This window comes from Hordeum vulgare, chromosome 7H, assembly GCF_904849725.1.
Source record: "Hordeum vulgare subsp. vulgare chromosome 7H, MorexV3_pseudomolecules_assembly, whole genome shotgun sequence".
NCBI lineage: Eukaryota > Viridiplantae > Streptophyta > Magnoliopsida > Poales > Poaceae > Hordeum > Hordeum vulgare.
In genome coordinates, this window is record NC_058524.1 from 343489438 (window position 1) to 343561526 (window position 72089).

A 72089-nucleotide genomic window follows, 5' to 3' on the forward strand; every position below is an offset into this window, starting at 1 on the left:
ATAATAGGGCATGTAGGATTGCAATCAATGTCAAGCACAATGAAATCCACGGGTACATAGTTCCTATTTGCAATAATAAGAACATCATTGATACTTCCCATGGGTTTATTGACAGTAGAATCCACAATATGCAAATTAAGAGAACACTCCTCAATCTCATTAAAACCCAGAACATCACATAAAGACTTTGGAATCGCGGAAACACTAGCACCCAAATCACACAAAGCATTGCATTCATAGTTTCTTATTTTGATTTTGATAGTAGGTTCCCACTCATCAGGAAGCTTTCTAGGGATAGAGACTTCCAATTCAAGTTTCTCCTCAAGAGATTTTATCATGGCTTCGACGATATGATCGGTAAAGGCCTTGTTTTGGCTATAGGGGTGTGGAGAGTTTAGCATGGATTGCATCAAGGAAATGCATTCAATAAAGGAGAAACTATCATAATTGAATTCCTTGAAATCCAAAGTACTAATTTCATTACTACTCAAAGTTTTAATATCTTCTACTCCACTTTCAATGCTTTTAGCATCAAAATAGATGGACTCTGAATCATTGGGGCGTTTTTCAACCAAGATGGATTCGTATCCAGCCCCGTCATCATTAGGTTTGACACAAGAAAATAAAGATTCAATGGGAGTCACACCAAGCACTTTAAGATCTTCGTGATTCTTATCACGAGAACACGCCTTTTTAAGCCATTCATGTCTAGCACGAATTTGGGCGGTTCTTTCTTTGCTCTCAATCATGGAAACATGCATAGCTTTAAAAGTTTCATCCATATTGATCTTGGGAGGAGCACATCTAAATTTCATAGCATCAAGATCACTAGACATTCTATCAACGCTCTTAGCCAAATCGTCAATTTTGAGTAGTTTTTCCTCTATGGATGCATTGAATTTATTTTGCGAGTTGATAAACTCTTTGATATTACTCTCAAGATCAGAGGGTAATATATTGTAATTTCCATGAGTATTGTTGTTGGAGTTGACAAAGTTATTAGAGGAGTTACTAAGAAAAGGCCTAGGAACATAGTTTCCTCTAAAAGCATTGTTGTTGCCAAAATTATTCCTACCAACAACATTAACGTCCAAGCTAGCGTTGCTACTCTCAATCAAAGAAGACAAGGGCATATCATTAGGATCTAAAGGAGCACTTCTACTAGCAACCAAATTCGTTAACTCATCCATCTTAGCACTCAACGAGTTAATTTCTTCTATAGCGTGTACTTTCTTACTAGTAGGTGACCTTTGTGTGTGCCACTGAGAGTAGTTCGTCATGATATTGTCTAGGACTTTCGTGGCTTCCCCTAACGTGATTTCCATGAACGTTCCACCTGAGGCGGAGTCCAAGATATTTCTAGAAGCGAAATTCAAGCCAGCGTAGAAGATTTGTATAATCATCCAAAAACTCAAGCCATGAGCGGGACAATTTCTAATCATCAATTTCATTCTCTCCCAAGATTGTGCAACATGTTCAAGATCAAGTTGCTTAAAATTCATGATATCATTACAGAGAGAGATAATCTTAGCCAGCGGAAAATGCTTGGATATATAAGCATCTTTGCACATATCGCAAGAATCGATACTATTTTTGGGCAAAGAAGAAAACCAAGTTTTTGCTCGATCTCGCAACGAGAAAGGAAGAATTTTCAACTTAATCACATCATTATCCACATCTTTCTTCTTTTGCATATCGCAAAGCTCTATGAAGGTATTAAGATGGGATGCGACATCTTCACTAGGAAGGCCTGAAAATGTCTCTTTCATAACAAGATTCAGCAAAGCGGCATTGATTTCGTATGACTCCGCACAAGTGGTGGGAGCAACCGGAGTACTAATAAAATCATTATTATTAGTATTCGAGAAGTCACAAAGTATGGTGTTTTCAGTCATGGTGACTACGGCAAGCAAGCAAGCACACAAGCGAACAAAGAGCAAGCGAGAAAAAGGGCGAACAAAAAAGGCAAACGAAAAAGGCAAAGATTTTTTTGTAAATTTTTGTTTTTCAGAAGTGGGGGAGAGGATTTTGCGACACTTACTTGGATCAGTTCCTGACTTGATCCTCCCCAGCAACGGCACCAGAAATTCTTCTGCTACGTCGACAGAAACCTTCTGTCGTCTCTTGAGCTTGCGTTGGTTTTTCCTTGAAGAAGAAAGGGCGATGCAGCAAAGCAGCAGTAAGTATTTCCCTCAGTTTGAGAGCCAAGGTATCAATCCAGTAGGCGCATCTCGTCAAGTCCATAGTACCTGCACAAACACAATGAGCTTGCACCCAACGCTATAAAGGGGTTCTCAATCCCTTCAAGATTGATTGCAAAGTGAGATCTGAAGGCGGAAAGTGCAACGAAGAAAAAGTGTAAGGCTGAAAATATGGTGTTGAGTAGACCCGGGGGCCATAGTGTTCACTAGAGGCTTCTCTCAAAATAGCAAATATTATGGTGGGTGAACAAATTACTGTCGAGCAATTGATAGAACCGCACAAAGTCATTACGATATCTAAGGCAATAATCATACATATAGGCATCACGTCCGAGACAATTAGACCGATAGTTTTTGCATCTACTACTATTACTCCAAACATCGATTGCTACCCAGCATGCATCTAGTGAATTGAGTTCATGACGAACAGAGTAACGCCTTAAGCAAGATGACATGATGTAGATGGATAAACTCAAACCAATGATGAAAACCCCATCTTTTTACCCTTGATGGCAACAACACGATGCGTGCCTCGCTACCCCTTCTATCACTGGGTGAGGTCACCACACGGTATGAACCCAAAATCAAGCACGTCTCCCATTGCAAGAATCATAGATCTAGTTGGCCAAACAAAACCCACAACTCGAAGAGAATTACAAGGATATGAAATCATGCATAAGAGAGATCAGAAGAAACTCAAATAAGATTCATAGATAACCTGATAATAAATCCACAATTCATCAGATCTCAACAAACACACCACAAAAGAAGATTACATCGGATAGATCTCCATGAAGATCATGGAGAACTTTGTATTGAAGATCCAAGAGAGAGAAGAAGCTATCTAGCTACTAGCTATGGTCTCGTAGGTCTATGGTGAACTACTCACGCATCATCGGAGAGGTCATGGTGTTGATGAAGAAGCCCTCCGTACCAGAATCCCCCCTCCGGTAGGGCACCAGAACGTGCCCCAGATGGGATCTTGCGGAGACAGAAGCTTGCGGCGGCGGAAAAGTAATTTCAATGATCTCCTTATTTTTTCTGGAATTTATGGGAATATATAGGCGGAAGACCTAGGGCAGAGGAGGCCCAGGGAGCCCACAAGCCTGGGAGGTGCGGGCCCCCTGGCCGCGGCTAGTGGGCTTGTGGGTCCCTGGTGGGGCCATGATTCTCAGGCTTTCCGATCATTTTTTGTTTCAGAAAAAATGTTTTGGCAGTTTCGTTCCGTTTGTTCTCCGTTTAAAAGGGGCCAAAAACATGGAAAAAAGAGGAACTGGCACTTGGCACCGAGTTAATAAGTTAGTCTCAAAAAAGATTTGAAAGGCATACAAAACATCCAAAGTTTGACAAGATAATAGCATGAAACCATAATAAATTATAGATACATTGGAGATGTATCAATGCTCGAGAAAGGTAAATCAAGTCCAGCAAGGCCGGCCTGTGTGTCGACGATCCCGATAGTAGCCGCGTATCTCGTTCTCAGGACACGACGGATAAGCGACGCATACGGTGGCCTGATAGAAATCACCCGCACAACGTTCTAGGTTGGACCAGCACTCATAAGGAGCACTGGCCCAGGGTTGATTAAGTATCCACGGGGTGATCAAACCCTATGTATATTTTAGTTTGGTAATAGCAAATAGTACCAATGTTGAGCCTTGCCAGACGAGTATTATCTGAAAACAAGAATCTAGGGGGTCCCCATAACAACCCCAAGCATGTTAGTAGCTCTCATTTATCGAACATGACACCGGTAGCCGAAACTAAGGTGGCAAAGGTGGAACAAAACACCATACTAGAAGGCCGAGCCATCCACCTTTTACCATGTATATAGGTGCATTAAATTAATTAGCAAATACTATGGTGATACAAAAAGGAACCCATGGTCGCACATGGAAGCACTGCACCTGCAACTAGCAAAGCTAACACATGGTTAAGCAAGCGGTAACATAGCCAAAACAGTGGTTTGCTAGGTTGTGAACAGGTTGTAGGTTTTCATGGAAATGTTGGAAGGATTAAATTTAAGAGGTCGTAGGCAACGAGACATATCGAAAGAAACGTTACAATTAGCATGGTAATGATAGTAATGATATCTGGGGAAAGGATCATGTTGCCTGAGATACCGCTGTTGGGGAACTTTGCATGGGAAACAAAAAATTTCCTACGCACACGAAGGCCTATCATGGTGATGATCATCTACGAGAGGTAGATCAGATCCACATACCCTTGTAGATCGCTAAGAGGAAGCGTTAATAAACGCGGTTGATGTAGTGGTATGTCTTCACGGTCCATCCCAGGAACCGTCCCACGATCCGTCCTGATCCAGAGCCGAACGGACGGCACCTCCGCGTCCCGCACACGTACAACTCGATGACGATCTCCACCTTCTTGATCCAGCAAGAGAGACGTGGATGTAGATGAGTTCCCCGGCAGCATGACGATGCTCTGGTGGTGGTGGTGATCTATTCCTGCAGGGCTCCGCCTGAGCTCCGTTGAAACCCGATCTAGAGGAAGAACTACGATCTAGAGGAGAGGGCGGCACATGGAAAAGTTGTGTCTCAAAAAGCCCTAAACCTCTAGTATATATAGGAGGAGGGAGGAGGCAGCCTTGGTGCCACAAGGGAGACTCCCTTGCGTCGGCCAAAGTGGAGGGAGGAGTCCTCCTCCAACTCCACTTGGATTAGGACTCCTTCCTAAATTTCCCACCTCTTTTGGATTTTCCACTTTCTCCTCATGGGCTTTCCTTGGATGACTTTATCAGCCCATTATGCCTTATTGCACATCCAATAAACCCATGTGGACCCCTTGGGGCATGGTGGGCCCCTATTGTCAATAACCAACAGCGGGACCTGGTTGTCCATATTGGCTCCTACATATTCTACGAAGATCTCTATCGGTTGAACCTCTATGTCAAGGATTCATATAATCCCGTATACTATTCCCTTTGTCCTTTGGTATGTTACTTGCCCGAGATTCGATCATCGGTATCTCCATACCTTGTCCAATCTCGTTACCGGCAAGTCTCTTTACTCGTTCCGTCATACAAGATCCCGTAACTAACTCCTTAGTCATAATGCTTGAAAGGCTTATTGTGATGTTGTATTACCGAGTGGGCCCCAAGATACTTCTCCGTCACACGGAGTGACAAATCCCAGTCTTGATCCATGCCAACCCAACAGACACCTTTGGAGATACCTGTAGAGCACTTTTATAGTCACCCAGTTACGTTGCAACGTTCGATAACCCACAAGGTATTCCTCCGGTGTCCGGGAGTTGCATGCTCTCATGGTCATAAGAACAGATACACTAACATGCAGAAAATATTAGCAATAAACTGACACGATCATATGCTACATTCATAGTTTTGGGTCTTGTCCATCACATCATTATCCTAGTGATGTGATCCCGTCATCAAGTGACAACTCTTGTCTATGGTTAGGAAACTTTAACCATCTGATGAAGTCCATGCCGACTACTAGCTTGTTGAGCAGTATGGCGGCTCCCGCCTCCCACCTCCTACACCGGCGACTCCATGGCGATCTGGATTTCTAGTCGGCGTGTATCTCTCTCCCTCCGCTCATCAACTCAGGTGCACTCCCACGATCCCATACGTGCTTTTTCATGGCCTACATGGGTGGCTCCACGTTGAATCTAGATTTTTCACCTGGCGCGGCTTTTGCGGATGAGGTTTTCTATCATTCTGGCTTCTCTGTCCATCCGATGAATCATCGTCGACCTTTCATCATGGTGGTATCTTTCGGTCGTCATGCTTTCCGTCTCTCGGAAGATTCAGTCGCTGCGGCGCTGGAGTATACTATTGGGGGTTCGGCCATTAATCTTATGGTCATTAAACTCATAGACTTGGTTTTCTCCTTCATGGTTTCTTGCAAGCAAGTTGGTTTTCATATTCTGGATTTGCGTTCTTATAAGTGTTCCAGTTTTATGTGTTTCTTTCATCTATGGGGTAATGGTGGTCCAGATTGGCGTCGGGAATTTTCTTTGTGGAAGAAACAATGTGATGTTTAATGGATCTCGGTGAGCCCATCTAATAGAAGAGCAGCACTAGGTCTGATGGTAATGCATTCCAGGCCTGCAAAATCATCTTTTAAATCTAGATCATCTACACGCAAGAAACTATCTTTCGCAATCCTCCAGCCGTATGAGGTTTGCAAAGGTTAAGGTGCCCTGTCACACATGATGAGCTTGTGACGCTCCAAAATGTTGGCTATTCCATTCCTCAGTAGGAGCGTGTAATTATCAGTGCAACAATGTCGGTTGAACTCCGTGGACGACGGGGACGCCACACATTACTTTCGGGACAGTCTGTCGGCCGGTGTCACCTTCCGTGTTGCCCGGCATGCAAAATCCTATCACCGAAATCAACGGGGTTTCTTCCTCTCTTTGTGCTGATTCGGTGCCACCCTCCTCTTCAGGCGGGATTTCAAATTCTTTCAAATTGTTGACGACTTAGGGCTGGGACTGTGGGCCTCCCCCTACTCACCCTAATGGTCCATCGGTGGCATCATCCTCGAATGGACCGGATATTCCTTCCTCGCAAGAAGCCCATCAGCTATTTGACGATTTTATTAACGGCATGGTTCAGGAGATATTTTCTGGCACGCTCTGCTGGAATCGTGGGCATCTAGCTCCCAACTACACAGCTTCACTGATATGCTCTACCTGCAGTAGGGTGGGCCATACCAAATCTAACTGTCCTTCTTTTATGCGTGATAATTGTATTACTTGGAAACGTAAGAGCCCCACCACCTCCCCTGTCGCCGATTTCTCGAGAACCTGTGCTGATCTTGGGTAAACCGCTAGCTTGCCAAACAGTTCCTCCCTGTCCCGTTGCACTCATCACCTCCCAGGACTCCATCTGAGCCACCGCCATTGACGCCACCTCCTCCTGCTACACTCCCTGACATGGCTAACTTTGAGCTAGACCCCGAGCAGTATGTCCCTCCAGGCCATCACATCATCGACGGCGGCCCTGACCGCCTCCCAAGGAGGTAAATCACGCCGTCAATCCCCATTGCCCGTAGACATGAACAGTATGTCATCGCAGAGGTGATGCCTTCCCCGCCTGCCGATCAAGTTGCTCAGGTACGACATGAGGTTGTTTATCTTATGCACAACTTGGGCTTCCTGTCCGTTCTGCTCAACCCTGGATTGAGGGGGTAGGTTTGCTTGAGCTTAGAGATGTTGGGGAGAGTTTTTCTGCTGTCCAGATGGTTCCTGAGGACTTGGGGAATGATTCTTTTGTTAGATGCATGAGGCACAATGGGGGCGCAGGGTTTAGAGGCGCTGCTAGTTTCCGTGAGGGCTGGTTGATGTTTTTGGGTGTACCTTTGGATTTCCGTAACACCAATGATCTTCATGTTGCGGTAAACATGTTTGCTGAATTTGACCATTGAGTCAGTGATGATCCATACCTAGTTCGCTCCATTGTTTTGCATCTTTCTCGGATGATTTTCTGGTTCCTAGAATTTCACTTTTTCTAAATTTGCTGTTTGGGGTGTAGCGAGGGTTTCTTGGTCTGCTCCTATGTTCATCTTGGGTGCAGGCTTTGCAGAACAGATGCCCAACGATGAGGACCGCATGCCCCTCGATGGCAACCCCCACCCATAACTAGGTCAACTAGAGCAAGATCAACTGCTCTTTGCTCTGCCGTCATACCCTGCTCTGGGGTGGAACGCTGTGCCGCCGCCACCACCACCACCAATTCCAGAGCCTCCGGTTCAACAAGATGACGGCGGTTGGGGCTGGCAACCTGAAGTTCCTACTGTTGAACCTGCTACACCTGAGCAAGATCAGGAGTCTATGGTCATCGACCAACCAAGATCTTCTGATTCTGTTCAGGAGATTGTGGTTGTTGACCCCCAGCAAGATGATGCTGAAGCTGCTCCCGAGGATGCTGCTTCACCTGATCATGCCAATAATGCTGCTGATGATGCTGCCGCTGCTGATCATGCCCCTCCCAATGGGGGTAATCCTACTGAGAAGGAGTATGTTGATGAAGAGGCTCTTGAAGAATTCAATCCTCTCGCGATTGTCCCTTATCAGCAGCCCCTGGTTCGGTCTGTTAACCTGATGATTGGAGCAGTTCGTGTTTCCTATCGACCTCCGCTGCCACCTATCGTCTCCTGGACATGGTCTCTTGAGGCGCTCATGGGGGTTTTGAGTTCCATGCATGTCCCTCGTCATCTTCAGATGCCTGCGGCCATGCCTATTGCGCTCTCCAAGCGCTCCTGTTCTTTTGCTTTTGATGAAGATCGCGCGGAGCCCAGCATTATGTACAAGGATAGCGCACCTGCCCCCGTTCCTGAGGTAATTCCACTATCTGACAGCATCTTTGCGCCAACAGGGGATCTTTTCTCCTTTAAATCTCCAGCTGTCAAGAAGAAGGGGCCCCGCAAGAAGGCCAAACCCATTGTGGACTCCTCGGTACGCAGATGCACCCGAGGATCGATCAAGAGGGATGGTTTCAAGATGGTATTGCAGGAACTTCCGATGCACGTGCCCAAGAGGAGGAAGCCAAGAGCTAAACCCATGAACGCCCCGGAGGTTCAGGCAGCACCACCATCATCTCAGGAGAGACTCCAATTCAAGTGATCCAAGCCGTTGGCCAAAGCCTTGGCATTGCCCCAAGAAGCTGTCCCAGGATTGACTTATGGAAGATCCTGCTGTCTCCAAGCCTCCGCCTCATGATGTTTAGACAAATGTCTATGTATCTATGTTTTTCCTGTTGTTCAGTTTATCATGCTACTGTTTGTTGTGTGTCACAACTCTATGAACTTTGGTTGCATGGGTTATTATGTAACTATGCTTTTTTTATTTCACCTCCTTGCTATGGATAGTCGATCTACAAGAAGCTGGCATTTTCTTTGCTAGAATGTGCGTGGTTTAAATTCTGACTCTCGACAAAGGGCAGTTCGAAACAAAATAGATGAAAGCTTGGCTATGGTTGTTTGTCTTCAGGAAACTAAAATGCAGCACATTGACTTTTGGACTGTTCGAAGTTTTTGCCCCAAAAGAATTGATCAATTTGCCTATACTCCATCGTGTGGTGCCTCTGGTGGATTGATCACCCTATGGAATTCTTCTGTTTTAACAGGCACCTTGATTGAATCACAGCCTTTTGTTTTAATTGTGTCATTCACCTCAAATCACACTTCTGAAGCTTGGACTCTGGTTAATGTCTATGGTCCTTGTCAGGGTGAGGCTCATGATCAGTTCGTCAGCTGGCTATACAATCTTAGTATCCCTGCAAATGACAACTGGCTGCTGGTTGGAGATTTTAACTTTATTCGCTCACCTTCTAATAGAAATCTCCCTAGTGCTGATGTGAATGATATGTTCATCTTTAATTAGATCTTTGGACATCTGGATCTGCTAGAATTGCCCCTCAAAGGAAGTTCTTTCACTTGGTCCAATATGTAAGACTCACCTCTTCTGTAGCAATTAGATTGGTTCTTCACTTCTGCCAATTGGATATCATCTTATCCCTTGACATAGGTTCTGCCTTTAGCCAAATATACATTTGATCATGTTCCCTGTGTGGTGACAGTCAACACTTCCATCCCCAAATGTAACCTCTTTCTGTTTGAAAATTATTGGGTGGAGATGGATGGGTTTATGGACTATGTATAAAATTATTGGAAGATCCCTTCCAGGATAGGTCACATCACTGCCATCATCATGGATAAGTTTAAGCACCTAAGACATTCTCTAAAGAGATGGAAGACTAGTCTCTCACAACTCAAAGCACTCATTGATAAGTGCAATAAACTGGTGTTATGTCTGGATGATCTAGAGGAGCTCAGACCACTTTTCAGACCTGAAGCAAATTTTAGAGTGATTGTAAAACTCCACCTAGATCACCTACTGCATTTACAGTTCCTCTACTTGAAAAAGAGAGCTACCATCAGATTTATCAAGGTTGGAGAAGACAATACTAAGTCGGGTCTGTTATAACTGATAGATGGGTCTGCCATGGCTACTAAAAGATACGGAAGAAACTCCATTTCCTCTATTAAATTGATAGATGGGTCTGTTATAACTGATCATGAGCAGATTGCTGGATGTTTTTGGACCTCCTTCAAGAACAGGATGGGATCCTCTCAAGGAATTAATTTGGCATTCAATCTTCAGTCCCTCATTCATAGAGTGGAAGGGCTTGATGTTCTGACATTTCCTTTTACCAAAGAAGAAATTGATAGGACTGTCAAAGAAATGTCCATTGATAAGGCTCCTCATCCAGATGGTTTCAATGGCCTTTTCTTCAAGAAATGTTGGTATATTAGTTGTTCTGAATTTTACCAGCTTGCAGATGAATTTCATGTAGGGATTGCAAAATTGGAAAATATGAACTATTCCTACATTACTTTGGTGCCCAAAAAGACTTCTCCTGAGCAAGTTGGTGACTTCAGACCTATCTCCCTCAGTGGTATGGGACTTAAATTCCTATCCAAAATGATTGCTAATAGACTGCAGTTACAAATCATGAAATGCATCCATAAAAATCATTATGGTTTCATCAAGTCCAGAACCATAGAAGATTGTGTTGGATGGATACTCGAATATCTACACCAATGCCACCACTCCAAAAAAAAACCATTATCATCCTCAAACTTGATTTTGAAAAGGCCTTTGACTCTGTGGAACATGAGTTCATTTTTTAGATTCTAAAGCACAAAGTTTTTAATGATATGTGGATATTATGGGTGCAGCAGTTGCTCAGTTATGGCTCCTCTTCTGTTCTTCTAAATGGAGTTGTAAAAAAATTATGTCCAAGAAGGGGGTAAGGCAGGGGGATCCCATGTCCCCTCTCCTTTTTGCCATTGTTGCTGATTTTCTCCAAACCTTGGTAAATCAATTCTTGCAGGATGGCCTCATCTAGCTGTCGATACCCTGTGATGACAAAGACTTTCCAATTGTTCAATATGCAGATGCCACTCTTATTATTTTGCCTGCTATGAAGTCTCAGCTGCTGGAATTCAAAACGATGCTTATGCTTTTCTCCCAATCCACAAGTCTCCAAGTAAACTATCACAAGTCTACTCTGTTGGCTATCAACATTGTTCAGGGAGAACTTCAAAGACTTGCTACCTCTCTTGGTTGTAAGGTTGCATCACTACCTTTCACATATCTCGGTTTGCCTGTTGGGACAACCAGACTAAGGATTATTGATCTAATGCCCTTGGTAGACAGTATGGAAAGGAGACTCTTTGCTAGCTCCTCCTTCCTGGCACAGGGGGGACGCTTGCAATATCTCAATTTTTCCTCGTCCACTGTTCCCATTTTTTCCTTTGTAGTTTGGATATACCACCAGGGATTCTTAGGAAGTTGGAAAGGATACAAATACAATGCTTGTGGAGGAAGAATGGCCAAGACCATGCCCCTTCCCTTGCAGCCTGGGACCTAGTGTGCAGGCCTAAAATGAAGGGTGGCTTGGGAATTATGAATCTGTCTGTCCAGAATGAGGCTCTATTGCTTAAGCATGTGGATAAGTTCTTAAACAAAGTTGTTGTGCCCTGTGTTGGATTTAATATGGAACACTTATTACCACAACATAAATCCTCAGGGTATCTCCCTTTGTGGGTCGTTCTGGTGGAAGGACATGTGTAAGAGGATGGACAACTTTAGAGCTGTCACCTATGTCCACCCAAACAGGGGAGACACCTTCCTTTTTTGGTCTGATTCCTGGGCATTAGGAGATTCTAACAGGCCTCTTTCTCTTCGGTTCCAAATATTGTTCTCCTTTGTTATTGACACTTTCTACACTACTGAGGAGGTCTTCCAAGCTTTTCAGACAAATCGCATGACCAACATGTTTCATCTGCCTCTCTCTGATAGGGCCCACCAGGAGTTGGAATCAGTCACCTGCTTACTCCAGAATCTTGATAGAGATCCATCTTGCAATGATATTTGGCTCTGGAGTAGTGACTGTAGAGCTTATTCTTCTAAGAAGTACTACCTCCATGTGCATCTGCCCATTGTTCACAACCCCTTGCTCTGTTGGATTTGGAAGAGTTGCTGCACCATGAAGATCAAGATGTTTGCCTGGATGCTCATGACACTACAGGAATCAGCTTCTTTGCCGTCTGCCATCACAGACAGCAAAGAGGACTCCACCGACGGCATTGATCAATCCATAGACGGCAAAGAGAACATGTGTCGACAAAGATTTTGCGTCAGCCTACGACGGCATTGTAGCTTTTTTGCCGTCAGCCTCACCGAAACGGATGGCAAAGAGCTTTGCATTCAGCTTTTCATAAGAGAAGTCGGCAAAGAGGTCGAGACGGCAGCCGACAGGCGTTGCCTCCGTTAGGGGCTAACGGAGGCTTTGTCGTCTGCCTCGCCCTCTGCTTTGTCGTCTGCCTCGCCCTCTTCTTTGCCGTCGGCCTCCACCTCCACTCTTTGCCGTCTGTCTCCACCTTCTCCCCCACCCTCCACTCTTTGCCGTCTGCCTACCCCTCCTCCCCCCTCCTCTGTGCCCTCTTCTTTTCCGTCTTCCCCCCCAGGAAGCAGACGGGAAGCAGACGACAAAGAGACTATATGGACACCCAGGGAGCACAGCTGGGTGCGATGTGGCACCTTTGCTGTCGGTCAGCGGATGGCAAAGGCCTTTGCCATCAGCTGGCAGACGGCAAAGAGCCTATATTATCACATTTTTGTTTATTTTTTCTATTTCACAACACACATATATATATATATAATTCATAGCACATATATGATAAATAGGTCACAATACATATATGATATACATATAAAGCTCATAAATGCCATTTGTTCATCAACGTACATCCCATATATCAAAAGAACCAACACATACAAAGTTCCATCCATATATACATACATATAGTTGCACGTATATTGTTCATCCATATATACATATCCGTATAGTTCCACATTGTTCATCAACTCAAATAAAAACGGGAACTAAAGCACTCCAATGCCAGCTTCCATGCATGTAGTACATCCAATCTGCAAAATGGGAATAAGAAAGTCAGAAGAAGAAGAAGAAGAACATATATATGATAAATAAGCTAAATTGAAGAAAAAAGAGAAGAAGAAAGAAGAGAGGAAGGAGAAGAAAAAACAATAATAAGGAGGAGGATGAGGAGAAGGAGAAGGAGAAGGAGAAGGAGGGGGAGAATAGGAGAAGAAGAAGGAGAAGAAGAGGAGAATAAGGAGGGAAGAAGAAGGAGAACAAGGAGGGCTCCTTCTCCTCCTTCTCCTTCTTATCTTCTTATTCTCCTCCTCCTTCTTCTCCTTCTCCTTCTCTTCTCTTTCTCTTCTTCTTTTTGTTCTTCCTTTTCATTTCTCCTCTTCTCCGCTTCTTAGAGCTAAGTTAGCTAACTATGTCTTTTTGGAGCTAAATGGGCTAATTATGTCATTATAGAGGAAAACAAGCTAAGTACATAATATTAATGAGCTAACCAAGGTTCTTATGCCATTTTGAGCTTATAATGTATTTTTGGAGCTAAATGGGCTAATTATGTCATTGTTGGGGAAATTAAGGCAAGGAGAATATGAAAGAGGAGAAGAAAGAGGAGGAGGAGAAGAAGAAGAATAAATAAAGAAGGAGGAGGAGGAGGAGGAGGACTAGAAGGTCCTTCGCCTTCTCCTCCTCCTCCTCCTCCTTCTCCTTCTTCTCTTCTTCTTCTTCTTCTTCTTTCTTTTCATTTTTCCTATTTCTTCTCCTCTTCTCCTCTTCTTGGAGCTCAATTAGCTAACTATGTCTTTTTGGAGCTAAAGGGGCTAATTATCCCATTTTAGAGGAAAACAAGCTAAGTATATAATATTAATGAGCTAACCAAGGTTCTTATGCCATTTTGAGCTTATAATGTCTTTTTGGAGCTAAATGGGCTAATTATGTCATTGTTGGGAAATTAAGGCAAGGAGAATATGAAAGAGGAGAAGAAAGAGGAGGAGGAGGAGAAGAAGAAGAAATAAATAAGAAGGAGGAGAAGGAGGAGGAGGAGGAGAAGGACTACAAGGTCCTTGGCCTTCTCCTCCTCCTCCTCCTCGTCCTCCTTGTCCTTCTTATATTCTTCTTCCTCTTCTTTCTTTTCATTTTTCCTATTTCTTCTCCTCTTCTCCTCTTCTTGGAGCTCAATTAGCTAACTATGTCTTTTTGGAGCTATATGGGCTAATTATCCCATTTTAGAGGAAAACAAGCTAAGTATATAATATTAATGAGCTAACCAAGGTTCTGATGCCATTTTGAGCTTATAATGTCTTTTTGGAGCTAAATGGGCTAATTATGTCATTGTTGGGGAAATTAAGGCAAGGAGAATATAAAAGAGGAGAAGAAAGAGGAGGAGGAGGTGAAGAAGAAGAAATAAAGAAGAAGGAGGAGAAGGAGGAGGAGGAGGAGAAGGACTAGAAGGTCCTTGGCCTTCTCCTCCTCCTCCTCCTCCTCCTCCTTGTACTTCTTCTCTTCTTCTTCTTCTTCTTCTTTCTATTCATTTTTCCTATTTCTTCTCCTCTTATCCTCTTCTTGGAGCTCAATTAGCTAACTATCTATTTTTTGAGCTATATGGGCTAATTATCCCATTTTAGGGGAAAACAAGCTAAGTATATAATATTAATGAGCTAACTAAGGTTCTTATGCCATTCTGAGCCTATAATGTCTTTTTGGAGCTAAATGGGGTAATTATGTCATTGTTGGGGAAATTAAGGCAAGGAGAATATGTAAGAGGATAAGAAAGAGGAGGAGGAGGAGAAGAGGAAGAAATAAAGAAGAAGGAGGAGAAGGAGGAGGAGGAGGTGAAGGACTAGAAGGTCCTTGGCCTTCTCCTCCTCCTCCTCCTCCTTCTCCTTCTTCTCTTCTTCTTCTTCTTCTTCTTCTTCTTTCTATTCATTTTTCCTATTTCTTCTCCTCTTCTCCTCTTCTTGTAGCTCAATTAGCTAACTATGTCTTTCTGGAGCTATATGGGCTAATTATGCAATTATAGAGGAAAACAAGCTAAGAATATAATATTCATGAGCTAACCAAGGTTCTTGTGCCATTTTGAGCTTATAATGTCTTTTTGGAGCTAGATGGGCTAATTATGTCATTGTTGGGGAAATTAAGGCAAGTAGAATATGAAAGAGGAGAAGAAACACGAGGAGGAGAAGAAGAAGAAATCAAGAAGGAGGAGAAGGAGGAGGAGAAGGAGGAGAAGGACTAGAAGGTCCTTGCCCTTCTCCTCCTTCTCCTCCTCTCCTCCTCCTCCTTCTCCTTCTCTTCTTCTTCTTCTTCTTCTTCTTCTTCTTTCTTTTCATTTTTCCTATTTCTTCTCCTCTTCTCCTCTTGTTGGAGCTCAATTAGCTAACTATGTCTTTTTGGAGCTATATGGGCTAATTATGCCATTTTAGAGAAAAACAAGCTAAGAATATAATATTCATGAGCTAACCAAGGTTCTTATGCCATTTTGAGGTTATTATGGCATTTTGGAGCTAAATGGGCTAATTATGTCGTTGTTGGGGAAATTAAGGCAAGGAGAATATGAAAGAGGAGAAGAGAAAATTACCGTAGTGGTCATCAAGGAGGAGAAATACCACGGTTGCTCGCGGCCGTTTCGTTTGGAGACGGTTGCCATGGAGAAGGGTCGTGTGATGCCGCTCGGGAGTTATTCTAGAGAAAAGATATTTTGCAATGTCTCAGTTTATAATGAAACTCAATGTGCCAATCGAAGAGAAGACGGGCATCGGCGGAGGGACTTGACCGCTCTTCTAATACAGACCCTGAAGAGTGGGTCATATTAGTTAGTAATGAAACAGACATTACACACATGATTTGGCTAATGTGAAAAAAACTTACCAAAAAAAGCTCGTACATGGCCCGTTGACCCACCTCATTCCAGGCCCTCTCCTCCTCAAGCAATCGTGCCGTGGTCTGGTCCCTCTCATCAAGAGTAGCCTGAAGAGCAGCCTGGCTTGCCAATCTCTCTTTCTCAAGAGCAGCCTGGTTTGCTGCTCTCTCTTTCTGAAGAGCAGCCTGAAACACCATTCCTCGTTACCACAGTAATGATCTATGGTGACACACATAATGAAATGGATGAATGTTTTCTGAGTCCGTACAACTAACCTCAATGGCAAGATCGACTGGCTGTGGACGATGCGTTATCTCATGACAGCTACTCGACTGGCGCGCCTTGATCTCCAGGAAAGTGAGTCGACAACGTATTATCCCATCTCCAATGGCTATTGAGCCATGGGGCCACCCTCCACCAGATATCATCACCAGCTCTGGATCCAAAGGTTCTTGGCTCGGGTTAAAGTCATCCCCTTTTGTAGCCTTCCCCGTGTCCCTGTATGTCACGAGCTTGTGGTGGGATGATATGTTGGTGAAGTTATTTGGATCATCTAGGTCAGACTCAGAGAATGCCTTCGCCTTCTTTTACGAGGTAGTATGGGCCATGCCATAAAGGTCGTACAAGTGTGGCATCTCCGTCTTATTGTGATGCGCCTTAAAGAGAGGAACAAAATATTAGCATGAAGAATGAATTGCATGAATCATGAAGCAAATCACATACCCAGTTTCGTCCGAACTAAAGTAAGTTGGCGCTCCCTTGATGGTGTGGCACACCAACCATTTGGCTACGCCGATCCTTCGTATTGTCGTGTACGGCTCGCCAGTTGCCTGTGCACCACTCATCAACCAACGCCTCCCAACAATCCATCTTATCCGCACACCATCTCGGGGGCACATGTAAGTTATTAGAAAGAATTTTGAGCGCTATGCCTATGAATGAAATCAAGAAAACTACATAGAAGGACTTAAGAATAGGTAATTACCTTCATGTATTGCTCCTTCTTTAGAAATTTTCCGCGACAATCCTTCTTCTGCTTCTTAATACCACGCGTGGCGTAGTAGTCTCGAATAGCATGCAACCGAGCCTCGTGGCGTAAGTTCTGTAGTAACCGCCTACACCCGGCCTCGAGAACCTTGGCCGCCTCCTCCTCGTATCCATCCTCACACCTATAGAGGGTCTGCAATCAAACGTGAAAACACCGATTAGTACAATAATTAGCTATATTGTTAATTTTAGATTATGTAAAAGGATAATTTACCAAAAAGCTCTTGATCACCATCTCAGCCCTCGTGTGGCACAAGACACTATCTATAATCTCCTCCGGTGGGGCTTGCGCAGCCTGGTAGTGCTCCAAGGAAAATCCTAGTGTAGGAACCTGACCCTCACCAGGCAACGTGACAAACCCCGGTAAATTTGTCCCGCAAAGCACACCAAGGATGGAGTTCGGCTTGCGGACTCCACGAGGGTGTGCCCATCCCCTGCAGTATGATAAGGTCAACGCATTAGATATTTGAACAAACTTGAAGGCAAAAGCTAAAAAAGAGTAGATGTACTTACCTATCTCCTTCAGGTTTAATCACCGGCCTCTGCTCGCGGGTAGCCGACACGACCGGGAGACGTGTACTACCACGCTTGTACATGGTGGCCCCGTCCACCTGCACATCGCCCTCACTATCCGTAAACTCATCCCCTTCCCCTGAGCCACCCGGACCCTCGGTCCAATCCGGCAACTCGGTCTGACCGGCCAGGCATCCCATCCGGACCTCTCCACGTCGGGTGAAGCCTCCGGAACCGTAGTCTCCTGGGCCGAATGCACCTCGACCCGAGGCTGATCCTGACCGGAGTCTCATGGGACGAATCCCCGTCAACACCAGGCTCCTGGGCCGGAGTCCCCGTAGACTCCTCCGCAAACGGGTCGACCATAGTAGTCCTATGCTCGGGTGAATGAGCTGGTGGTGGTGGCCAGGACGGCTCAACTGTCCTCCTGGATCTTCCGCGGCCACCACCTCTCCCTGTACCCTTCCCCTCATTCCCAACCCGACCAGCACCTCTCCCTTTGGGCAATGCCGCCGACGAAGAAGAACCCACAGGTGGTGTCGACAGACTGTCTGCCAAGGCTCTACGGAGAGATAGGGGTGGAAGGGAAGTACCACCCCTCGTGCGGTGCGCCTGGGAAGAACCCGTCGAGCGATCTGGACCAGCGCCCACCATCTTTCAACACCTGTGAACTGTCATGATAAAGATTAAAAGAAATTAGTACAACATAAAAAATTGAATAACTGACATCAATAATGATATGGACATGAATAATAAAGATTAAAATATATATAATTTAAGTTGTGAATCTTACAAACTAATAATAATCATCAATAAATGCATCATCATCATCACTATCACGCATGTCTTTATGAATGACGTGCTCGTCGGGTTCAACGACATGATGTTGTGAAAGGCCTTTCTGTAATCGGTGAAGCATTGACAGGTCATCCGCATAAGTAACCTCTACGAGTTTCAGGTCTTCTGGTTCCGGCTCAGGGGTGGAGTCAGATTCATTGTAGTTTTCTACTTCCATGTTCTTGGGTGAAGCACAACAGTTCTTGAAACGTTTCTTGGAAAGACGTGTTTCTTGGAAGAATTCTCCATCATATGTGTCTGGGTTAATGTGAGGTTCATAATCCTGTTCATTTGGGAGAGGTGGTCTGACATGTGCCGGCACTTCATAAACAACATACCAACCTTCCAGATTCTTATCCATTTGGCATGCCCACGGTAGATAGAAAACTTGGGTCACCTGATGAGCCGTAATATAGACATCGGGAACATCTAAATGGGTGCTTGGATTGATTTCGACTAGTCCTATATGTTCATGAGTCCTTCTAGTCCCCTTCGGCTGGAACCAATAACATTTGAAGACTACGACGTTCGGTGGGTTTTCACCATAGAATTGAAGTTCATAAATTGCTTCAAATCTTCCATAATACTCGATAACACCTTTGTCGATAGCAGAGACACCACAATTTGTAGATTTCCGGTCGGGCATAGATAGCTCTTTGCCAAAAGTACGAAAGAGATACCCGTTCATGTTGTATTTCTCAAATGAACGAACCTTATAGTCAAAACCATTAGCGACTTGTCTCAATTCGGCGTCCAGAGACTCTGAATTAGCCTACAAGTTTAATACGAAACGATTGTTGCATTAGCCACAAGTTAGACCAAGAAATGAAATGGTCCATTATTGATAATTACCGTTTGTTTGAACCAAGAGATGAAACCGGGATAGCCGCCTCCTGTCTTTGACAGAAGCTCATAGTCTTCGACGGAATCATTTTCGATCACCGCTCCATCCGAGAATTTGGCAACGTAACGGGTGTTTGAAATGTCCGGGAATAAGAGCAGTTCAAAGGAATTAGAAGTTACTGGAAAATGTACCGAGAACTCACTCGATGTATGGCCGCACTTCTGTTAGGTTGTTGAACATATACAACGAAATGTTCCGCCATTCTTCGACATCCAACATTATTGGTTTCGAAGCACCGGCTGGTGCGAGCTTCCCTTTGAATAGGCTGAGGTTGGACCCACCTTTTTTAGGGTCTGCATCATTGTGTCGAGGCTTCGGATTATGCAAATGATGATTTTTGGCTACGTAGTGTGTTGTCACAAAGTTTGCCACCTCCTCAGTAATGAATGCCTCAGCCATCGATGCTTCAATTCTACGCTTATTTTTATATTTAGCTCGAAGGGTCTTCTGCATCCTCTTAGTTGCGTAGCACCAACGATCTTGCACAGGCCCACACAATCTTGCCTCGGTCGGTAGATGTAAAATCAAATGCTGCATTGGATTAAAGAAGCCCAGTGGAAAGATCTTCTCTAACTTGCACAACAACTCCGGTGTAAACTCCTCCATCTCTTCTACCACGCTAGGCGACAATTCTTTCGCACAAAGAACACGGAAGAAATAGCTCAGCTCCGCTAGTACTAGCCATTCATCCTCAGGAATAAAGCCACGTAACATCACCGGCATTACCCGCTCTAGCCATATGTGCCAATCATGACTCTTGAGACCAAAGATTTTTAATTTTTCAAGACTCGCTCCCCTCTTTAGATTCGCTGCATACCCATCGGGGAACATCAAGTGCATTTTGAGCCACAAGATAATTTCCCTCATAGCTGGCCTTCCAAGATTGAACCAGGCCTTTGGCTCCGACCACTTCTGCTTTCCTTTGGCTTCTCGCATGTTTTGTAACGGTCTATGACATAGTGTCTCTTGATCGACTCTAGCCTTAGTATTATCCTTTGGTTTCCCATCTACGTCAAACAATGTACCAAAAATAGCCTCTCCGATATTCTTTTCAGTGTGCATCATGTAGATATTGTGTGGAAGAAGGAGGTCTTTGAAGTAAGGCAGATCCCAGAAGCTTGGCTTGTGAGTCCAGGCGTGTTCTGAATTATACCCCTTGAAATACCCTGGACGCTCTGGATCAGGCTCGAGGGCATTTAACTGATCCAGGATCTGTTGGCCTGTTAACGCAGGTGGTGCCGAGTTCTTCTTGTCTTTTCTGAACTAATGGTCAGGATCGAGGAACTGTCTATGCAAGTCAAAGCAAGAATACTTCCGACCCTCCTGCATCCAATGAAACTGAAGAGCTGCCTTGCATTGGGGGCATGGGAACCTTCCATGCACACACCATCCAGAAAATAGTGCATACGCCGGCAAGTCATGCATAGAGTACATGTACCACACATGTATTTTGAAGTTCTGTTTTCTAGCGGCATCGTATGTCTTGACCCCATTATCCCAAGCTTTTTCCAATTCATCCTTAAGTGGCTGCAGGTACACATTCATATTCTTCCCCGGATAATTTGGACCTAGAATTATCAACGTCAGAAATATGTTCTTTCTTTGCATAATCTGTCCGGGGGGGGGAGATTGAGTGGAATGACAAATACAGGCCAACAACTATATTTGGTTGCCATCATGCCGAAGGGATTAAAACCATCCGTGGCGATGCAGGCTCGAGTATTCCTTGGATCTGCCGCTTTATCCTGATGCAATCCATTGAAATGTTTCCACGCTTCCCCATCCGTTGTGTGTACCACCATCTTATTCCCATCCGCATCTAGTTCGGTTCTTTTGCCCAATTTGTGCCATGTCATCTGTCTGGCTGTCTCTTCGACCATGAAAAGACATTGAAGTCTTGGTATGATTGGCATATACCGAAGAACACTAACTGCGATTTTGGTCTGCCTCTTCTCACCCATACCGTTGTCTACCACAACATACCTGCAAGACTCGCGATTGGTACAATAGTCCAAGTTTGCATACTCCTTCCTAAATAAGACACATCCTGTCTCACATGCATCTATCTTCTCATAGGGCATCTTAATTACACGAAGTATTTTGTCCGACTGGTACAGGTTTGCAGGCATGACATGGCCATTGGGTAGGAAGCGTCCAAATAGTGTCTTCATCGCGTCGTAGCATTCTCTTCCCAAGTTGAACTGAGCCTTCAGAGCCATTACTTGTGCAATTGCATCCAGCTGACAGAGCTCATTGTGCTCATGGAGAGGACGTTTTGAAGACTCCAGCATTTGATAAAAGGCCTTTTCAGATTCCTCCATCTCATCTTTCGAATCCCGAGCATCATCAAAGTCTTGCACCATGTCTTCGACCCCGGTACCATGCTCGTCGGTGCGACGAAGGACCACCTCAGCTCTTGTGCGTTGTATAGACTCACCATGAAATGTCCACACCGTATAATTAGGCTTAAAACCCCTCCTCTGCAGGTGTTTAATCATTACAGCCTTTATCGTCTTTTTATAGTTGTCGCATCCAGGACAGGGGCAATAGTTTCTTTCCTGGCCATTTGCGAATGCGGCTTTCACAAATTCCTTTGTTTTTACAAACCATTCTTTCGTCATCTCTTTCTGACTAGGGTGACCGGTATACATCCACGCACGATCACTCATCTTGCCTAGCTACTAAAGACAGAAGAAATATATTTATATATAATTTAGCATTTATATTCATCGGTTAATCAGGTCCGCCATTTTTATTACGTCCACGCAACCTACACGCTAATAGGTAAAGGTAGGTCCTAATCCCACCTGAGTATGTGTAGATTGGGTTCATTTTCCCATGCTCTGCTCCGGATCCAATGCAAAATTTCGGCAGCACCTCCCCGCTGTTCTCCTGATACACGTCTCCGCAATAAATAGAGAGGATGTGCATGCGGAGAACAACAGGAAGGCACCGACGAAATTCCGCATCGGATCCAGAGCACATCATACGGGAAAACGAACCCTATCTACACATACTCGGGCTGTCCATGGATAATGTTGGACAATTTGAAAGGATGGCGGTTATAAATATGCAAAGACATGCATATTTATAGATGTCGCCCTTTCGAACGGGAGACGCATACTAATCACGCATACTGATAAATTAATTTAATTACCTAATTCTAGAAAGTTTCATCCGGAAACCAAGCCACAGTAAATAAAAGGGGCGAGGAGGAGATGAAATTTGTACTGACCCACGAATGGAGGGGTGGAGCTCGTACAACGCACGGGGAGGTCTTCGCACAGCAGACCTCACAACGACGAGACAACTATCACATGTAAATCCACCCGATCAACACAGATATTCTAATTATGTCTAATTATGTCATTTTTTAGGAAAACAAGATAAGAATATAATATTCATGAGCTAACCAAGGTTTTTAGCTTATTATGTCATTTTGGAGGATAATTAGCTAAACAAGCTAAAAAATAAGAAGGAGGAGAGAAGAAGGAGAAGAAGGAGAAGAAGGAGGGCTCCTTCTCCTCCTCCTCCTCCTCCTCCTTCTTCTCTTCTTCTTCTTTTCATTTTTCCTCTTTCTTCTCCTCTTCTCCTCCTCTTCTTCTTCTTCTTCTTCTTCCTCTTATTTCTATTTCTATTTTTCTTTATCCTCTTCTTCTACTTATTTTTTTTCTTCTTCTCTTCTTCTTTTCTTCTTCTCCTTTTTTTTCTTCTCTTCTTCTTCTTCTTCTTCTCCTCCTCCTCCTCCTCCTCCTCCTCCTCCTCCTCCTCTTCTCCTCCTCCCCCTCCTCTTCTTCTTCATCCAAAAAACTAAATAACAAGAAGTTAATTTCCCATGGGGGTGGGGGTGTGGGGGCTCACCGGCAGGGGCGTCTATGGCGTCGTCGGCGGCGGGGCCGGGGGTGTTGGGGCGGTGCTGGGGTTGTGGGGCTACGCCGGAGGCGGTGGGGCGGCAGCGTCGGGGGGCTGTGGGGAACCGGGGCGGCGATGCTTGGGGCGGTGGGGAGGCTGCGGCGGGGCTGTGGGGTACCGGGGTGGCGTCGGGGGCGCAGGGGTGGCGGCGTGACGGTGGTGGCGGCGGTGGGGGTCGGGGGAGAGGCGGGGAAATAGTGGACGTTTGAGAGAGAGAGAGAGGGTCGGGGTGGATCGGGACGGACATTAGTAAATTCAGTAGCTTTGCCATCTGCTGGCGGACGGCAAAGGGTCTAGACTCTTTGTCGTCTGCATCAAGACTCTTTGTCGTCCGCTAGCAGACGGCAAAGAAACGACTCTAGTTTGACCTACCCTTTCCTCGGCTAGGAGGGACCAGCCCAAAACTTTGCCGTCTGTTGTCCTCATCTTTGCCGTCTGCGGCTGACGGCAAACAATTGACTGATGGAAAAGACCTTCTTTGCCATCAGCCAGTTCTTTGCCATCTGCTTTGTGGGAGCTGACGGCAAAGACACTCTTTGCCATCAGCTAGCAGAGGGCAAAGATTTGGCAGACGGCAAAAAACAGATTTCCAGTAGTGTCATGGACAGGCTCAACACACAGGATATGCTTGAACGCCCTTACTGGAAAGTATCTAATTCAAACCTATTTGTTCTTTGTCATGCTAGGGTCAAAGAAGATAGGGATCATCTCTTTTTCAACTGCCTTTTCAGCATCAGGGTTTGGAACTACCTTCAGATCTCCTGGTAGGGTACTTCCTTGTGGACCACTTCATTGGCAGCCAGGAAAGATTTTCAGCATCCTTTTTTCTCTGAAGTTGTGTTCACTACTTGCTGGAACATTTGGGCAGTCCGAAATGCAAGGATTTTCAACAATGAGCGTCCTAGGTTCAGTAAATGGAAGTCTAGCTTCACTCAGGATATCTCCCTTTTAGCTCATAGGATTAACGCTAGATTTAGGGATGATCTCCTTAAGTGGATCTCCTTTCTGCCTCCTTGAGGTTTGTATCTCTTCCCCCCATCCCCATTGTATATCCTAATCCTCTCATGTACATGTACTCTCTTTTTACTGGAATAAAGGAAAAGTCTGTGGGGTGATTCCCTACAGTAGCTGGTCAAAAAAAACCTTAACCATCTTCGATCAATGAGCTAGTCAACTAGAGGCTTATTAGGGATGGTGTTTTTTCTACCTATCCACACATGCATTTGTGTTTCCAATCAATATAATTATAGCATGGATAATAAACGATTATCATGAATAAAGAAATATAATAATAACCAATTTATTATTGCCTCTAGGGCATATTTCCAACAACCTCTTGGAAGGAGAACGACTACGTGAAGCAGACGAACCGACAGAGTCAAACGGGTCCTCACATTCCGACACGCTTGCGGAACTCGAGATGAAGCAAACCGGGAACAAGCATCAACACACAATGTTCACCAAAACACATGCACGACATTATGCACACCTAATATGATGCTTGTTCAGTTTCAAATATGCAAGGCACGGCATGGTAATTCACGACATCAAACACTACACATTAAGTGAAGCTCAATATGCAACGAGTTGCATATTGACGAAACTTCACATAAGAATTATTTAGTTCACTCTCATTTAGGTACACGGTAATATTAAATGTCGTTAAACATGTCAAGGGGTGAAGCACAAATAATCTACCTATCTAGGCATTTTAAATGAGGCCGGAAACGTCATATAGCATCTCCGAAGTGACCCCATGCGTTAAATTCTAGATCTGTCTAGATTTATCCTAATCACCTTTTATTTTTGTTAAACGGGAAAAAAAGTGGTTCACGTGATTCTACTCGTCGTTCTAGTCCATTTAGATATCTGGCTCATCTCCAACGGAGCTACGGTTAAATAACTACGAGTTAAACCGTTTCTAACATGTCGACACGCAAACCGATGCAAACAGCACACTAACCAACTTTAACTATGCATGAGAGTTGGAACATATTAATATACACAAAATTCTAGGCAAGTTACAGATATAACTTGTTGCAATCTGACACACAGATTAAATTATACGGGCATTAGAAAATCATGTTTTTTGTGAAAAAGAATTAAATCGCACGACATTAAAAAAACACTACTTGGCCGAAACTGCAGTGGGCCGAAACAGACCGTGGCAACATATAGAATATTGCGCCTACGATGCTGGATAGGGCAACAGGGAGTGGCTCACCTCGGGTCGAGGCCCATGTCGGCTCGGTGATGGGCCGGGGCAGGCTGGCCTGGCGGTTGGTGCTAGGCGTGGTTGTGTCGAGAGGGAGGCTGACCTGCTTGGAGTGGCTGGGCTCACATGGGCAAGGCCGGCACATCCCGTGATGGCTGGTCAACATGGGGGATCTGGCGGATCGATCCTCCTGCTCAATCTCCCGATTGGGGCTGGCGACGGGAGCATAGTGGCTCGGCGACGCTGGAGGTCATGGCTGGTGGAGACCTGCCAGAGACAGGGCACGACGGCGCGGGGGACCGGGTAGATCCGGGTGGTGGCGACCAGATCCGGTGGTGGAGGCGACCGGCGGAGCTCTGGCGTGCTCGAGGTCCGGCAGCGGCTTGGTCAGCACGTGGTACAGCAGGGCAGAGGGTGAGGTCATGAGAACATGGAGGAAGGGAGTCATGGGGTAGCGGGGATGGGCGTTCTCTAGTGGCTTCGTTGCTGGGGACTGGCATGTGGTAGTGGCCGGCGACGGAATCCGGCAGGGCAATGCGGCAGCGCTCGCGGGAGCTGCGAGTGTGGAAAGAGGAGGAGCTCAGGAAGGCTCCTCGTGGCGGCGTCGGATCCGGGCCCGGGACGGGCCAGATCTAGGCCTCGCGGGGCCGTGCGGCTCGGGTGGCTGAGAGGAGGTGGGATAGGAGGCTGCGCATGGAATCCAGGAAACACTAGGGTTAGGGCTTCAAAAATGGCAGGAAAGACATCTATTTATAGCAGGGGTTTCGTACCCCGATTTCGATGGCACGATCGCCATCGGTCGGCTCTGGTCATTAGCTTAGGCTAGGTGGGCCTAGTGGTTGTGTAGAGGGTTTGTTGGGCTGAGATGAGAGGGAGATTTGCGGCCCAGCATGAAATTTTTGAACACTGAAAAACCGTTCGCCGATAATCCGATGACGGTGCCACTACGGTCGATCGTGCGGGTACCAGACAAACTCCGATTGGGACGAAATTTGGCAGGTAGCCCACCCATACTAAAATAAGACTGCACGCCAAGTTTCAACACAATCCAAGAAAGTTTTATACACACTTCTAAAACACAAGATTTTAAGGATGTCGCGGGCGCATGCGACTCAGGTCGATCTCCAAACAGTCAATGTCAAAAACGGAGAGAACCGACAACTAATAACGGATGCAAGTTGGAAAACCAGCGGCAATGGAGTACTGATGCAATGTGGATGATGCAAATTTTGCGAGGATGAATGCAACAAACAAATATTAACCCAGCGACAACGGAATAAAAGGGGAATCTTCTGGAGCGTCGGTCTCGGGCTGTCACACGAATTCCGTTGCCACCACCACCAGTACATTATCATGTTTCATCATATCTCATCTATGTATTCTCCCTCTCTTGGTGGATAAAAAATGAGGATATGTAACTGATTCATAGATGTGCTAAACTCGGAGATGTCGCACGTGTTGTGCTTGGATAGGATAGGATCGCGATGCTTGTACAAATATGCCAACCACAATCTCTAGATCATTCATACTTTCATTATACGAGAGTATGAAGACACCTCTCCCTGTCATTGCTAGTATCTCCATAGAATAGGTCTTGGGTGTTTCATTGGATTTTTTCCATGCAACGTTCCCCAATACTGGCATCTTGAGCTAGGTCTATGCATAGATTCTTTGCATGTGTCGAACACAAAGAAGTTGTGGATGTTGATGTTAAGATTGCTGACCTCTATTTGTCCTATTCGAATTCGGAGGTATTGTGGGTTGAAGTGGCATGGACCAACCTTACTTGTCCTCGTACAAGAGACATGTTCCACTCACAGATATGCAACTTGTATTGCATAAAAGTGGCTCGCGGGTGTGCGTCTCTCCTACTCTATATGAATTCGATTTGACAATAGTGCTTGTTTTATATGGTTAAAAGGCAACTTGATTATCACTGTTGTGGATATCTTTAGGTAAGAACCATTCTTGCTAGTAGCCCATAGCAACCACATAAAACTTGCAACAACAAAGTAGATGACACCGAACTTGTTTTTGCATGACATGTTGTGATGTGATATGTCCATGAAGTGATTTGATACGTGTTGATTCATAAGATGATCTTGTTTTGTAATAATTTTCGCAACTTGCATGTCAATGAGTACGGCAATCGGCAGTAGCTATAGGGTTGTCTTTAATTTATTGTATGACCTATGCGTCAATCATTAAACACCCTATAATTGCGTTACTTTATCACTATGTGTTAGCAATAGTTGTAGAATCAATAGTTGGTGAGACAACATGAAAGCACAATTATTCCCTTGGGTGGCTTTGATAATTGATCACAACATATGCATCATTGGACTAATATGTTTTCGAATATATTTCATAAAAGTTCAAAAGATGCTATGGAAAATATGTACAAGCGAATTCCTCACGACTATTTGGCTAGTCCCAAGATGGTCTCAGTATACTTCTTGCAAGCAGGGATATCCAGCACTAACACCATTATGAGACACACCTTGATGCCTAAATCAGGTGATGATAGGATGATTCGCGGACAATCCATCAATCTGCTGCACCATTTGGACTCTCATACTAGATTCAGAGTGATGGACTTGATAGTAGAGACTATCCGGAGGACTCGTGTTGATAAAAAAAGATCTTGTGGTTATGCCGCTTACATTCAGATGCTTATCAATGCCTAGCTAGGAAAGCATACATATCTCCTTGATCATCCCCATATACCGCTTCAGCCAGAATTCGAAGAAAACATTGTGGTGATCGATGAAAATAATCCCATCTCACCTACAACAAGAATGGCAGCGGAAACTGTGGCTGCTAGAAATAGTCCACCACGAGTTCCACTTCTTAGAACTCAAGCTGAGAAAATGGCACTTCTATTTAGCTCTTTCCAAGGCATGGAGAAGGACATCCAGCAGATACTGCAAAGTCAGAAAAGCCTTGAGAGAATCGTGGAAACGAAGTTTCATGACATGGCTGTGAAGGTTCCTGAGTTCACCACTACAGTCAAACAGCTTCAACATCAAGTTGACTCAGTGGAGATACCACGCTCAGATGACGATGATGAAGATTATGATGAATAACAGTCACCTCTTCTCACTACCACACGGCTCAACACATAGCCTAGATCAGCTCATGCTCCTACTCACGAGACAAGACATACATCTTCAGCTCAAGCATCAGCACCTTCAGCACTAGCTCTACCTCAAGCACCTCCAGTATTCACTCCTCCAGCTCCAGGACACTCAGGAGGTGCCTTTGTGGATGTTCTTCTATCGACTCTATCTTCAGCTGCCCAAAGAGACGAGTAGCTCTATATTTTTGAACTTTATGGTACCTTGTTGCCAAAGGGAGAGAAATGTATAGACCATAGACTGAGAGAGAGAGAGAGCTTTTGACTTTATTTCCTCTCATTTGGTTTTAAAAATTCGGACATTTGGATGACTTTATCCCGTTATCTGTGTTTGATCATACACTTTGCTTGGTTGATGCTACAATATTATCCTTTTAGCTATCATGTGACAATCATTCACCTATTCTGTTGATGTCATGTGCATTGTTGTTCATTCTTATCTTGTATGCGCACCTACAAGATGCAAGTGACATGGAAGAGTGACCCATGATCCTAATCGATTGTGCATTTGCATTCACACCCAAATTTTAAATAATACACAAATTTAGGGGAACCTTTTGCTTTTCACATACTTCTCAAAGCGTTGATGCTAATCACTGATTATATCTTTTGTTGAAGCTTTGATCTATATGTTGTCATCATCACTAAAACAAGGGAGATTGAAAGTACAATTGCTCCCTAGGGTGGTTTTGATAATTCATCACAACATATGCATCATTGGACTTATATATTTTCCAAGTATATTTCAGAAAAGTTCAAAAGATGCTTTGGCTAAAGGCTTATGTCGAGATGCCCCTTGATGCAAGAAAGGAATAAGACTGACTCAAGCTTCAATCTAGAGGACTCTTCATTTTATATTTGTGGGAAATCACTGTTGAGTCCATAGGAAAGCCAATACTATTAAAAGGGGGTGATGTAGTAAAATGATCTGATTGCTCAAAGTGCTCAAAGTTAGCCACTAAAACACTCAGTCATTTTCTCACATAACGATTCTGTCAAATTCCACATACTCAAAATAGGTGTGACCAACTTCCACATTTCGGACCCACCAAGTTTGACCTTAGAAAGAAACCGTAGCCATTCCCACCGAATCTGTGCAACCGAATCCATATCGGTGCTACCGACTTTAGTGTGACCAACATTCCGTTGCTCGGTACACAAAATCGGAATTTACGAGTTTGAGTATCGGTGCCGTCGAGTTTGGCCATCTGACCATTAGCCACCTTCTCGATCCTATCGAGTTGTGTATATCGGTCCCACCGAGATTCAGAAGTTCTGCCTTTTCTGCTAATCGATACCACCGAGTTTGTAACTTCTGTGTCACCGACTTGGCCACTTTAGGTGTAATGGTTGGATTTTGTGTGCTCCCTGTATATACCCCTTCACCTACCTCTCAGAATACACACTTCATTGCCAGATTCATTTTCTGAGAGAGAACCACTTACTCATGTGTTGATACCAAGATATTCCAATCCAACCTTTGAAATTTGATCTCTGGCCTCCCCAAACAGCGTTCCACCAAATCAATCTTACCTACCCATGCATATTCTGTGAGAGAGTGATTTTGTGTTGAGGGGACTAGCTTTAGAAGAACAAGAGCAAGGAGTTCATTGATCTACCACATCTATTACCTTTTGGAGGTTGGTGCCTCCTAGATTGGTTAGGTGTCGCTTGGGAGCCTATTACTTCATGTTGTGGAGTTGAACCAAGATGTCTGTAAGGGCAAGGAGATCGCCTACTTCATGAAGATCTACCATGACTAAGGCTAGTCCTTCGTGGGTGGAAGCCGTGGTGGAATAAACAAGGCCGCTTCTTCGTGGACCCCTTGTGGGTTTAGCCCTCCATGGACTCTCTCAGCCGTTACCCTTCGTGGGTTAAAGTCTCCACTATCATGGACGTACGATAGCGCGACCTATCGGAAACATGCCAAAAATTGTCGTGTCAACCTCATGCGTTTGATGTACCTACCGTACTTCTTTACTTTACACTTGCATGTTTTACTTTCCGTTGTTATACTCTTAGAACAACATGTGCAGGGTGTACTTGACTTGCTAGAACTTCCAAAGCTGCCTCTTAACAAAAACTAAGAAAAGGCAAAAAAAATCTTGTCAAGTAGTCTAATCACCCCCCTTTAGTCATAATTTGGATCCTACAAGTGGTATCAAAGCTTTGGTCTCCATTGCATTGGTTTCACAACCTAGGAGAGTATGACGTCTAGTGAGGGAAATTATCATCGTAGAGGTCGATATTTCGATGGCACTAATTTTGCTAGTAGGAAGTATAAGATTAAAATGCATATTCTTGGTTTTAATCCTCATGTTTGGCTTGTTATTCATGTTGGTTTGCAAGTTAACTTCTTTGGAGAAGGGTACTAACCTGATCGTGATGGGAGAACTGATGAACTTAAGATGTTGCAACTCAATGCTCAAGCCAGCGACATCATCTTCAACTGTCTATGCCTCGAAGAACTCATAAAATTCAGACGCCTTGAGAATGCAACAGAAATTTGGGATACTTTGGTTGATATGCACGAAGTTACTGATTGTGTCCGATAATCTAAGTTGGATGTGCTTCAAAGTCATCTTGACAAGCTCAAGATGAAGGATAGTGAAGGTGTCGCTGAAATGTACTCTACGCTAGCTCTCATCACCAATGAGATAGTCGGGTTAGGAAGCGAAGATATGACCAAATAAATCATCATCAAGAAGATACTCAGAGCTCTTGCTGGAAAGTATGACACAATGTGCATATTGATCCAAATGATGCCAAACTAGAAAGATCTCAAGCCAACTGAAGTCATTGGTAGGATTGTTGCTCATGAGATGTCACTCAAGGACAAAGATGACCTGCACAACAAGTCAAGCGGTCCTTACAAAGCTTCATGTGATGCTCCTACTACTTCAAAGGACCATCTTGTCACTGATGAAGAGATAAGCCTCATGGTCAGAAAATTCAATAAGTTTCACAAGAGTAAAGGAAAAGAGAGAAGATAAAGTTCAAGACATGATGCAAAGCGTTCGTTCAGTCGTGACCAAAACTGCTACAATTGTGGGAAGCCTGGACACTACACCACTGAGTGCTCGGCTCCCTACAAACAAAGAGAAGAGTCACCTCAAAGATGAAGCTCAAGAGATGAGTCACCTCGCAGAGAGAGAAGGAGTGGAGAAGATCAGTATGAACAAACACACTCACGGAGAGGCAAGGAATCGAAGAAGAAGGACAAATACACCACATTCATCTCAAGAAGAAGACATAAAGCACATGTTGGTGAATGGGTTTCTGGCTCCGAGTCTGACCACCACTCCAAGAGAAGTTATCACCCCAACTCAGACGATAGTCAAGATGAAGGTGTTACCTGCATTACACTTTTTTCCTCCAACTCCTACGACCTATTTGATTCACCAAATGAGGGGTTCGTAAAATGCTTCATGGCTAAAGTCCCCAAGGTATCACACCCCGAGTATCTTGATTTTAATAGTGATGAGGATGACTTGTTAGGAGAAGATGACTTGCTCTTTGAGAAAACTAGTGATTGCAATGAAAATGTACTTTCTAATTATCATGCTAGTCAAGACAAATCGAGTGATGATGATAAGAAAGAAATTGAACGACTAACTCAAGAATTAAAAAATCCTAAGTTAGATCATGAGACTACTCTAGAAGAACATAGAGATCTTGCAAGAACCCATGAGAAGGGACGCTTCGAGAAGCTCAATTTGGAGAGAGAGCATAAGTTCCTAAAAGCGATCAATGATGATCTTCGAAAGAAGAGTTCTTCTTATATATCCAAACGATTACTCTTCTCTAATTTTGTTCCACAAGTTAAACCTAGGAACACTAGTAACAAAGGCAAGAAAGTTTCTTCATCTAGGAAGAACCATGTTAAAGATAAAATAAACAATGTTGTTGCTAGTAGCTCTCTTGATTCCACTAATGATTCTCTTAGCCAAGTTACACTTGAGCAAGAAAATGATTTATTGGAAGGGATTATAGAGAGAGGTGTCTTCAAGAGTCTTGCCGGAAGTAAGCATTTTGAGGAAATTGTGCGGAAGCAAGGAGGACATCGAAAGAAGCAAGGTTTTGGATACTTCAATGTCAACAGAGATGATGGGAAGAAGGTCCATACCCCATTCCTAAGTTTGGTCCCCAAGAGGAGAAGTATGATCTTACTCCTCCCGAAGGAACAAGCTCACAATATGGCCTTCTAACACAAGAACACAAGGGCAAGAGAAAGCTTCAAGATAACATCGACCTATTTGAAGAAGAACCCCAAGCCAAGGTAAAATCGATTCCCAAGGACACTACTATCTCTACCTCAACTAGTGCTACCACAACTCTAAGGATCCCTATCAATTTGATGTGGATCCCCAAGAGGAAGAACTAGAAAGTTCTTGAGGGGTGACTCCGCAAATGAAATTCACTCTTATTAATTTTGGCAAGAACTATATGCAATCAACCTCAACCATATGCATTAGCTCAAGGAGTCACACATGCCCTCAAAGGTAAGCAAGGAACAAGGTAATTGATGCATCTTTGGACATCATCCCATGTGTGTTGCACTCCATCTCCATAGATATTCTTGCATATGTCCTTTTGCTTTGGGACTAACCCACGTAGGTGAGAAGAGTAAGTAACAACAAGGATTTCTCCCAACTCAATATGGTCTTCATCAACGTTGAGCATCCACCACTACTTCACCTACTTGAAGTCTGCTACGACAAAACCCAAGGTTAGTTGATCCCTCTTAGGGGGGATGCCATATAAAGGGGGAGATTTACTCTAAATCTTGAGTATAAGCATCTCCTAAGGATATGAACACATTAATGCTTATGTAAAAGTGGTATTCCCACTTGTGCTTAACGATGAGTATGACCTATGATCAAGTATTCTTACTTGGCTCCTAAGTCAATATACTCATATATAGATGACTTTGTCATTGCCCAAGTGCTTGATAGCTGCTAGGATGTTTGTGCATGTTCACCAAGTTTTATCTATCATTCTTATTGTGTGAGCATGTTGGTCTGCATGTATTTTCTCATTCGAGGACATCCAATTGTTGTTATTTGGCTCTTGATTTATCTTGTGCCAATAGGATAGACAAGAATGCCTAGGACCTTCTATAGCTATCTATGCTATCTCATCTCAAGTTCTATTCATGCTTCATCACAAAACTTGAACAAGCACTTGTCGATCCCTCTGTGTGAATGTGCACTCGGAGTTCCGTATCGTCAAGGCTGCCTTCCAAAACCTCATTGAAAATCTTGGTGAGACCAACTTCACAAAATCGGTTCCACCAAATTTATAAAGCTAATATGGTTTTCAATCTCGGTACCACCGAAATCACCAACTCGGTTACACCGACTTTTCCTGTCAACTCACAGTAGAGATACTCGGTGACATCGATTTTGTAATCTCGGTGACACCGATTGTGAAAGGGTATATAATCCAGCAGACCTGATCTTTTAATTCAGATCGTCAAAACCGTTTCTCCTCAAGCCCTAAGTTGCCCCCTGGACCCCTGGTTGTCTCCTTTGACTACCCGAGCGCTTTCTCCATTGGGAATCACCGCCGTCAACGGATTCTTCACCACCGTCGCCATCATAGTCGGACTGTTGCCAAGTTAGTGTATGAATCCACCTTTCTCTTGCGCTCCCTTGATCTATGTCATGCACATTAGAAATTTTATCTACAAGCCACAGTGTGCAAACCTCTCCTTCCACAAGAATCTCCTGTAGATTAACGAACGAGAAATTTTCTAGGGTTGGCCTTCCGCCCATCTCAGTTCCACCGAGTTTCAAAACTCGGTTCCATCGATTGGAATGTACGGTTACAGAGAATGGACTCGGTGAGACCGAGTTGTCACTTTCGGTCACACCGAAGTGATGACCAAGTTTCTGTAAAGGAGTTCATTTGTCTTGATGACTCCAAAAATTTCAAACTCGGTGCTACCAAAATGTGATGTGCAAAAAGCTAAAACTAAGGGTTTCTTTGTTCAAATTTTCAAAAACATATGAATTTTTTGATGCTCAACCATTCTGTCTTTCCTGTATCTACTCCACATGATTTGCTGTTTGCTGTTGAGTTTCTGCTTGTCTGCCCAAATGTCTGGATTAGAAGATAGCTAGAATGATTTCAGAGAGCCAAGTGTTGAGATGGACTCAAGCACTAGTCCAGCGAAGACTGACTCTGACCCTGGATCCTACAGCTCCCATGGCTTGACCAAGGCAGCCATCAGGCAGAGGAAGAAATTGAACTCAGATGAAGAAGATTCACAATTTGGGTAGGAGGAAACATCAGCTCCTCCTAAGGCCCCAAGGAAGTTAGTCAGGAAACAATACGCGAACCCTGTTGATCTTAGAGAACATGAATCTGCAAGGCAGAGCACAACACTTTCCACTCACAAGCTTCCTAAGAAGGCTGGTGTGGAGAGACCCAGGAAGCGGCTGGTTCATGTTGTTGGGAGACAGACTTCCATGTCTGAGGACCGTGAAGAAGGTGATGGTGAAGATGAGATCCCAGCTCCTCCCAAGAAGAAGAACCTCATGGCTGATGCCATGAAATCTGCTCCTAAGCCTCCATCCAAGGCAAAGAAGGTTGTAGCTCGTAGAAAGAATACAAAGGATATTCCTGCAGCTGCCAAGGAGAAAGGCCCTGCTTCCAGTGCCCCTGCTGCAGAGGAGGAAGAAGATGAGAAAGCACCTATTCTACGAAAGCTCCGACCAACCCTGCCAATACATAATGCTACTCAGCCAGTCGCAGAGGATATGACGAAGAGGAAATATGCATGTTTGAGGAAATGGAGAGTTGTTGACGCATATGCTGTCAGAAGAAGAACTGCTGTTGATCCAAGGTTTCGCACCAAGGAACAACAAGATTTTTATGAGACTGTCTTGTTTGACAAGAGTCCAGCTGTAAGTGATATGAGATATCTTGACTCGGAATATATCAAGGAGAATGAAAATTTCTTTCAGGCTAGTGGACATTGAAGACTTTTTTGGATAAGAGATGACCCCATCGAATGATGAGCTGATCATGCAATTCTACCCAATTGTTTATTTTTATGGAGATGGTTCTTTGGCCTGGATGAGTGATGGTAATAAATATTAGTCTATGATTGATGACTAGACTACAATCATTGGTGCCCCCAAGCAGAAAGAAAGTGATGTAGATGTGTATTCTGAAGCAAAGACAAGCCACAACACCATGGCAAATATGTACAAGCCAATTCCTCACGACTATTTGGCTAGTCACCATATGGGCTTAGTATACTTCTTGCAAGCAGGGATACCCACCACTAACACCCTTCTCAGACATACCTTGATGCCGAAATCAGGTGATCATAGGATGATTCGAGGACACTCCATCAATCTGCTACACCATTTGGACTCTCATACTAGATTCATAGTGATGGACTTGTTAGTAGAGATTATCCGAAAGATCTTGTGGATATGCCCCTTACATTCAGATTCTTATCAATGCCAAGCTAGGCAAGCATGTATATCTCTTCAATCATCCACATCTACCCCTTCATCCAGAGTTTGAACACAATTTTGTGGTGATGGATGAAAATGATCCCATCTCAGCTGCAGTAAGAATGGAAGCAATGGCAGCAGAAGCTGACGCTGCTAGATATAGGCCACCACCAGTTCCACAGCTCAGAACTCAAGCTGAGGAAATGGCACTTCTAGTTAACTTTGTTCAAGGCATGTATAAGAACATCCAAGAGATACTGCAAAGTCAGAAAAGCCTTGAGAGAGTCATGGAAACTAAGTTTCATGACATGGATGTGAAGGTTAGAGAGCTGACCAGTATAGTCAAACAACTTCAACATGAAGTTGACTCAGAGGAGATATCGAGATCAGATGATGATGGTGATGAAGATGATGATGAAGAAGAGTCACCTCCTCTCACTACCACACGGTTCAGCACTAAGCCTAGATCAGCTCCTGTTACTGCTCAGGAGACAAGAAAGACATCTTCACATGAAGCTTCGGCACCTTCAGCACCAGCTCCAGCTCAAGCACCTCCAGTGTCCACTCCTCCAGCTCCAGGACAATCAGCATATGCCTTTATGGACGCTCTTCTATCTATTCCATCATCAGCTGCCCAGAGAGACGAGTAGCTATATACTTTTGAACTTTTTTGTAACTTGTTGCCAAAGGGGATAAATGTATAGATCATAGACTTTGAGAGAGAGCTTTTGACTTTATTTGCTCTCATTTGGTTTTAAAACTTTGGTCTTTTGGATGACTTTATTCCCATTATCTGTGTTTGATCATACGCTTTGCAAGGTTGATGCTATGTTATTATCCTTTTAGCTATCTATGTGATGATCATTCACCTATCTTGTTGGTGTCATGTGCATTGTAGTTAATTCTTATTTTGTATGTGCACCACCAATTTGCATGTGACATGGAAGAGTGACCCGTGATCCTAATTGATTGTGCATTTGCATTCAAATGCAAACTTTAAATAATGCACAAATTTAGGGGGAGCTCTTGCTTTTCACAGACATCTCAAAGAGTCTATAGTTATCATTGATTATATATTTTGTCGAAGCTTTGATCTTTATGTTGTCATCAATTACCAAAAGGGGGGATATTGAAAGCACAATTTCTCCCTAGGATGTTTTTGATAATTGAGCACAACATATGCATCATTGGACAAATATGTTTTCCAAGTATATTTCAGAAAAGTTCAAAAGATGCTATGGCTAAAGGCTTGTGTGGAGATTCCCCTTGATGCAAGAAAGGAATAAGATTGGCTCAAGCTTCAAGCTAGAAGACTCTTCATTTTATATTTCTTAGAAATCACTTTTGAGTCCATAGGAAACCCAATACTATTAAAAGGGGTGAGGTAGTAAAATGAACTAATTGCTCAAAGTGTGCAAAGTTAGCCACCAAAATACTCAGTCATTTTCCCACATAACCATTCTGCCAAATTCCACATACTAAAATTCGGTGTCACCAACTTCCACATTTCTGAAACACTGAGTTTGACCTGAGACAGAAACCCTAGCCAATCCCACCAAATCAGTGCAACCAAATCCATATCGGTGGTACCGAGTTCAGTGTGACCTACATTCTGTTGCCTCGGTACACAAAATGAGAATTTCTGAGTTCGTGTATCGGTGCCACCGAGTTTGGCTATCTGACCGTTAGCCACCTTTTCGGTGCCACTAAGTTGTGTATATCGGTCCCATCGAGATTCAAAAGTTTTGCCTTTTGTGCTAATCGGTACCACCGAGTTTGTAACTTTGGTGTCACCGAGTTTGCCATTTAGGTGTAACAGTTGGATTTTGTGTGCTGCCTATATATACCCTTTCACCCACCTCTCACTCATGGGAGAAGAACTCGGAACACACACTTCATTGCGAGATTCATTTTCTAATAGAGAACCACCTACTCATGTGTTCAGACCAAGATATTCCAATCCATCCATTTGAAACTTCATATCTCGCCTCCCCAAACTGCTTTCCACCCATTCAATCTCCCCTGCCCATGCATATTCTATGAGAGAGTGATTTTGTGTTGAGGAGACTATCTTTAGAAGCACAAGAGCACGGAGTTCATTGATCTACCACATCTATTACCATTTGGAGGGTGGTGCCTCCTAGATTGGTTAGGTGTCGCTTGGGAGCCTCCTACTTCGTGTTGTGGAATTGAACCAAGAGGTTTGTAAGGGCAAGGAGATTGACTACTTTGTGAAGATCTATCTTGAGTAAGGCTAGTCCTTCGTGGACCAAAGCCATGGTGGAATAGGCAAGGCCGCTTCTTCGTCGACTCCTTGTGGGTGGAGCCCTCCATGGACTCTTGCAATCGTTACCCTCTGTGGGTTGATGTCTCAACTAGCATGGACGTACAATAGCGCCAACTATCGGAACCATGCCAAAAATGGCCATGTCAACCTCATGCGTTTGATCTACCTACCTTACTCCTTTACTTTACACCTGGATGTTTTTCTTTCCGTTGCTATGCTCTTAGAACTGCATGTGTACGGTGTACTTGACTTTCTATAACTTCCAAAGCTGCCTCTCAATTAGAATTTGGAAAAGGAAAAAAAAAATATCTTGTCAAGTAATCTAATCACCCCCTCTAGACATACTTCCGATCCTACACAACCACATGAAAACACGATGGTGGAGATAATGGTGTCATGCCGGTGACAATGGAGATCATGCCGATTCTTTGGAGGTGGAGATCAAAAGCAAAAGATGATGATGACCATATCATGAAACATATTGATTTGGATGTGATTTTTATATTTTTAGGCGTCTTCCATTTCTTAGCATGAAGACATCATTATAAGATGATCCCTTCACTTAATTTCAAGATAAAATGTGTTCTCCCTAAGTATGCACCATTGCGAAAATTCATTGTTTTGAAGCACCTCGTGATGATCCGGAGATGACTTTTCGTTTGCATACAGCGGGTGTAAGCTAGTTTTACACATGCAAAATATTTGGCTTAAACTTGACGCGCCTAATATGTACAGACATGGCCTTGGAACACAAAGGATCGAAAGATCGAACATGAGTGATATAGTAGATATTATCAACATGGAGATGTTCACCATTGAAAGTACACCATCTCACGTGATGATCAGACTTGGGTTGGTGAATTTGGATTATGTAATACTTAGATAACTTGAGGGATGTAGGTTTAAGTGGGAGTTCACTAGTAATTTGATTGACTGAACCAATTATCAAGAACATAGTCTAAATTGTCCTTGCAAATTATGTGTACATCAATGGCTCGCGTTCTAGCTCACTTGAATTTTAATGCGTTCCTAGAGAACTCTACTATGAAACATGATGACAACACTATGTGGAGTGGGAATGCAATCTAAGGATTATCCTCACTGCTACACAGAAGGCTTATGTCCTTGATGCACCGCTCAGAGAACCACCCCCTCGTGTGTCGTCTGTGGATATTGTGAACATATGATAGGCACGTTCTAATGACCAGTCTCTAGTTCAGTGTGCCATGCTTTACGGCCTAGAACCGCGGCTCCAAAGACATTCTGAGCAGGATGGAGCATATGAGATGTTCCAAGAGGTGAAAGTGGTTTTCTAGGCTCATGCTTTTCTGACCGACTACTGTAGGGGATGCACCCCACAGCCTTTTCTTTTATTCCATATCATATAAAAATTACGTACAAGCTAGGGCAGGAATTTAGAAGAGGCGGGGGGAGGATACAAACCTCAAGGAGGTAAAAAGGAGATCCACTTTAAGAGATCATCCTTAAATATAGCCTTAATTCTACTAGCTAAAAGGGAAATGTCATGAATAAAATTGGATTTCCATCTGTTAAAGCTTGGATGCTCATTGTTAAAGGCGTTTGCATTTCGGGTGATCCAAAGCTTCCAACATGCAGAAAAAACCACTTCAGATAAGAAGAGGTGATGGAAGTTCCTTTTTGCTCTGAGGGTATTGTCCCACATGGAATTTCCCTGCCATGAAATTTCAAGACAGTTCCAAATCCTAGTGCTGAACATGCAGGTAAAGAAGAGGTGATCCCTGTCCTCTTTGATCCCTGCATGACATAGAACACACAAATTGGATTCTGAAGCATTCCAGTGGTGCCTCTCAAGCATGTCCTGGGGGTTTAGCCTGTCCATAATGAGCATCCAGGCACACATCTTTATTTTCATGGTACAACAGCTCCTCCAAATCCAATTGAGAAGGGGGTTGGGAATAATTGGCTGATGAACATGCATGTATAACTTTTTCGCAGAGTAGCCCTTTCTATCTTCACTATTGGAATCAGAGAATTTGCCATCTGCTGCTTCTTTGTCGTGTGCTGCCTGATGGCAAAGACACTCTTCGCCATCAGCTACCCAAAACCTGACGGCAAACAGCAGGATGATGGCAAAGAGTGTCTTTGCCATCTGCTGCCTCTTTGCCGTCTGCCAGCTGACGGCAAAGCACATGCAGGCAGACAGCAAAGAACCCAACCCACACCGCCCTCTAACCCATAACGGTCCACCTCTTTGCCATCAGCCTGTTACCCCTTTGCCGTCGGGGGCAGACGGCAAAGCGCCCACTAGACCTAACGTCGTCAACCCCCACTCCACCCCCTCTCTCCCCTCGTAACGGCTCACCACAGCCCCTGACTCTCTCCTTGCACCGCCGCCGGAGCTCGTCCTCCCTCCTCCCTCCTCCTCGCGACCCGCCGCCGTAGCTCCCCCCTCCTCCTCCCTGCGACCACCTCCTCCACCATCGTGCCCCTGCTCCACCACCGCCCCCTCCTCTCCGTTCCCCTGCTCCACCACCGCCCCCGACTCTCTCCCTGCACCACCGCTGGAGCTCGTCCTCCCTCCTCCCTCCTCCCCGCGACCCGCCGCCGGAGCTCGCCCCTCCTCCACCATCGTGCCTCTGCTCTACCGCCGCCCCCTCCTCTCCGTGCCCCTGGTCCACCTTGTCACCGACATTTCCCCCGAGCTCCACCTCGTCGCTGACGTCTCCCCTAGCCCCTTGTAAGTCCTCCGGCCCTCCTTTCCTCTCTTTGCCTCTTTGCTAAGGGTAATTTAGTTAAGTTAAGTTACTTAGGTTAATTTAGTTAGGTTATTGTTATTAGGTTCTTGTTGCTATTAGGTTCTTACTTTAAGTTGTTTAGGTTAATTTACTTAGGTTAATTCTTATTAGGTTCTTAGGTTATTTTTTATTAGGTTGCAAATTTTTCTTCAAGTTTCATATAGGCTATTTAAAGAAAAAAAAGAATTGATTAACACTAGTTCCAATTATTGCGAAGAAAAAAGACTCTTGCATTTTGCTTCAAGTTCTATATTGTTCTTCCTATTATATGAGAATTTGAAGTGGAGATGTCATATGTGGACATGTGATTTGGACACGTGATATTTGGAATTGGGACATGTCATGCCAAAATTTCCCGTGAAAGAAGAAGAGGAGAAGAGGACGAGAAAAGGAGAGGAGTAGGAGGAGGAGAAGAGGAGAGGAGGAGGAGGAGGATGAGAAGAAGAAGAAGAAGAAGAATACCTTCTCCTTCTTCTCCTCCTTCTTCTCCTCCTCCTCCTTCTCCTTCTTCTTGATTTCTTCTTCTTCTTCCCCTCCTCCTCTTTCTTCTCCTCTTTCTTCTCCTCTTTATTATTATCCTTACCTTATTTTCCCCAACAATGAGATAATTATCCCATTTAGCTATAAAATGACATAATTAGAATATTTGTGTTGACCAGGTGGATTTACATGTGATAGTTGTCTCTTCGCTGTGAGGTCTGGTGTGCGAAGACCTGCCCGTGCGTTGTACGAGCTCCGCCCCTGCATTCTTGGGTCAGTACAAATTTCATCTCCTCCTCGCCCCTTCATTTACTGTGGCTCGGTTTTCGGATGAAACTTTCTAGATTTAGGTAATTCAATTAATTTATCAGTATGCGTGACCAGTGTGCGTCTCCCGTTTGAAAGGGCGACATTTATAAATATGCATGTCTTTGCATGTTTATAACCGCCATCCTTTCGAATTGTCCAACATTATCCATGGACAGCCCGAGTATGTGTAGATTGGGTTCTTTTTCCCCTATGTTGTGCTCTGGATCCGATGCATAATTTCGTCACTGTCTCCCTGTTGTTCTCCGGATGCACATCCTCTCTGTTTATTGCGGAGACGTGTATCAGGAGAACAATGGGGAGGTACTGCCGAAATTTTGCGTTGGATCCGGAGCAGAGCATGGGAAAACGAATCCAATCTACACATACTCGGGTGGGATTAGGACCTATCTTTACCTATTAGCGTGTAGGTTGCCTGGACGTAATAAAAATGGCGAACCTGATTAACCGATGAATATAAATGCTAAATTATATATAAATATATTTCTTCTGTCAAAAAAGATGTATACCGGTCACCCTAGTCAACAAAGATGACGAAAGAATGGTTTGTAAAAACAAAGGAATTTGTGAAAGCCGCATTCGCAAATGGCCAGGAAAGAAACTATTGCCCCTGTCATGGATGCGACAACTATAAAAAGACAACAGAGGCTGTAATGATTAAACACCTGCAGAGGAGGGGTTTTAAGCCTAATTATACGGTGTGGACATTTCATGGTGAGTCTATACAACGCACAAGAGCTGAGGTGGTCCGTCATCGCACGGACGAGCATGGTACCGGGATCGAAGACATGGTGCAAGACTTTGATGATGCTCGGGATTCGGAAGATGAGATGGAGGAATCTGCAAAGGCCTTTTATGAAATGTTGGAGTCTTCAAAACGTCCTCTCCATGAGCACACTGAGCTCTGTCAGCTGGATGCAATTGCACAACTAATGGTTGTGAAGGCTCAGTTCAACTTGGGAAGAGAATGCTACGACGCGATGATGACACTATTTGGATGTTTCCTACCCAAAGGCCATGTCATGCCTGCAAACCTGTACCAGTCGGACAAAATACTTCGTGTACTTAAGATGCCCTATGAGAAGATAGATGCATGTGAGAAAGGATGTGTCTTATTTAGGAAGGAGTATGCACACTTGGACTATTGTCCCAATTGCGAGTCTTGCAGGTATCTTGTGGTAGACAACGGTATGGGTGAGAAGAGGCAGACCAAAATCGCAGTTAGTGTTCTTCAGTATATGCCAATCGTACCAAGACTTCAACATATTTTCGTGGTCGAAGAGACAGGCAGACAGATGACATGGCACAAATTGGGCAAAAGAACCGAACTAGATGCGGATGGGAATAAGATGATGGTACACACATCGGATGGGGAAGCGTGGAAACATTTCGATGGATTGCATCAGGATAAAACGGCAGATACAAGGAATCCTCGAGTATGCGCCGCCACGGATAGTTTTAATCCCTTCGGCATGACGGCAACCCAATACAGTTGTTGGCCTGTGTTTGTCATTCCACTCAATCTACCCCCCGGGCAGATTATGCAAAGAAAGAACATATTTCTGACGTTGATAATTCCAGGGCCCAATTATCTGGGGAAGAATATGAATGTGTACATGCAACCGCTTAAGGATGAACTGGAAGAAGCTTGTGATAATGGAGTCAAGACATACGATGCCACTAGAAAAGAAAACTTCAAAATGCATGTGTGGTACATGTACTCTATGCATGACTTGCCAGCGTATGCGCTATTCTCTGGATGGTGTGTGCATGGAAGGTTCCCGTGCCCTCAATGCAAGGCAGCTCTTTAGTTTCATTGGTTGCAGGAGGGTCGGAAGTATTCTTGCTTTGACTTGCATAGACAGTTCCTGGATCCTGACCATCAGTTCAGAAAAGACAAGAAGAACTTTACGAAAGGTAAAGTTGTCTAAAACTTGGCACCACCTGCGTTCAGAGGCCAACAAATCCTGGATCAATTAAACGTCCTCGAGCCTGATCCAGAGCGTCCAGGGTATTTCAAGGGGTATAATTCAAAACACGCCTGGACTCACAAGCCATGCTTCTGGGATCTGCCTTACTTCAAAGACCTCCTTCTTCCACACAATATCGACATGATGCACACTAATAAGAATATCGGAGAGGCTATTTTTGGTACATTGTTCGACATAGATGGGAAGACAAAGGATAATATTAAGGCTAGAGTCGATCAAGAGACACTATGTCATAGACCGTTATAAAACATGCGAGAAGGCAAAGGAAAGCAGAAGTGGTCGAAACCAAAGGCCTGGTTCAATCTAGGAAGGCCAGCTAGGAGGGAAATTATCTTGTGGGTCAAAATGCACTTGATGTTCCCCGATGGGTATGCAGCGAATCTAAAGAGGGGAGCGAGTCTTGAAAAATTAAAAATCTTTGGTCTCAAGAGTCATGATTGGCACATATGGCTAGAGCGGGTAATGCCGGTGATGTTACGTGGCTTTATTCCTGAGGATCAATGGCTAGTACTGGCGGAGCTGAGCTATTTCTTCCGTGTTCTTTGTGCGAAAGAATTGTCGCCTGGCGTTGTAGAAGACATGGAGGAGTTTGCACCGGAGTTGTTGTGCAAGTTAGAGAAGATCTTTCCACCGGGCTTCTTTAATCCAATGTAGCATTTGATTTTACATCTACCGACCAAGGCAAGATTGGGTGGGCCCGTGCAAGATCGTTGGTGCTATGCAACTGAGAGGATGCAGAAGACCCTTCGAGCTAAATGTAAAAATAGGCGTAGAATTGAAGCATCGATGGCTGAGGCATTCATTACTGAGGAGGTGGCAAACTTTGTGACAGCACACTACGAAGCCAAAAATCATCATTTGCATAATCCGAAGCCTCGGCACAATGATGCAGACCCTAAAAAAGGTGGGTCCAACCTCAGCCTATTCAAAGGGAAGCTCGCATCAGCCGGTGCTTCGAAACCAATAACGTTGGATGTCGAAGAATGGCGGAACATTTCGTTCTATATCTTCAACAACCTAACAGAAGTGTGGTCGTACATCGAGTGAGTTCTTGACACATTCTCCCGTAACTTCTAATTCATTTGAACTTCTCTTATTCCCGGATATTTCAAACAGCCGTTACATCGTCAAATTCTCGGATGGAGCGGTGAGCGAAAATGATTCCGTCGAAGAGTATGAGCTTCTATCAAAGACAGGAGGCGGCTATCCCGGTTTCATCTCTTGGTTCAAAGAAATGGTAGTTATCAATAATAGACCATTTCATTCTTGGTCTAAATTGCGGCTAATGCAACAACCGTTTCATATTAAACTTGTAGGCTAATTCAGAGTCTATGGACGCCAAATTGAGACAAGTCGCTAATGGTTCTGACTGTAAGGTCCGTTCTTTTGAGAAATACAACATCAACGGGTATCTCTTTCGTACCTTTGGCAAAGAGCTATCTATGCCCGACCGGAAATCTACAAATTGTGGTGTCTCTGCTATCGGCGAAGGTGTTATCGAGTATTATGGAAGAGTTGAAGCAATTTATGAACTTCAATTCTATGGTGAAAACCCACCGAAATTCGTAGTCTTCAAATGTTATTGGTTCCAGCCGAAAAAGACTAGAAGGACTCATGAACATATAGGACTAGTCGAAATCAATCCAAACACCCATTTAGATGTTCCCAATGTCTATATTACGGCTCAACAGGCGACCCAAGTTTTCTATCTACCATGGGCATGCCAAACGGATAAGAATCTGGAAGGTTGGTATGTTGTTTATGAAGTGCCGCCACATGTCAGACCACCTGTGCCAAATGAATAGGATTATGAACCTCACATTAACCCAGACACATATGATGGAGAATTCTTCCAAGAAACACATCTTTCCAAGAAACGTTTCAAGAACCGCCGTGCTTCACCCAAGAACATGGAAGTAGACAGCGACAATGAATCCGACTCCAGCCCTAAGCCGGAACCAGAAGACCTGGAACTCGTAGAGGTTACTAATGCTTCAACGATTAAAGGAAGGCCTTTCACAACTTCACGCCGTTGAACCCGACGAGCACGTCATTCATGAAGACATGCGTGATAGTGATGATCATGATGCATTTATTGATGATGATTATTAGTTTGTAAGATTCACAACTTAAATTATATATATTTTAATCTTTATTATTCCTGTACACATTATTATTCATGTCAGTTATTCAATGTTTTTATGTTGTACTAATTTCTTTTAATCTTTATCATGGCAGGTCACCAGGTGTGGAAAGATGGTGGGCGCTGGTCCAGATCGCTCAACGGGTTCTTCCCAGGCGCCCCGCACGAGGGGTGGTACTTCCCTTCCACCCCTATCTCTCTGTAGAGCCTTGGCAGACACTCTGTCGACACCACCCGTGGGTTCTTCTTCCTCAGCGGCATTGCCCACTGGGAGAGGTGCTGGTCGGGTAGGGAAGAAGGGGAAGGGTACAGGGAGAGGTGGTGGCCGCGCAAGATCCAGGACGACTGTTGAGCCGTCCTCGCCACCACCATCGGCTCATTCACCCGAGCATAGGACTAGTATGGTCGACCCGTTTGCGGAGGAGTCTACGGGGACTCCGTTCCAGGAGCCTGTTGTTGACGGGCATTCATCCCATGAGACTCCGTTCTAGGAGCAGCCTCGGGTCGAGGTGCATTCGGCCCAGGAGCAGCCGAAGGAGACTACGGTTCCGGAGGCTTCACCCGACGTGGAGAGGCCCGGATGGGAGACCTGGCCGAATCGTACCGAGTTGCCGGATTGGACCGAGGGTCCGGGTGGCTCAGGGGGCGGGGATGGCGGGGATGAGCTTACGGATAGTGAGGGCGATGTGCAGGTGGACGGGGCCACCGTGTACAAGCGTGGTAGTACATGTCTCCCGGTCGCGCAGGCTACCCGCGAGCAGAGGCCGGTGATTAAACCTCAAGGAGATAGGTAAGTACATTTACTCTTTTTTTAGATTTTGCCTTCAAGTTTGTGCAAATATCTAATGCGTTGACCTCATCATACTGTAGGGGATGGGTACACCCTCTTGGAGTCCGCAGGCCGAACACCTTCCTTGGTGTGCTTTGCCGGACAAATTTCCCGGGGTTTGTCACGTTGCGTAGTGAGGGTCAGGTTCCTACACTAGGATTTTCCTGGGAGCACTACCAGGCTGCGCAGGCCCCGCCGGAGGAGATTATAGATGGTGTCTTGTGCCACACAAGGGCCGAGATGGTGATCAAGAGCTTTTGGGTAAATTATCCTTTTAGAGAATCTAAAATTAATAATATATCTAATTATTGTACTAATCGGTGTTTTCACGTTTGATTGCAGACCTTCTATAGGTGTGAGGATGGATATGAGGAGGAGGAGGCCAGGGTTCTCGATGCCGAGTGTACGCGGTTACAGAACTTGCGCCACGAGGCTCGGCCACAGGCTATTCGAGATTACTACGCCACGCGTAAGAAGGATCGCCGCGGAACGTTTCTGAAGAAGGAGAAATACATGAAGGTAATTACCTATTCTTATGTCCTTCTACGTAGTTTTCTTGATTTCATTCATAGGCGTTGCGCTAAAAATTCTTTCTAATAACTTATAGGTGCCCCCGAGATGGTGTGCGGATAAGATGGATTGTTGGGAGGCGTTGGTTGATGAGTGGTGCACAGGCGGCTGGCGAGCCGTCCACGAGAATGCGAAGGATCGGCGTAGCCAAATGGTTGGTGTGCCACATCATGAAGGCAGCACCAACTTACTTCAGTTTGGATGAAACTGGGTATGTGATTTGCTTCAGGATTCATGCAATTCATTCTTGATGCTAATATTTTGTTCCTCTCTTTTAGGCGCATCACAATAAGACGGAGATGCCACACTTGTACGACCTTTATGGCTTGGCCCATACTGCCTCGTGCAAGAAGGTGATGGCATTCTCTGAGTCTGACCTGGATGATCCTAATAAGTTCACCAACATATCATCCCACCAAAAGCTCATGGCATACAGGGACGCGGGGAAGGCTACGAAAGGGGATGACTTTAACCCTAGCCAGGAACCTTTGGATCCAGAGCTGGTGATGATATCTGGTGGCAGGAGGCCCCATGGCTCGATAGCCATTGGAGATGGGATAATACGTTGTCCACTCACTCTTCCGAAGATCAAGGCGCGCCAGTTGAGCAGTTGTCCTGAGATAACGCGTCGTCCACGGCCAGTCGAACTTGCCATCGAGGTTAGTTGTACCGACAAAGAACACTTTCGTCCATTTCATTATGTGTGTCACCATAGATCATTACTGTGGTAACGAGGAATGGTGTTTCAAGCTGCTCTCGAGAAAGAGAGAGCAGAAAACTAGGCTACTCTTGAGAAAGAGAGATTGGCAAGCCAGGCTGCTCTTCAGGCTGCTCTTCATGAGAGGGACCAGACCACGACACGATTGATTGAGGAGGAGAGGGCCCGGAATGAGGCGCGTCAACGGGCCCTGTACGAGCTTTTTGTGGTATGTTTTTTTTCACATTAGCCAAATCATGTGTGTAATGTCCGTTTCATTACTAACTAATACGACTCACTCTTCAGGGTGTGTGCAAGAAGAGCGGTCAAGTCCCTCCGCCGATGCCCGTCTTCTCTTCGATTGGCAGAGTGAGTTTCATTATAAACTAGTATTAATAATTGAGTGTCATCATGCTAACTGAGACATTGCAAAATATCTTTTCTGCAGAATAACTCCCGAGCGGCATCGCACGACCCTTCTCCAGGGCAACCGTCTCCAAACGAAGCCGCCACGAGCAACCGTGGTGTTTCTCCTCCTTGATGACCACTACGGTAAGTTTCTATTCTCCTCTTTCATATTATCCTTGCTTTTAATTTCCCCAAAAATAAATAATTAGCCCACTTAGCTCCAAAATGCCATAATAACCTCAAAATGGCATAAGTACCTTGGTTAGCTCTTGAATATTATATACTTAGCTTGTTTTCCCCTAAAATGAGATAATTAGACCATTTAGCTCCAAAAAGACATAATTAGGTAATTTAGCTCCAAGAACAGGAGAAGAGGAGAAGAAATAGGAAAAATGAAAATAAAGAAGAAGAAGAAGAAGAGAAGAAGGAGAAGGAGGAGGAGGAGGAGAAGGAGGAGAAGGCCAAGGACCTTCTAGTCCTTCTCCTCCTCCTCCTTCTCCTCCTTGATTTCTTCTTCTTCTCCTCCTCCTCTTTCTTCTTATCTTTCATATTATCCTCGCTTGAATTTCCCCAGAAAGACATAATTAGCCCATTTATCTCCAAAATAGCATAATAACCTCAAAATGGCATAAGAACCTTGATTAGCTCACGAATATTATATACTTAGCTTGTTTTTCCTCTAAAATGAGATAATTAGCCCATTTAGCTCCAAAAAGACATCATTAGGTAATTTAGCTCCAAGAAGAAGAGAAGAGGAGAAGAGCAGAAGAAATAGGAAAAATGAAAAGCAAGAAGAAGAAGAAGAAGAGAAGAAGGAGAAGGAGGAGGAGGAGGAGAAGGAGGAGTAGGCCAAGGACCTTCTAGTCCTTCTCCTGCTCCTCCTTCTCCCCATTCTTCTTGATTTCTTCTCCTCCTCCTCCTCCTCTTTCTTCTCCTCTTTCATATTATCCTTGCTTTAATTTCCCAAAAAATACATAATTAGCCCATTTAGCTCCAAAATGCCATAATAACCTCAAAATGGCATATGATCCTTGGTTAGCTCATGAATATTTTATACTTAGCTTGTTTTCCTCTAAAATGAGATAATTAGCCCATTTAGATCCAAAAAGACGTAATTAGGTACTTTAGCTCCAAGAAGAGGAGAAGAAATAGGAAAAATGAAAAGACAGAAGAAGAAGAAGAAGAAGAAGAGAAGAACGAGAAGGAGGAGAAGGAGGAGGAGGAGGAGGAGGAGGAGGAGGAAAAGGCCAAGGACCTTCTAGTCCTTCTCCTCCTCCTCCTTCTCCTTCTCCTCCTTCTTCTTGATTTCTTGTTCTTCTCCTCCTCCTCCTCTTGCTTCTCCTCTTTCATATTATCCTTCCTTTAATTTCCCCAACAATGACATAATTAGCCCATTTAGCTCCAAAATGCCATAATAAGCTCAAAATGGCATAAGAACCTTGGTTAGCTCATGAATATTATATACTTAGCTTGTTTTCCTCTAAAATGGGATAATTAGCCCATTTAGCTCCAGAAAGACATAGTTAGGTAATTTAGCTCCAACAAGAGGAGAAGAGGAGAAGAAATTGGAAAAATGAAAAGAAAGAAGAAGAAGAACAAGAAGGAGAAGAAGGAGAATGAGGAGAAGGAGGAGGAGGAGGAGGAGAAGGCCAAGGACCTTCTAGTGCTTCTCCTCCTCCTCCTTATCCTCCTTCTGCTCCTTCTTGATTTCTTCTTCTTCTCCTCCTCCTCCTCTTTCTTCTCCTCTTTCTTATTATCCTTGGTTTTATTTCCCCAACAATGACATAATTAGCCCATTTAGCTCCAAAATACCATAATAAGCTCAAAATGGCATAAGAACCTTGGTTAGCTCATGAATATTATATACTTGGCTTGTTTTCCTCTAAAATGGGATAATTAGCCCATTTAGCTCCAAAAAGACATAATTAGGTAATTTAGCTCCAACAAGAGGAGAAGAGGAGAAAAATAGGAAAAATGAAAAGAAAGAAGAAGAACAAGAAGAAGAACAAGAAGAGAAGGAGGAGGAGGAGGAGGAGGAGGAGAAGGAGAAGGCCAAGGACCTTCTAGTCCTTCTCCTCCTCCTCCTTCTCCTCCTTCTCCTCCTTCTTCTTGATTTCATCTTCTTCTCCTCCTCCTCCTCTTTCTTCTCCTCTTTCATATTGTCCTTGCTTTAATTTCCCGAACAATGACATGATTAGCCCATTTAGCTCCAAAATACCATAATTAGCTCAAAATGGCATAAGAACCTTGGTTAGCTCATGAATATTACATACTTAGCTTGTTTTCCTCTAAAATGGGATAATTAACCCATTTAGATCCAAAAATACATAATTAGGTAATTTACCTCCAACAAGAGGAGAATAGGAAAAGAAATAGGAAAAATGAAAAGAAAGAATAAGAAGAAGAAGAAGAAGAAGAGAAGAAGGAGAAGGAGGAGGAGGAGGAGAAGGCCAAGGACCTTCTAGTCCTTCTCCTCCTCATCCTTCTCCTCCTTCTCCTCCTTCTTCTTGATTTCTTCTTCTTCTTCTCCTCCTCCTCCTTCTTATCCTCTTTCATATTATCCTTGCTTTAATTTCCCCCAACAATGACATAATTAGCCCATTTAGCTCTAAAATACCATAATAAGCTCAAAATGGCATAAGAACCTTGGTTAGCTCATGAATATTATATACTTAGTTTGTTTTCCTCTAAAATGGGATAATTAACACATTTAGCTCCAAAAAGACATAATTAGGTAATTTAGCTCCAACAAGAGGAGAAGAGGAGAAGAAATAGGCAAAATGAAAAGAAATAAGAAGAATAAGAAGAAGAAGAAGAAGAGAAGAAGGAGAAGGAGGAGGAGGAGGAGGAGGAGAAGGAGAAGGCCAAGGACCTTCTAGTCCTTCTCCTCCTCCTCCTTATCCTCCTTCTTCTTGATTTCTTATTCTTCTCCTCCTCCTCCTCTTTCTTCTCCTCTTTCATATTATCCTTGCTTTAATTTCCCCAACAATGACATAATTAGCCCATTTAGCTCCAAAATACCATAATAAGCTCAAAATGGCATAAGAACCTTGGTTAGCTCATGAATATTATATACTTAGCTTGTTTTCCTCTAAAATGGGATAATTAACCCATTTAGCTCCAAAAAGACATAATTAGGTAACTTAGCTCCAACAAGAGGAGAAGAGGAGAATAAATAGGCAAAATGGAAAGAAAGAAGAAGAAGAAGAAGAAGAGAAGAAGGAGAAGGAGGAGGAGGAGGAGGAGGAGGAGAAGGCCAAGGACCTTCTAGTCCTTCTCCTCCTTCTCCTTCTTGTTGATTTCTTCTTCTTCTCCTCCTCCTCCTCTTTATTCTCCTCTTTCATATTATCCTTGCTTTAATTAACCCATTTAGCTCCAAAATGCCATAATAAGCTAAAAATGGCATAAGAACATTGGTTAGCTCATGAATATTATATTATTAGCTTGTTTTCCGCTAAAAATGACATAATTAGCTGAAAAACATCATATTTTGTCTTCTTCTGACTTTCTTATTCACATTTTTGCAGATTGGATATACTACATGCATGGAAGGTGGCATTCATGGAGTTGAACAATGTCGACGGATGAACTTTATATGTATATCATCTAGTTTTCATTTGAGTTGATGAACAATATCGAACTATATGTATATGTATATATGGATAAATAGTGCAATACTTTGTATGTTGGTTCTTTCGATATATGGGGATGTACATTGATTTATATGTATATCATATATGTGTGGTGAATTATATATATGTGTTGGCAAGTATATGTGTGGTGAACTATATATCATATATGTGTGGTGAATTATATAAATGTGATGTCAAATATATATATATATATATGTGTGTGTGTGTGTGTGTGTGTGCTGTGAAATAATATAAAACAGAAAAAAACAGGTACTATATGGGCTCTTCGCTGTCTGCCAACTGATGGCAAAGACCTGTGCCATGAGCTGGCAGATGGCAAAGGTGCCACATGGCACCTAGCTGTGCATCCTGGGGTGTCTATATAGGCTCTTTGCCGTCTGCCTCCAGGGTGGGCAGACGGCAAAGAAGAGGGCACAGAGGAGGGGGGAGCAGGAGGCAGACGACAAAGAGTGGAGGGGGGAGGAGGAGGCAGACGACAAAGAATAAGGGGGAGGCAGACGACAAAGAATAAGGGGGAGGCAGACGACAAAGAATAAGGGGGAGGCAGACGGCAAAGCCTCCATTAACCCCTAACGGAGGCAACGCCTGTCGGCTGCCATCTCGAGCACTTTGCCGATTGCTCCTAAGGAGAGCTGACGGCAAAGAGCTTTGCCGTCCGCTTTGGGGGGACAGACGGCAAAGAAGGTCCTATGCCGTCGTAGGCTGATGCAGAAATTTTGCCGGCCGTGAGATTCTTTGTCGTCTATTGTTTTGTCTTTGCCGTCTGGGATTTTGTCTTTGCCATCTGTGATGGCAGACGACAAAGAAGCTTATTCCTGTAGTGTTTCACTCCATAGCCAGACATCCTTCATGGACCGCTCCCTTTGTAAGTTTTGAAGAAGGCTTTGAACTGTTTGCAACTCCTAAAAGGCTTGTCAGAGAGTGGCAGATGGAATAAACTAGTCATGGTGCTTGTCTCAAAAGCATTGAAAACCTCTTCACCAGTGCAGTAGGTATCAATAGCAAAATAGCAAAGTCTTTGGAACCTATGTGCCAGGGGCAATGTTGAATCACCCAATGCCCAAGAATCAAACCAGAAGTTGGAAGTATCTCCTCTATTTGGTTGTATATAAGTGACATGTTTGAAACTGTCCATTCTCTTACAGTTATCCTTCCACCAGAAAGATAGACATAAATATGTGACTTGTGGTACTATGTTATGGTAGTATGTGTTCCATATCAAATCAACCCACGACACTTCTGCTATGATAAAGAACTTATCAACATGTTTAAGTAGAAGAGCATCATTTTCAACAACCAAATTCATAATACCCAGGCCACCTTTTTTCTTAGGTCTGCATACCAAGTCCCAAGCAGCAAGGGCAGGCGCTTGATCTTGATCATTCCTTCTCCAAAGTGTGGGGACCCCGACTTACTAGTCGAGAATCGCCGTGCTTAGTGATCCCAGAGATCAATGCTCACCGAACACAGATACCGAACAAAGAGTCTTACATCCAAGTACTGATTATTACAACACGTGACCAAAGGGTCAAGTTCACAGGACAGGGCCTAGGCCAAATCCTCAGATACACTAATAGCAGAAAACAAAGGGCTAAGCGGGTGCCCATGCCATCAAGCCTACACCGACAGGCATTCTGACTCGGAAGCGTCCTAGTTCGCAGGGGCGTCTCCGAAGACATACTCATCTCCAAACTCCGGTCCTTCCTTGTCTGGTCAATGACATAACCAGTGGGAAGCCAATGAGTACTTTGAATGTACTCGCAAACAGCCCATGATATAACCAACGAAAGTGAAGGATAACAATATCATGCATCTTTAGTGTAACTCATCTGGGTGGAATGATCATGAATATGCATCAAGTTAAAGAATTACTCTTGAAGAACAGGTTACAGATATCAATATATCTATCGAGGGCTGAACCATCCAGGTTCACCCTATATGCCAAGTCACCGAACTTGGTCATATCATTGCTATCATAGCAACACCTTTTTCAACACCACACACACACACACACACACACACTTGGTTTATGCGGAAATAACTGGACGTAGTTTAAGCAGGATTACCCAACTGTCCTGGACAGTGGATACGGCTATTCGAATAGTTTACACTCTGCAGAGGTAGTACGCTGGACCCACGAGATCCGGGAAACTTCCGTTTCATCCACGACTCGCGGTATATCACATACCCGATCAGTGCCTTTCCCCTGACGATACTAGACAAAGAGACCCACTCGATTGGTACCAAGCCCACATGTTGTACGTCTTACGAGCACCAACTCTGGACAGTACCAACCATGCAGGGACCAACGATGTGATTGGAACTCATAAAAATGGCATAGTCGTCCTAGCCGGCACGTCCCCGTCATGAGAGTGACCACACATCACTCCCGCAACTAGTAATGTGGCTCTTTGCTAGCACCGACCAGAGTAATTAACATAGCCCCATCCCATAAGGGGTAACGTGGTCGTACTGGTAAGGTTGGGACGGTCGACACATCATAAATCTATTCCCATTTCCGAAACCATACTCACACAAATACTGGGTGCATCACTTCACCAAAAGTGACCACCAACTCATCATCACCCTCAGGCATTAGTGGCACCCGACGGAGTTTTCATAAACTCTTGCTTTATGACAACATCATGCTCATGATAATACTACTGCTATCTTTACTTGTCAACATGGTAATAGCATGACCCTCAAGGGTAGGGTCAAGCTCAATGCATGTGCTCTGGGAGGGGGCCTTCGGTAAAATCGTATCAAATGATTATCGGCACTTATGATCATATGCAACGGAAATACTTGCTATTTAACATGCAAAGTAGCATATGCTTAGTCATGGTCAAAGGGCAGCTTGCCTTGGTCAGCTAAATATCCGGGGTCTTCGAGGTCTTCCGCTCCGATTCCCTCGTCACACAGATTTTCTATCGTCGATAAAACAGTAAATAAGAAATAGCTCACACAGAAATAGTCCACAAAGTTATTTTAAAAATGTTCTCTTTTACTAATAAATCTAAGGTATCATTTAAAAAAATATTTGCCTTAATTTTCCCTGAAGGAATATTTTTGAAATCAACAAAACAAAAGAAAAACTATTCCAATTTAGTCCTTTTTATTAATATAAAATAGAATAGTTGTTGGAAAAATTCATCCAAGCATATCATTAAATACTACACATTTTTAGATGAATAACAGTGGAAGAATTATATTTTTACATTGGTTAAATGTTTTTATAAAAATCTTAGAAACCAGGGTTTTAAAAAATAAAAGAAAACAGGCTAACTCCCGGCCTGGCTCGACCCAGAGCAGGGATGGCCCATGGCCAGCCGACAGCCTGCCCAGGCGCGCGCTGTCAGGTTTGAACCTGACGCGTGGGGCCCTGCAGTCAGCGGCCGAGGTCAGCACGGGGGAGGAGGCTCGGCCACCAATAGGTGTGGCACACCTGTCGGGGTCGTCTCCTACCTCTGGCCAGAGAGGAGGAGGAGAACGACGACGAGGTTGCCGATGCACTCATGCCCCAACGAACACATGAATGGGTTCGCCTTACTGTCGCCTACCTGCTGGTGGTCGAAACAACGACGGGGAGGCAGGGGTTCGCCGACGACGAGGAGGCCGTGGCGGAGGAGTTTCGGGAGGTGGTCGAGGGGGTGGCTAGAGACACGGAAAAGCTCGAGCGAGTTGGGGGAAAGCTTCTTGGGATCGAGAGGGTTAGTTTGGTGGGTCGAGGGTCGCAGGAGCCATCGTGTAGCCGGAGATCGACCAGAGCTCCGAGGCGGAGGGGCCTCGGTCGATCTCGAGCACCGGGGCTCTGCTGGTTTGCTAGGGTGGCTAGGGAGGTACTAGTGATCGTGGTGGAGCTATCTGAGGGGTGCTGGAGCGAGGGGGAGGGCTATTTATAGGCCCGCTACGGTGAGCAGATTTGGGAGCGCCGGTGACTCACCGTGGCGCGCATGGGGGTGCAGAGAGAGGCTGGGGTTGAAACCATGGTCTCAGGACGTGGTTTTGGACCGCCCGAACCATCTACAGCAGAGAGAGAGAGGGGAGTCGAGCATTCGTGGCCGCGCAACCTTGGCCGGTTCTGGTGCGCACGGGCATGATGACCCACAAGTATAGGGGATCAATCGTAGTCCTTTCGATAAGTAAGAGTGTCGAACCCAACGAGGAGGAGAAGGCTCAGATAAACGGTTTTCAGCAAGGTAATAAATGCAAGCATTGAAAGTAGCGGTAACAAGTGATGGTCCAGTGAGTGGCCCAATCCCTTTTTGTAGCAAGGGACAAGCCTGAACAAAGTCTTATAAGAGGAAAAATGCTCCCGAGGACACACGGGAATTTCTGCCATGCTAGTTTCATCATGTTCATATGATTCGTGTTCGTTACTTTGATAGTTTGATATGTGATTGGACCTGCGCTTGGGTACTGCCCTTACTTGGACAAGCATCCCACATATTATTAACCACTCTCGCAAGCATCCGCAACTACGAAAGAAGAATTAAGACAACGTCTAACCATTAAACGAGTGGATCCAAATCAGCCCCTTAGGAAGCAACACATAGACTGGGTTTAAGCTTCTGTCACTCCAGCAACCCATCATCTACTTACTACTCCCCAACGCCTTCCTCTAGGCCCAAAGATGGTGAACTGTTATGTAGCCGACGTTCACATAACACCACTAGAGGAAAAACAACATAAAGCATATCAAAATTCCGAACGAATACCAAATTCACATGACTATTATTAGCATGACTTATCCCATGTCCTCAGGAACAAAAGTAACTACTCACAAAACATAATCATAATCATGATCAGAGGTGTAATGAATAGCATCAAGGATCTGAACAAAAACTCTTCCACCAAGTAATCAAACTAGCATCAACTACAAAGAGTAATCTACACTACTAGCAACCTTACAAGTACCAATCAGAGTCGCGAGACGGAGATTGGTTACAAGATGAACCAGGGATTGGAGAGGAGATGGTGTTGATGAAGATGTTGATGGAGATGACTCCCCTCCGACGAGAGGAGTGTTCGTGATGACGATGGCGACGATTTCCCCCTCCAGGAGGGAAGTTTCCCCGGCAGGATCGTCCTGCCGGAGCTCTAGATTGGATCTGCTCAAGTTCTGCCTCGTGGCGGCGGCGAATCCACGAAATAGCTCCACCCTGATTTTTTTTCGGACGAAACCCTTCATATAGCAAAATAGGGGGCCAGTGGGCCACCAGGGTGCCCACAAGCCCTGTTGTCGCGGCCAGGGGGGCAGGCCGCGGCAACCAGGATTGTGGGCCCCTGGCAGCTCCCCTCTGACACTTCTTTCGCCCAGTATTTTTTATATATTCCCTAAAAAATCCACGTTGGTTTTCAGGGCATTTGGAGTTGCGCAGAATAGAGGACTCATACTTGCTCCTTTTGTAGTCCGGTATTCTCCCTCCTCAAATAAACCTTGCAAAATAAGAGAGAAAAGGCATAAGTAAGGTTCCACAAAGTATAATAACAGTCCATAAAGCGATAAATATGAACATGAAAGCATGATGCAAAATGTACGTATCAACTCCCCCAACCTTAGACCTCGCTTGTCCTCAAGCGAAAACCAAGACCTAAAACGTGTCCACATGTTTAGGGATAAAGGTGTCGACAAAACATAATACGGACATGAGGGCATCTTGATCACACATAGAACAACAATACATCATAGAGATTCTTATGGGAAAGTAACAATTCCTTCACAAAGCAAAGTATGAAACAAAAACCTTACCGAGAAGTAGCCAACAACAGTCCATAGTCATTGAAGCAACTGCAATTTATCATATTATCGCAAAGAGTCAAATAAGAGCTTGCAAAGCAAATCCACATACTCAATCATCTCTTTTGTTTTCCACAATTATTACAACTCACGTGATACTCATGATATCAAAGTTTCAATTGGACACACAGAAAGATAGGGGCTTATAGTTTTGCCTCCCAACCATTTAGCTCAAGGGTAAAGTCAACAATAATAAAGAATAAGTACTCAGCTCCAAGTTGATATATGAATATAGATCTTTCCCAAGCGTATGATGTTCACCAAGAAAAGGGCTAAATAAGGAATTGGTGAAGATCACCATGACTCTTACAAGGGAAAAAGGTAAAAGTACAAGATAGGCCATTCGCAGAGGGAAGCAGAGGTTGTCATGCGCTTTTGAGGTTTGGTTGCTTGTCCTCTTAGTGCCGAGGAACGTCACTTTATATTGCCTCCTGTGATAAAGAACTTTATTATGCAGTCTATCGCTTTGATGTCTTCCTCATCAGAGGTTCGTACAAAGCTTATTTTCCATACACTAATAGATCATACATATTAGAGAGCAATTTTTATTGCTTGTACCGATGACAACTTACTTGAGGGATCTTATTCAATCCTTAGGTAGGTAGGGTGGACACTCATGGCAAAACTGGGTTGAAGGTTTATGGATGCACAAGTACTATCTCTACTTGGTGCGGGGGTTTTGGCTAATATGAGGTGGAAGCAATCTTCATATGCTAAGGGATCTCTAATCATATAACATTGTTTGGAACCAAGCAAACACAATTCATTATGTTGTCTTCCTTGTCCAACATCTACTTCTAAGCATGTAATAGTTTGGTGAGTGCTCACAATTAGAGAAAGTGTCTAAGATGATATATTTATATGTGAACCTCTCTTTCCTAATTAATTCTTATTAATTGCAACAATGACGGGGGTCTATGTTGGTCTATTCTCAACAAGTTTCAATCATCATACTTGTTATATGTGAAGCTATCACTTTCCATATGATCATCTCATGATCTTTCATGCTATCGTTCTTTTCATACTTTTGATCACGGCACAAAACAAAGCACTTGACTAAAATACCCTTCATTATATAGCTCGCAAGCTCGAATACATCAGGGGAGACACAAAGCAAAAGACTCAAACTAAACACTAAAGACTTATTCCACTAAGAGAAGAAATAAAAACTGAAAAGGAAAGAACTAAAACAAAGGTAAAAGCAAAAGATATAAACGTGATACGATACCAGGGAAACTCCGCCAAGCTTGGAAAAAGCCAAGGGGATTGCCCATACCAATGCTTAGTTGTCTTCCTTTGGTGGTGATGGTGGTAGTGTTGTTGAAGTAGTCTGATCCTCTGTCTTCCAAGGCATAGGTGCTCCATCATGGCAGGATGAGCGAGTCGCCGGAATCCTCAAATCTGCAGCCAACCATATTGATTTAAATCTATACTCATACTCATAGTTTTTGTTCTGCAGGTCATAGATCTGGCCCTGGAGTTGATCAACCCTGTCATAGAGCCTGGAGAGGTGCTTCCCAATGTCAATGGAATCCATCTTGTGATTGCTGGTGAACTCCGTGATCATCATGTGGTTGGCGTTGAGTCCATGCTCCACCATCCCTTGGCACTTGATGACTTGTTGCTCCATTGCTTCGAGCCTCGTCTCCACACTTCCGGTCTTCTTAGGTCCCTCAACATCACGGATGTGCAACAGAAACAGGCTCGAAACAAAAACAGAGGAAAATTGCGCGATACGGAGATCATAACCCTCGGGCGTATATACAATGATTTTTTCTGGACCAGAAGGAGTGCTCCGCAAGAAAACGGAGTTCGGGAGGCACACGAGGTGCCCAGAAGCCCTGTTGCCGCGGCCAGGGGGGAGGCCGCGGCAACCAAGCTTGTGGCCGCCTCGTGCGCTCTCCGGACTACTTTCTATTTTTCTAATTTTCCATAAATTCCGAAACGGAGAAAATTTCCTATTGGAAAAGTTTTGGAGTCCAATTACTTACCGAAACAGATACCTCTTCGTTTTCAGGGTCTAAAACAGGCTGATAAACATCCCTTATGTACTCCTGTGGAGTTATGATATTGATGATATTGGTCTCAACATTTATGAGAGTACCAGAGATGTAATGCTTGATTCTTTGCCCATTTATCACTCTAGGAAAATTACCTTCCGTGTTATTGATTTTGATGGCACCGGAACGATATACTTCCTCGACAACATAGGGGCCTTCCCATTTAGAAAGAAGCTTCCCTGCGAAGAATCTTAAACGAGAATTGTATAGCAGGACATAATCACCTACATTGAAATCTCGTTTCTGTATTCTTTTATCATGCCGTCTCTTAACCTTTTCCTTGAACCACTTGGCATTCTCATATGCCTGGGCCCTCCATTCATCTAATGAGCTGATATCAAACAACCGCTTCTCACCGGCAAGTTTGAAATCAAAGTTGAGCTCTTTGGTTTCCCAATAAGCTTTGTGTTCCATCTCAAGAGGTAAATGACAGGCTTTACCGTAAACCATTTTATACGGCGACATGCCCATGGGATTCTTATAAGCAGTCCTATAAGCCCATAGTGCATCGTCAAGTTTGCTAGACCAATTCTTTCAAGATCTATTGACGGTCTTTTGTAAGATCAATTGGATCTCCCTATTACTCAACTCCACATGACCACTAGACTGTGGATGATAAGGAGATGCAACTCTATGGTTGACATCATACTTAGCAAGCATCTTGCGGAAAACACCATGAATGAAGTGTGAACCGCCATCAGTCATCAGATATCTAGGGACTCCAAATATTGGGAAAATGACTTCTTTAAGCATCTTAATAGAGGTGTGGTGATCAGCATTTTTAATGGGGATAGCTTCTACCCACTTATTGACGTAATCCACAGCAACTAAGATGTGAGTGTACCCATTGGAACTCGGGATGGGTCCCATATAAGCAAAGCCCCAGACATCAAATGGTTCAATGACAAGTGAATAGTTTATAGGCATTTCCTGACCCTTACTGATGTTCCCTATTCTTTGGCATTCGTCACAAGACAAGACAAACTTACGGGCATCCTTGAAGAGAGTGGGCCAATAGAAACCTGATTGCAATACCTTTTGAGCAGTTCTATCTCCAGCATGGTGTCCTCCGTAGGCTTCAGAATGACACTTCTGCAGGATCTGTCCTTGTTCATGTTCAGGCACACAACGTCTAATAACACCATCTACTCCTTCCTTATAAAGGTGAGGATCATCCCAAAAGTAGTGTCTCAAATCAAAGAAGAATTTCTTCTTTTGCTGGTAGGTGAAACTGGGTGGTATGTATTTGGCTACAATGTAATTTGCGTAATCAGCATACCACGATGCACTATGTGAAGTGCGGATGACATTCAATTGCTCATCAGGAAAGCTATCATCAATAGGTCGTGGGTCATCAAGGACATTCTCTAGCCTAGACAAGTTATCTGGTACAGGGTTATCAGCACCCTTTTGGTCAACAACGTGAAAATCAAATTCCTGTAGCAGGAGAACCCATCTAATTAGTCTAGGCTTAGCGTCCTTCTTCTCCATAAGGTACTTAATAGCAGCATGATCAGAGTGAATATTGAATTTGGAGTCAACTATATAAGATCTGAACTTTTCGCTTGCAAACACGACTCCTAAAAACTCCTTCTCTATACTGGCGTAGTTTCTTTGGGCACTGTCTAGAGTTTTACTAGCGTAGTGAATGACATTCAACTTCTTGTCAACTCTTTGTCCTAGAACAACACCAACAGCATAATCACTAGCGTCACACATGATTTCAAAGGGCTAGTTCCGGTCTGGTGGTTGAACAATAGGTGCGGTTATCAAGGCCTTCTTAAGTATTTCGAAAGCTTCCTCACAATCCTCATCAAAAACAAAAGGAACATCCTTCTGCAAGAGGTTGGTAAGAGGCCTAGAAATCGTAGAGAAGTCTTTAATGAACCTTCTATAGAAACCAGCATGACCTAGGAAACTTCGTATACCTCTTATATCTGTGAGGCAAGGCATTTTCTCAATTACACCAACCTTAGCCTTATCAACTTCAATGCCTTTCTCAGAGATTTTGTGTCCTAAGACGATGGCTTCATTAACCATGAAGTGGCACTTCTCCCAGTTCAAGACGAGGTTGGTATCTTTGCACCTTTGTAAGACTCGATCAAGGTTGCTGAGGCAATCGTCAAAGGAAGAACCGTAGACGGAGAAATCATCCATGAAAACATCAACAATCTTTTCACAAAAGTCTAAGAATATAGCCATCATACATCTTTGAAAGGTGGCATGTGCGTTGCACAAGCCAAAAGGCATACGTATATAAGCAAAGGTACCGAAGGGGCATGTGAAGGTGGTTTTCAACTGATCAGATTGTGCAACTGGTATTTGGGAGAAACCAGAATAACCGTCTAGAAAGCAGAAGTGTGTGTGTTTAGATAGCCTTTCTAGCATCTGGTCGATAACCGACAAAGGATAATTGTCTTTCCTGGTTGCCTTGTTCAGTTTCTGGAAGTCTATCACCATCCTATAGCCTGTAATAGTCCTCTGTGGGATTAGTTCATTCCTATCATTAGGAACGACGGTGATACCTCCCTTCTTAGGTACACAATGTACTGGACTTACCCAATCACTATGAGCAACAGGATAAATGATTCCTACTTCTAGAAGCTTTAATATTTCTTTTCTCACGACCTCTTTCATCCTCGGATTTAATCTCCATTGATGATCAACAACTGGCTTAGAATCAGGATCGGTTTTAATCTTGTGCTGACATATAGTGGGACTAATACCCTTAAGATCATCAAGAGTATATCCAATAGCAGCACAGTGCTTCCTCAAAGTTTTTAATAACTTCTTCTCTTCGTGATTCGATAGGTGAGCACTAATAATAACAGGATATATCTCCTTCTCATCAAGATAGGCATACTTAAGAGTATATGGTAACTGTTTTAGCTCGAACACAGGATCACCCTTTGGTGGGGGAGGATCCCCAAGTAGTTCAACAGGCAGATTATTCTTGAGAATAGGATATTGTTTTAAGACAATTTTATCTATCTCATTTCTTTCATCCATATGCATATCATTTTCATGCTCAAGCAGATATTGCTCTAAAGGATCCGTAGGAGGTACATCAATAGAGGCAAGAGCAATGATTTCATCCCTACCAGACGACTCTTTTTCATGAGGTTGTCTTCCAAACTTGGAGAAGTTAAATTCATGAGACACACCCTCGAAACTTACAATGACAGTCTGTTTAATGCAATCAATGTGAGCATTGACAGTGTTGAGAAAGGGTCTACCAAATATGATGGGACAAAAGCTATCTTGTGCAGTAGCAAGGACGAGGAAATCAGTAGGATACTTCGTCTTACCACACAGGACTTCTACGTCTCTCACAATTCCCAGAGGGCAAATAGTGTCTCTATTCGCTAGCGTAATAGTGACATCAATGGGTTCTAACTCAGCAGGTGCAATCTCCTCTTTGATTTCATCATATAGGGAACGGGGTATTGCACTAACACTAGCACCCATATCACATAAACCATGGTAACAGTGGTCTCCTATCTTGACAGAAACAACGGGCATGCCAACTATAGGTCCGTATTTGTCTTTCGCGCGAGGTTTAGCAATTGTAGCAGAGTCCTCACAGAGTTTGATAACATGCCCGTCTATGTCTTCGGCTAAGAGATCTTTGATAATAGCAACACTAGGTTCAACTCTAATTTCCTTAGGGGGTGCAAGTGGTCTAATGTAACCCCTACGTATCACAGTTGGAGCTTTAGAATAATCCTTTTTCCTAGCAGGGTAAGGTGGTTTCTCAGCGTAGGCACAAGGAACAACAGGATCACTAAAAGCAATGACTTTCTCCTCAACTAGATTGGGTTTGGCTATGTTGACTTCTACAGGTAGATGATATTTAAACCACTTCTCTTTGGGAAGATCAACATGAGCAGCAAAAGATTCACATAGAGAAGCTACTATCTCAGAGTCAAATCCATACTTAGCGCTAAAATCTCTAGAAGTGTTTGTTTCAACAAAACATTTAACGCAATCAAATTGGAAATTCATACCTCACTCCTTACCTTCTTCAAGCTCCCAATATTAAGAGTTACATTTGATTATTTCCAATAAATTCCACTTGTGGTCAATATCCTTCTTCATAAAAGAACTGGTACAAGAAGTGTCAAGCATGGTACGATCTTCATGAGAAAGCCGAGCATAAAAGTTTTGAGTGATAATTTCTCTCGAGAGCTCAATATTGGGGCATGAATATAGCATTGATTTAAGCATCCCCCAAGCTTGAGCTATGATTTCCCTGTCAGGAGGCCAAAAGTTATAAATATAATTCCGATCACGATGTACTAAATGCATAGGATAAAACTTTTGATTAAATTCCAATTTCAACCGATTGTAGTCCCATGATCCAGTATCATTGATACGTCTGAAACGTATCTATAATTTTTGATGGTTTCATGTTGTTATCTTGTCATCTTTGGATGTCATATGTACCTTTTATATCTTTTTGGGACTAACTTATTAATTCAGTGCCAAGTGCCAATTCCTGTTTTTTCTGTGTTTTTGGCTCTTTTCAGATCTAATTTTGGAACGGAGTCCAAACGGAATAAAATCCCCGAAATGATTTTTTCCTGAACGAAAGAAGATCAGGGGGCCTGTGGGCCAAGCCAGGAGGGCTACAGGGAGCCCACAAGCCCCCACTCCGCCACCAGGGGGAGGCGGCGGTGGGCAGGCTTGTGGCCACTCTCGCGCCCCCTGACCTAGATCTTGCCCCTATATATTCCCTAAAAATCATAAAAAAATCAAGGGAGCCTCGAAAATACTTTTCCGCCGCCGCAAGCTTCCGTTTCCGCGAGATCTCATCTGGAGACCCTTCCCGGCACCCTGCCGGAGGGGACTTTGGAGTTGGAGGGCTTCTTCATCATCATCATCGCCCCTCGGATGACTCGTGAGTAGTTCACTTCAGACCTACGGGTCCGTAGTTAGTAGCTAGATGGCTTCTTCTCTCTCTTGGTACTTCAATACAAAGTTCTCCATGATCTTAATGGAGATTTATCCGATGTAATTTTCTTTGGCGTTGTGTTTATCGAGATCCGATGAATTGTAGATTTGTGATCAGATTATCTATGATATATATTTGAGTCTTTGCTGATTTATTATATGCATGATTTGATATCCTTGTAAGTCTCTCCGAGTCCTGGGTTTGTTTGGCCAACTAGATCTATGATTCTTGCAATGGGAGAAGTGCTTGGTTTTGGGTTCTTACCGTGTGGTGACCTTTCCCAGTGACAGTAGGGCCAGCAAGGCACACATCGCGTGGTTGCCATCAAGGGTAACCAGGTGGGCTCTGTCGTAAATATGAGATTGTCCATCTACATCATGTCATCTTGCTTAAGGCGTTACTCTGTTCTTTTGGACTTAATACACTAGATGCATGCTGGATAGCAGTCGACGTGTGGAGTAATAGTAGTAGATGCAGAAAGTATCGATCTACTTGTTTTGGACGTGATGCCTATGGATATAATCATTGCCATAGATGACGTCACGACTTTGCGCGGTTCTATCAATTGCTCGACAGTAATTTGTTCACCCACCGTCTACTTGCTTTTATGAGAGAAGCCACTAGTAAACACTACGGCCCCCGGGTCTATTCACATCTATCGTTCGCCCTTTTTCTCGCTTGCTCTTTGCCCGCTTGTCTGCCTGCTAAGACCCGTATGGCCCAACCAAGGGATTTTGATGCTCACTATGCGAAGTTAGAAGAGATTGAAACTAGTGTTAAAGGCTTCATGTCTACACAATTTGAATACAACAGTTACTTTCGCAGATAACTGAAGGAGCAAAATTCTTTTCTCGCTTTTATGAGTAGAGAAGTTGATGATATGGCCAAAGAATTCCTTGCGCTAAATTCTCAGTTTGCTCGTCTTGAAAAGTTGGTAGGCCAGATTTCTGATAAGCAGGCTACCTTAGTCAATAAAATGGCTGCTAAACCTGAAACTCGTGATGAGAATCACGAAGATCTTAAAGTGCTTGGTGTGACTCCCATTGAACCTTTCTTTTCTTGTGACAAACCTAATGATGATGGGGCTGGATATGAATCCACTTTGGTTGAAAAGTGCCCCAATGATTTGGAGTCCATCTATCTTGATGCTAAAAGCATTGAAAGTGGAGTAGAAGATATTAAAACTTTGAGTAGTAATGAAATTACTACCATGGATTTCAAGGAATTCAATTATGATAGTTGCTCCTTGATTGAATGCATTTCCTTGATACAATCCGTGTTAAACTCTCCACGCGCTTATAGCCAAAACAAGGCCTTTACCGATCATATCGTCGAAGCTATGATAAAAAATATTTTGAAGAGAAACTTGAATTGGAAGTCTCTATCCCTAGAAAGCTTCATGATGAGTGGGAACCTACCATCAAAATCAAAATAAAAAACTATGAATGCAATGCTTTGTGTGATTTGGGTGCTAGTGTTTCCGCGATTCCAAAGTCTTTATGTGATGTTCTGGGTTTTAATGAGATAGCAGAGTGTTCTCTTAATTTGCATCTTGCGGATTCTACTGTCAAAAACCCATGGGAAGGATCAATGATGTTCTTATTACTGCAAATAGGAACTATGTACCCGTGGATTTCATTGTGCTTGACATTGATTGCAATCCTACATGCCCTATTATTCTTGGTAGACCTTTCCTAAGGACTATCGGTGCTATCATCGATATGAAGGAAGGGAATATTAGATTTCAATTTCCTTTAAGGAAGAGCATGGAACACTTTCCTAGAAAGAAACTAAGATTGCCTTATGAATCCATGATGAGGGCCACTTATGGTTTGAGCACCAAAGACGACGATATGTGATTCTATCGCTTTTATGCCTAGCTAAGGGCATTAAACAATAGCGCTTGCTGGGAGGAAACCCAATGAATTTATCTTTTTTCTTTCTATTTTGTTGCGTCCACACCATCATAATTCTGTTGTGATTGTGTTTTTTGTGTTTCTTTTTGTGTTCGAGCCAAGCAAAACCTTTATGACTAGTCTTGGTGATGGTTGTTTTATCCTGCTGGAAAAAGACAGAAACTTTTCGCTCACGAGATGATTTTGAATTTTTATTCAGAAAGAGATTTTGAGTTGATTCTTTTTGCTTCTGGTTGATACACCTTTTTCCCAGGCAGTCGTAATGTTTCAGAATTTTTGAGGTACCAGAAGTATACGAAGTATACAGATTGCTACAGACTGGTCTGTTTTTGACAGATTCTGTTTTTGTTGAGTTGGTTGCTTGTTTTGATGAAACTATGGTTAGTATCGGGGGGTACTAGCCATGGAAAAGTGAGAATACAGTGGCCCAACACCAATATAGATAGAATACAAATTTTCTATAGTACCAAAAGAGGTGGTAGTTTGTTTTCTTGTGCTAATGTTATCACGAGTTTCTATTTAAGTTTTGTGTTGTGAAGTTTTCAAGTTTTGGGTGATGTTCTCATGGACAAAGAGATAAGGAGTGGAAAGAGCTCAAGCTTGGGGATGCCCAAGGCATCCAAAGCCAAATTCAAGGACACCAAAAAGGCTAAGCTTGGGGATGCCCCGGGAAGGCATCCCCTCTTTCGTCTTCAATCCATCGGTAACATTACTTGGAGCTATATTTTTATTCACCACATGATATGTGTTTTGCTTGGAGCGTCTTGTATCGTAGGAGTCTTTTTTATTGTGTCACAATCATACTTGATGCACACCTTTTTGAGAGAGATAGACATGCACTCATCGTGATTTTGCTAGAATGCTCATAGTGCTTCACTTATATCTTTTGAGCTAAATAATTTTGCTCTATGTGCTACACTTATATCTTTTAGAGCACGGCGGTGCGTGACTTGGTAGTTGGCTTATGCTATGAAAGTAGTCCCAAAGGTGATAGGTACCCAAAGAGGATACAAAACCTCCATCTTAATGTGCATTGAGTAGAAAGAGAAGTCTTTATTCCCCTCAATTAGTTTTGAGACGTGGATTTGGTAATATTAAGAGCTATGTTAGTAGGGTGTTGTGAATCTAGAGATACTTGTGTTGAAGTTTGTGATTCCCGTAGCATGCACGTATGGTGAACAGCTATGTTAGGAAGTCGGAGAATAATTTATCTATTGATTGTCATCCTTTGTGTTGAGGTCTGGATCGCCCGATGGTTAACACCTACCAACCCTTCCCCTAGGAGTATGCGTTTAGCACTTTGTTTCGATTACTAATAAAAACTTCCGCAACAAGTATGTGAGTTCTTCATGACTAATGTGAGTCCATGGTATAGATGCACTTTCACCTTCCACCTTTGCTAGCCTCTCTAGTGCCGCGCAACTTTCGCCGGTGCACAAACCCACCATATGCCTTCCTCAAAACAGCCACCATACCTTCCTACTATGGCATTTTCATAGCTATTCCGATATATATTGCCATGCAACTCCCACCGTTCCGTCTCATGACTTGTGCCGTCACTCTCATATTGCCATTGCATGACCGTAAGATAGCTAGCGAGATGTTTTCAACGGCATACGCCATGCTAGATCGTTGCACATCCCGAAACACTTCCGGAGGCATTTCTATAGAGTCATCATCATTTTGAGCTTTGAGCTGTGAGTAAATAAAAGTGTGATGATCATCATTATTAGAGCATTGTCCCATGTGAGGAAATAAATAAAAAAAGAGCCCAAACAAAAAAAAGAAAAAAAAAGAAAAAAAGAGGCCTAAGAGCCCAAATGAAAAAAAGAGAGAAGGGACAATGCTACTATCTTTTTCCACACTTGTGCTTCATAATAGCACCATGTTCTTCATGATTGAGAGATTTTTGCTTTGTCACCACCATATGCTAGTGGGAATCTTCATTATATAACTTGGCTTGTATATTCCAATGATGGGCTTCCTCAAAATTGCCCTAGGTCTTTGTGAGCAAGCAAGTTGGATGCACACCCACTAGTTCTCCTTTTGAGCTTTCACATACTTATAGCTCTAGTGCATCCCTTGTATGGCAATCCCTACTCATTCACATTGATATCTATTAATGGGAATCTCTATAGCCCTTTGATACGCCGAGTCAATGTGACCATCTCCTCCTTTTTGTCTCACAACCACCACCACACTCTATTCCACCTACAGTGCTATATCCATGGCTCACGCTCATGTATTGCGTGCTAGTTATAAAAAGTTTGAGAAAGTAAGAGTGTGAAAACAATTACTTGGCCAATACCGGGGTTGTGAATGATTTACATTAGTTGTGTGAGGATGATGGAGCATAGCAAGACTATATGATTTTGTAGGGATAACTTTCTTTGGCCTTGTTATTTTGAAAGTTCAAGATTACCTTGTTAGTTTGCTTGAAGTATTATTGTTTTCATGTCAATTGCAAACTATTGTTTCGAATCTTACAGATCTGAACATTCATGTCACGTGAAAGAAGTTGCAAAGGACAACTATGCTAGGTAGCATTCCACATCAAAAATTCAGTCTTTATCACTTCCCTACTCGAGGACGAGCAGGAGTTAAGCTTGGGGATGCTTGATACGTCTCCAACGTATCTATAATTTTTGATGGTTTCATGCTATTATCTTGTCAAACTTTGGATGTTTTGCATGCCTTTTATATATTTTTTGGGACTAACTTATTAACTAAGTGTCAAGTGCCAGTTCCAGTTTTTTCCTTGTTTTTAACCCCTTTCAGAGGAGGATTTTGAACGGAGTCCAAATAGAATGAAACTGCCAAAAAGATATTTTCTGGAACAGAAAAAGATTGGGAAGCCGGAGAATCGGGGTAGGGGGCCACCAGGGACCCCACAAGCCCTCATGGCGCAGCCAGGGGGCCCGTGCCCCCTGGCTTGTGGGCTCCCTGAGGCTCCTTTTCCCTAGGTTTTGCGCCTATATATTCCCTAAAATCCCATAAAAGATGAAGAGATCATCGAAAGTACTTTTCCGCTGCCGCAAGCTTCTGTCTCCGCAAGATCCCATCTGGGGCACGTTCTGGTGCCCTGCCAGAGGGGGGATTCGGATACGGAGGGCTTCTTCATCAACACCATGACCTCTCCGATGATGCGTGAGTAGTTCACAACAAACCTACGGGCTGGGTCCATAGCTAGTAACTAGGTGGCTTCTTCTCTCTCTTGAATCTTCAATACAAAGTTCTCCATGATCTTCATGGAGATCTATCCGATGTAATCTTCTTTTACGGTGTGTTTGTCGAGATCCGATGAATTGTGGATTTATGATCAGATTATCTATGAATCTTATTTGAGTTTCTTCTTATCTCTCTTATGCATGATTTCATTGTTTGAATTATGCCCTAGAGGCAATAACAAATATAGTTATTATTACAATTCCTATATCAAGATAATCGTTTATTATCCACGCTATAATTGTATTGAATGAAGACTCATTTACATGTGTGGATACATAGACAAAACACTGTCCCTAGCAAGCCTCTAGTTGGCTAGCCAGTTGATCAAAGATAGTCAGTGTCTTCTGATTATGAACAAGGTGTTATTGCTTGATAACTGGATCACGTCATTAGGAGAATCACGTGATGGACTAGACCCAAACTAATAGACGTAGCATGTTGATCGTGTCATTTTGTTGCTACTGTTTTCTGCGTGTCAAGTATTTGTTCCTATGACCATGAGATCATATAACTCACTGACACCGGAGGAATACTTTGTGTGTATCAAACGTCGCAACGTAACTGGGTGACTATAAAGATGCTCTACAGGTATCTCCGAAGGTGTTAGTTAAGTTAGTATGGATCAAGACTGGGATTTGTCACTCCGTGTGACGGAGAGGTATCTCGGGGCCCACTCGGTAATACAACATCACACACAAGCCTTGCAACCAATGTGACTTAGTGTAAGTTACGGGATCTTGTATTACGGAACGAGTAAAGAGACTTGCCGGTAAACGAGATTGAAATAGGTATGGGGATACTGACGATCGAATCTCGGGCAAGTAACATACCGAAGGACAAAGGGAATGACATACGGGATTATATGAATCCTTGGCGCTGAGGTTCAAACGATAAGATCTTCGTAGAATATGTAGGATCCAATATGGGCATCCAGGTCCCGCTATTGGATATTGACCGAGGAGTCTCTCGGGTCATGTCTACATAGTTCTCGAACCTGCAGGGTCTGCACACTTAAGGTTCGACGTTGTTTTATGCGTATTTGAGTTATATGGTTGGTTACCGAATGTTGTTCGGAGTCCCGGATGAGATCACAGACGTCACGATGGTTTCCAGAATGGTCCGGAAACGAAGATTGATATATAGGATGACCTCATTTGATTACCGGAAGGTTTTCGGAGTTACGGGGAATGTACCGGAAATGACGAATGGGTTCCGGGAGTTCACGGGGGGGGGGGGGGGGCAACCCACCCCGGGGAAGCCCATAGGCCTTGAGGGTGGCACACCAGCCCTTAGTGGGCTGGTGGGACAGCCCAAAAGGGCCCTATGCACATTGGAAGAAAAATCAAAGAGAAAAAAAAAGAGGAGGTGGGAAGGGAAGGAAGGACTCCCACCCACCAAACCAAGTCCAACTCGGTTTGGGGGGGGGAGACCTTCCCCCCTTGGCTCGGCCGACCCCCTTGGGGCTCCTTGAGCCCCAAGGCAAGGCCCCCCTCTCCCACCTATATATACGGAGGTTTTAGGGCTGATTTGAGACGACTTTTCCACGGCAGCCCGACCACATACCTCCACGGTTTTTCCTCTAGATCGCGTTTCTGCGGAGCTCGGGCGGAGCCCTGCTGAGACAAGGTCATCACCAACCTCCGGAGCGCCGTCACGCTGCCGGAGAACTCTTCTACCTCTCCGTCTCTCTTGCTGGATCAAGAAGGCCGAGATCATCGTCGAGCTGTACGTGTGATGAACGCGGAGGTGCCGTCTGTTCGGTACTAGATCGTGGGACTGATCGCGGGATTGTTCGCGGGGCGGATCGAGGGACGTGAGGACGTTCCACTACATCAACCGCGTTCACTAACGCTTCTGCTGTACGGTCTACATAGGTACGTAGATCACTCATCCCCTCTCGTAGATGGACATCACCATGATAGGTCTTCGT